Genomic DNA, 72,089 nt, shown 5'->3' with positions numbered 1-72,089 from the left:
GTTAGCAGCCATCCTAACGGGTGTGAGGTGGTATCTCACTGTAGTTTTGATTTGCATTTCCTTTATGGTTAATGATGTTGAGCATCTTTTCATGTGCTTATTGACCATTTGAGTACATTCTTAGAGAAATGTCTGTTCAAGATCTTTGCCAATTTTTGAATTGGGTTGTTTGTTTTTTGTTGTTGCTGTGGTTGAGCTTCGGAGTCCTTTATATATGCTGGATATTAATCCCTTATCAGATATATGATTTGCAAATATTTTCTCCCATTCTGTGGGTTGCCTTTTTACTCTGTTGACATTGTCTTTTTTTTTTTTTTTTTTTTTTGCCGTACGCGGGCCTCTCACTGTTGTGGCCTCTCCCGTTGCGGAGCACAGGCCCCGGACGCGCAGGCTCAGCGGCCATGGCTCACGGGCCCAGCCGCTCCGCGGCATATGGGATCCTCCCAGACCGGGGCACGAACCCGTATCCCCTGCATCGGCAGGCGGACTCTCAACCACTGCGCCACCAGGGAGGCCCTGACATTGTCTTTTGATGCACAAAATTTTCTAATTTCCATAAAGACCAATTTGTCTATTTTTTCTTTTGTTTCCTGTGCCTATGGTGTTATGTCCAAGAAATCACTGTCAAACCCAAAGTGGTAAAACTGTGGCTCTATGTTTTCTTCTAAGAGTTTTACACCTGTGGATCTTACATTTAGGCCTTTGATTCATTTTGATTTAATTTTTGTATATGGTGTTAGGTAAGGGTCCAATTTCATTCTTTTGCCTGAATCACAGAACTTTTTATGGAATTTCTTTAGCCTAGATGGAAAACAGAGTTTTGAAGTTACAAAGAACTGAGCCAGCCTCAAAGCAGCCTATATGTGAAGATGGGAAACAGGGAGACATCCACTTCTACCCTCAACCCCATCCCTACTACCCAATACAGAAACCATACATTGCAAGGACGAGAATGCAGAGGAACACCTCCATATCTTTCTTCCTCTAAGATGTAGAGGAAGACAGATAGCCAACTTTCCAATGGTGTATGTCAATAGTAGATTATCCAGGATACAAGGTTTCCATTCTGCCTACTCAAAGTGCCATAAATGATTCCATGTGTGAGCATGGAGCATACTAACCAATTCATGATGCACTGGAGCCAGCCATAAGCTACATATGTATATATGATGTCATTTACTCCACTAATTAATCTTTGCCTCTCAAATGCATGATTCTAATTATGTTTCCAAAACTATATTTATTAAAATGCCAACATCCATTGTATTCTCATCTTCCTGAGATTTTCTGTTTGGCTTATCATCTAAGGGAAAAACCAACTGCCTCACAGCTTAACATTTTCCCCGTAAACCATGCCCAATGTGTCTACAACAGCACCATCCCAGTGACTCTGCTGGAACATACAGGAAATGTTATGGTGTTGATAGTATCTCAAAATGGTATTTCTACACTTTTTCAAATCCCAATTCCACCGTCCTGTCAAAATCCTAAGTTCTCCCTTATGGCTGCTGGTAATTTCAAAAACCAGGGCCTACTACTTCACCTCCAGAACTGTGGAAAAGAGACTCAAGTCATATTTTTTTTTCCAGATGTTCTCAGTAAAAGGATCAGCTAAGATCTCAATCTCTTAAGGCAACGTGTGAGAGACGCTTTTCAAGGGGCATGGTTATTAGCATCACATTTAGACTCATAAACCAAGATAAAAGGATTTGGAGGGAATAAACAGAAGAGTCTAGGGAATGAAAGTTTGTGCCCCCAAAGCCAGGTTTATTTTGTGGTGGCTCTTTATAGAACAAACTGGGATGTGAACAGCTCAGCCTCCCAATATTTACCACTCTTAATATTGTCCTGCTGTCTTGTGAAGCAACTGGAAAGAAGCCATAATCTAGAGATGAACCCTGAAAAGACTACATGGCATTGACTGGCTTTACACATGGGAATCCAAAGGTACAACATAATAGGGAATGCTATGACTGTGTAATGCACAGTTTTATTGGAGCCACAGGCCAATAAAACCAATGCTGTGCTGAATAAAAGGGAATAACAAAATAAAGTGGAATAAAAAGCCATTAAATTCTGGGACTCCACAAGGTTTCTCTCCCAGTGAATCATTCCAAGTGTCAACATGGAAAGTCAGCTCTCCAAAAGTTAGCACTATGTTGTAACCAGTCACCTGTCTCCCGAGGGGAACAAAATCAGCCAACAAATCCATTATGCCTTGTCTTCTCCCAGGAGTTTCCTTGGTTAACAGAAGCCAGAAAACTCTACAAAAGACCTACAGAGGATACCAGTGCCTCATGAGAAGTCCCTGAAAATGGCCAGTCTTGGTATTTTCCTGAACCAAGAACAAACGGGCAAATCAAAGCAGGGCGTATATTCCTCTCCATAGGTGCCTCACCCACTCTCATGCCCATTTCACCTTGGTTCTAGCACCCCTGGTTTATTTCTAGATTTCCCTGCAAAAAAACTGAAAGTCCCAGCTTTGTTCTCACAGTTTGTTGGAAAGTTGGCCTCAATGGGTATTATTTATATTACCATCCAAGAGACTATTCACCCCTAAACCTGAGTATTTATCCAAAGAAGGGGGTAGGGCAGAATCTCTTACAGGAAGCGTAAGGGCTGAGGAAGGGGAAAATAGCTTTATTTTCCCTTGATTACTTAAATGGAAGAGATCACCTAACCAATATCCCTAAATGATAAATTTCATAACTCTTCGATTTGGGGATAATTCCACAGAAGACTCTTGTCTCATTGTTTTTTTAATCTAGCTTCATTTTCTACCCTGTTCTCTCTGAATCCCTCACCATACATTTAAATTCTCCCTCTGGCCTCCCATAAAGAGAACTATCCCAAAGGCCTACCTGGCAGCCTGTCCATTCCCTCTGGCCAGAAGACCAAGAGAGAGACCTGCAGGCTGTAGTTGATGCATCTCCCGAAGATGAGCCAGAAGAAGAGGCTGCCCCTTTTCTTGGTGGCAGCTGGTTCAACCTTAACAGGCAGCTGGCAATAGCCTCCTATTTGAAGCTTGGGCAAAAAGCAATGATTCCAAATGCTCTTCGGCATTAACCAGCTCCATCTCACCTCTCCTGGCCCACAATGCTCCTGTCCCAGAAGCTGCTATGGAGGCAGCAGTTGTGCAGTAATTAGGATCCTCCTGGGCCGGCCAATCTCAGTAAGAGCAGGATGCCAGCTGCTCCATCGCCAGGAACAACTCCTTGGCATGCATTCCTCCTCAGCAATCTGCCTCTCTCCCAGATCCTATCCTGTCCTTCTAGCCACTGGAATCACTAAGGCAGGCTGAGACCAAGTGGACAAATTCTCTTCTACCCCAAAGCCAAGGTTATTTATTTTCCCGGCTCGCTGGAAGCAGCCTTAGCTCAAGACCAGGTGGAAAGGTGCTGGGTAGTCAGTCATTCTCAGGGACCCTTTGGTTAAGGGTGGGTTTCAGAGATTACCTGAACACTTTTTGCTTCAATTCTCTCCCTCTTGACTGCTCGCATAGTGTCATAGCTTCTTCTGGCCCACTGGACACTTCCAATACCCAACAGTCATGATCCTGGGGTCTTTTTAACTTCAGGACCTGTCAAATTCAGGATCTGGAGAAAATCACCTTCTTGGTGGCAGTGTTCATGGGACAGCCTTATGTGGTAAGGCTCCCTCTAGGGATGCCCAGAGTCACTTCCCTTTCTGATTTCTTACTCCTCCCCTCTTCTCTTTTTAGGATCTTGAAAGAACAATAATAAGCGGGAGATTCCAAAAATTCTCCCACATATGTCTCCTGATAAAAACAGGGGACTCACTTGGCAATGTGAGAAAGCATCCCTCTCGCTTCTCTGATTCCAAGAACCAGAAAAGAAATGCGGTGATAAAATCTGATCATGCTAAGGCAAGCCAGGAGAAACCCCACTGCCTGGAAGACCACATCGATCTAACTGCTGCTCAAAACCTAAGACGTCAGTTCTCTTACTACCCCCCTTCCATTTTCTCTTCTCACCGTTAGTCAAACTTACTATAATGAACATTTTTAAGTTACTAGGGAAAAAGGGTATTTTTAAGCTCCATTCCCCTCCCAATGACTCAAAATAAGTACAATGTAAAAAAAAAGAAAAAGAAAAAAGCTTCCCCACTCCCTTGAGCCAATCCACCCAGTCCCATGACTACTTCACTCCAGGAAGAAAGCCAGACCAGATGGAAGTGAGGCCTATGAACCCACAAGTACTGGGCAGAGTGGAGAGCGGGGCAACAGGATTTTCAAAAGCCCCCCCCCTCCAACTTTCCTTTAGACTTTGAAGTGCCTAAGGCACCACTTTAATCCCTGATAGATACAGAAAGGAGTCCTGGGGAAAAGAAACAGGAAAAGACCATAAAGAAAGGGCTTGATTGTATTTAAGAAATGGCCATTCTAACAGCTCCCTGCCTGCAGGCTCTGCCATCCTGTCCCTAACTAGGGGAAGAAAGACCAGCCCTTTCCAGTATGCTGAGCAAGCAGCCCAAGGCATCTACACAGCAGAACAAAGTAGTCATGGGATGCGAGCAGAGCAGACAAGCAGTCACCCTGCAGAAAAATGCCATAGGCCGCTCTGGCTCTCAGCTTACCTAATTGACATGTGGCAAACTGGCAGTATTGGTGGTGAAGCCTCGGGAGCTATCATGTCCAGCAAAGAGAGACTTGGCCAGTTGCCTCATCAGTACGTGGTCAATCAGCCAGGGTGGTTGAAGAAATAGCTCAGACTCATACAAGAAGGAACCTGTCCCAGCCTAGGCTGATATGATACACAAACATCCTCAATGGCTAAGGGAAGGAAACGTGACAATATGACTTGCAGAAGGCATTTTTATAGCAAGGATAGCACAACTCTTATACCGTGTAATAGGACACTGGAAAAATGTCGGCCCCTATAGCTTCTTGTGAAATAGAAGAGACAAATAATTTAATTCAGGCATGAAAGCCTAAAATACTTTTCTAAAGGTATAAAGACTCAGGCTACAGATGAGACTTGCCTCTAGCTATCCCTGGCTTGAAGACTGTATTGATTCCTAATTAAGTAGGAGTATTATGCCACGATACCTATAATATTTAGACCTAAATTAATCAATTAATTAACCAGTAGAGACTTTACTGCTATCTTTTTTTGAAGGGCTTTCTTGAATAATTATTTTCACTCTTTTCTTAACTGCCAGATTGCAGAAGCACTCTTCACTGCTGCCACCAGCACCACCACCAATACCATGTATGCCACTCAAAACTTTTGTCCAGGGCTTCCCTGGTGGCGCAGTGGTGGAGAGTCCGCCTGCCGATGCAGGGGATACGGGTTCGTGCCCCGGTCTGGGAAGATCCCACGTGCCGCGGAGAGGCTGGGCCCGTGAGCCATGGCCGCTGAGCCTGCGCGTCCGGAGCCTGTGCTCCGCAACGGGAGAGGCCACGACAGTGAGAGGCCCGCGTATTGCAAAAAAGAAAAAAAAAAAAACTTTTGTCCAATCTTGGTGCCCAAATGTACAGACTGATTGAGCCAGTTTATCTACAGTTGCACACATGGACCCAAAAGAGGCCACAGCTTTTTTCAGTTTTGTCAAATATCCTAGTCTTAGAAAATATATCCTAAACAGAATTTATCCTCTTAGGGTCAGCCTAGGGTAAAAAAAAAAAAACCTGACATTGGCATTGACATTCACTTGGTGCATAAATAGGAACAAGGCATGCTATTCCCTCCCTACCTTTTATCCCCCATCCCTTTGCTCCCTCTCTTCCCAGCTTGCTCTTTCTACTGCATTAGGTTAATAGATTGTTATTTTCATGAAAGCAAACCTGCTCAAAGCTTCAAAAATCTTGCAAGAAATTGTTATTGTGATTCAATCTTTCAAACTTTGCCATGCTAATAATTTCTTTAGATTCATAAAGAGCTTATTGGAACCAGCATTGGAATTAATTGAATTTGTAGTCTCACCAAACAGAGCCAGCAACTTATTAGTAGTATTAAGATAATTATAACAGGTTTTTTTTTGTTTTTTTCTTGGTTTTTTTTTTTTTTTGCGGTACGCGGGCCTCTCACTTTTGTGGCCTCTCCCGTTGCAGAGCACAGGCTCCGGACACGCAGGCTCAGCGGCCATGGCTCACGGGCCCAGTCGCTCTGCGGCATGTGGGACCTTCCCGGACCGGGGCACGAACCCGTGTCCCCTGCATCGGCAGGCGGACTCTCAACCACTCCACCACCAGGGAAGCCCCTATAGCAGTTTTGATATTTTTGCATTCTTTATATTAAAGGAACAGTGTCAAATTAAGCACAAAGCAGCCTCAATTCTATCCTTATGTCCTCATTCATAGTTCCTCCTGTGACTCAATCAAAAGCAGGATATAAACCATGTATTTATTTAATGTCTATATCTTTGTTACTAATAGCTCTAAATTAGTAACAACTAAGTCTTCTCATTCCATAGTTTATTTTTAGGCATTTTTGTTTCCTCTTAAAATTACACTCTTTATTGAGGCCTTACTTTTTGTGTCTTGGTTCATTTTTCACTTAGGAATATTTTCCAACTGAGCTTCCTTTCCAGATTCTAAGTCTTTACACAGTTTAGCTTCACAATCTGGTAGAAATATTAACTTCTAAATGCTAGGGACAGCTTGCACTGATATTTCTACTGCAGGATATGACAGAACGGGCTCAGAGCCCAGAGACCTGAGTTCTCGTACTTGTGTGATTCCTCAGCATCAGTTTTTTCCTTTGTTTAAAAACAAAAACAAAAAGAGGAAAGATGATTTTTACTACCACTATCATTTTTAAACTTTTTCCAAGTCTCTACTTTTTTATGTTGTAATTGAATGATGTTATAAAAGACCTATAAATACTTCTCTCACTAGTGAATCATAAATAGTTCTTTTAAAAAACTTATTGTACTCCTTACTATAGCTTTATGAGAATGAGAAAGTCTTTACACAATTGCTTGTTATCTAGCATAATGCCATTTGGTAAAGATTTTTGCCTTAGAATCTGAGAGTGTGTATGTGTGTGTGTCTGTCTGTGTGTGTTGTGTGTGTGTTGTATGGAATATGTGTACCTATGACAGGTATAGATTTATATGTATGTTGGGGAAGATGGTATTAGTGAGGACAAAAGGAGTACTATTTCTGACCATTTTGCTTAACCACTACCATCCCAAGTTTTGACAGATTTTAAAAATATCAAGGAGATACAGTTATACGCCTTGAGAATCAAAACTATGTCCCATTCTTTATGGTGCTCCTAGATGGTAAATAATCATATAAACAAGCCAGTTTTAGCAATCATTTTGATCATGAACTGTTATAGTGAGCATCTGTTAAGGGATCAGCCTTGGCAGTAGGTGTTATATTTAAGTCATAGTTCCTTACCCTTGAGAAGTTAATACTCCAGTTGAGGAGATACAGAATCATAGAATGTTAGGGTTGGGAGGACTAGCAAAGTTATTTTAGTCCAACCTCGATCCCATGAAATCATTATAATCATTTCTTTAACTCAAAAGAGATAATCTTATAAAGGAAAATCCAGGCACACTGCACAAGGCAGGGCAGATTAGAAGAATGGCCATTTATTCCCTCTCTCCATCATTCAACCAGCTCTGTACTAAACTTATTAGTGAGGTTTATAAAAATAAGAAAATAATATCCAGGACCTCCCTGGTGGTGCAGTGGTTAAGAATCCACCTGCCAATGCAGGGAATACGGGTTCAATCCCTGGTGCGGGAAGATCCCAAGTGCCACGGCGCAACTAAGCCCGTGCACCACAACTACTGAGCCTGTGCTCTAGAGCCCGCAAGCCGCAACTACTGGGTCCACATGCCACAACTACTGAAGCCCATACTCCCTAGAGCCCATGCTCCACAACAAGAGAAGCCACCGCAATGAGAAGCCCGTGCGCCACAACAAAGAATAGCCCCCGCTCACTGCAACTAGAGGAAGCCCGTGCACAGCAACAAAGACCCAACACAGCCAAATAATAATAATAATAATAATAATATAATAAATTTTAAAAAGAAAATAATATCCATATGATAACTCCACTGAATATAAAAGATGGAGCTGATATGCATTGATAAAACACATCCCCCTACACTTCCATTCTCTCAAAAAGCCAAAGAAAATCAGTTTCTATGATAGACTGATTTGTTATGAAGACCAGGTTGAGGAGGCAAGGGTGACTGTGTCACTTAGAGAAACCACCCCCTTAGCTGAGTAATTCCACGTAGTTGCCCTCCCTCTAGTGGTCAAAGTAGAGATGGCAGCTCTCTGTTTCAGTCTGGAGGGAAGAATTGGGTTACCCAACCCCCAAAGTTTTGACTGTCTGTTTCAGAACCTCAGTGCTAAGTTATAGAACAAGTTGCCTTACAGAGATTTCTTCTTAATTAGAACATCTTGCTTGTTTACACTGATCATGGCACTTACAAAAGACCATATGTCTTTGAGATGCTGCTTGGCAAGACTTTTCCAATGTTTACCAAATCTATTTTGTATCCCATGCTAATAATAGTCCAGTGGGTCCCCAGACAGAGCGATGGAGACTGAGGACTTCTTGTCTCTTCTGTTACTCAGTATTCTGCCTTCGTGATGTGAAAGACCTCTTAGTTCCTGTGAAAGGACTAAAAGAGCTCAAAGTTTCACAAATGCTGTTATTTTGGGAAACGTTTATTTCAAGAGCTAAATTGTAATCTTTTGACAAATCAACATTGAGCAAAGCTCTGTACTTTGTTACACACACTTTAAATTATTCCTTTTAAAAGAAACTTTCAAGTGAGTGGTAAACCATTTTCTATAGTATCCATAGTATAATTCTATCCTCCAGAGCCACAGCATTTTAGTTTAGGAAGGAACAGCAGAGATATGTTCCAATTTGAGAGGACGGAGCTGATGCCCAGTGTTGGCAATAACTGGTTCAAGGTCACATGGCTAGATTCTCCCCACTGTAACACCCTGACCATGCTGTGTAATTAAAAATAAACTGAGAGTGAGTGGCTGCACCTACATTATCTATCACCAACAAAACAACATCAAACAAGGATCAATTTGGTTTTTTTTGTTGACATAGCAATAAATAACGTGCTCAGTTTATGTCTTCACTCCTTAGGTCTGATTTTGGTCATCCAGAGATTCAGCTTCTATAATTATTCATTTGGCACAAAGTTATATGGCAATTTATACAGGGATCTGGGAATTAACCGGTTAGGTTCAGTACTGTGCATGATCCAAGATCTGCTTAATTTACGTGAGTCTTTGAAAGTCCATCAGACATTTGTTGCGTGCAGAATACATGTTTGATACTAAACTTTTCTTCCTTTAAATTGTTGTGAACATGTAATGAAGCCTTAAGAATTTTTGTTTTCTTAACTGTGATAGCTCTATAGCTCTCAGTGGCATAATCCTTCTTAGTAGCATATTTTATATACTTGGAATGACTATTACCAGGTATTTCTCCCTGCTTGGGAAATGTGGAAATATAGCAACTATTTGTAAAGAGGTTTGAAATAGCTCACAGAAATGAAAAATGATCATTGAAAATAACTAGCACAAATTGACTGCTTAACACGTGCCAGCTGGTATTCCAAATGCCTTCTCTCTATTAACTCATTTATTTCATACGATAAACTTATAATGTAACTACCATTGATATCACCATTCAAAAGAAATGTTCACTTTCGTTAAGCTATCTCCAATTTTTTTTAACACACGATCTCACTAATTGTGATAACATTCTTCTGAGACTACTAAATGCTTCATTTTCTATTTTCTTTATAAAACCTGTATTATACTCCTTTTGACACAACACATGCTTTAATTTTTTTAATATCTGTTGATGCCTTGAATTCCTTGAGGGCAGGGTCTGTGCTTTGTTTCTTTGAATTTTCTTGTTATAAATAACTTTATTATATGCAGCGGGTGGATTTTCTGAATAGAATTTGTTTCTTTATATCTAAATTTCCTACTGAAGTTTTATGAATCAAATGGAAAAGTTTGCAACATAAAGATCCCTTATTTCCCAAAGAGGAAAAGCAAAATTTCATAGAAAGTTTATGAAACAGCAATTAAATTTAACTCAGAGTGTAGAACCATTTTCTTCAACTATAAAAGTACTTTGGAATTCGTCAGCACTAAGCGGAAAGCAGTTGGAGAAAGTTCTTCTCTGATGTGACTATGTATTCTTTGGAGACAAAAAAAAGTCACAGAACATGTGCTGGTGCCAGAAAATTTAACAAGGGTGAACAGTGGTGGTGAGTCAGCACGTAAGGGGCAGAGTTGTAACTCTAGGAAATCTGAATTGAAGCCAAGCTTAGAGGTGTGATATATGTGTCAGGTTTCAGGGAACACCATGACAACCTCTCCCAAGACACAAAATACTTTGCATAAAATAACAGGCCACACACACTATTAGGTTATTGTTATTTTTAAATCAGTTTGCCAAAACTTGAACTTATGTTTCCCCCACAGCACAGGCATATACCTACAAACATACTTGTGCTTCTTTATATTCATGATTTCGACAGTTTACATATCATATTTTGGGAAGGGGGGAAATTATTTTACATTATACAGCTGGCTGTGTCTATATGATTTCAAAACCCAGTTGAAAATGGGGGGAAACATTCAGTCTAGTAAAAAAATCATTTTATTCCTAAGTATATTTGTGTCTTCCACAAATGAAACTTTTTGAGCAACTTCTCCAAGACAGCTCTTGGTTGGAAACCATCAGGGAAGCAAAGTTCTGCCTCTTATAGATGTTTATAGCCTAGGAATACTGGGAGATAAACACCAAGGCACAGTAAGAGTAACTGGCAGTATATGGTGATGGCCTCGAGGAGTCATGGGATAGCTATGGCAATGAGAAGAAGGGAGACGGTGTCTCCAGCTGCAAGAATCCAGAAGGATTTCATAGAGAGGGTGAACTACTAGCTGATCATTGAAGAATCGTTAGAAATTTAAATAGGCGGAGCTGGGAGAAGACCTTCTAAGTAGAGTTAACCACAGAGCAAAGACACGGAGAGGAGAATGATCAGGGCATAGACAGGAAAATCGTCACAATTGAAAGAGAGTGGTGGGATGTGGGCATGAAAAAGTAATTTTAGAGTCAGGCTAAATTTTTCTATCAATTTTTATGGTGTTCTGTAGCCACAGCTGAAAACTCCTAAGAGCAAAGTCACAGTGCAAGGCCAGGCCCAGAAAGGAGCCCACATGCAACAGAAGTTCAAATCATTTGGAGAGCGAGAGGCAGAACAAAGAAAAAGGAACCTTTCCAAACAAGTTAAAGTTCTGGGGACGTTAATACAAACAAGGCAATTAGAAGAAATGTCACTTAAGAGCCTCTGTCTCTGGAGACACAGCAGGAAGACTCAGCTAATGATACCAATGTGAACTTTAAAGAATTGGATGTGGGCATTTTAAATGGTGAAACTTTAACTCTGGAACTATCTCTAAATGACTGTAACTTAATTGGTCCTTAGGGCACAAGGTCAAGACTCAATATTTCTATCTAGTCCTCTACAATTATAAAGAATATGCTTGTTATTTAGTGATGTAGATTAACTTTGAGTGCACACACCCAGTAGCTGACAGAAAATGAGAGCATCTTCCACTAATCAAAGAAACACAACATTGGTCAACATAGTTCTGGAAGTTTTAGCCATGGCAATCAAGGAAGAAAAAGGAATAAAGGGAATCCAAATCGGAAAACAAGTAAAACAGTCACTGTTTGCAGATGACATGATACTATACGTAGAGAATCCTAAAGATGCTACCAGAAAACTACTAGAGCTAATCAATGAATTTGGTAAAGTAGCAGGATACAAAATTAATGCACAGAAATCTCTTGCATTCCTATACACTAATGATGAAACATCTGAAAGAGAAATTAAGGAAACACTCCCATTTACCACTGCAACAAAAAGAATAAAATACCTATATGCAAAGAATAAAAGACCTATATGCAGAAAACTATAAGACACTGATGAAAGAAATTAAAGACAATACAAACAGATGGAGAGATATACCGTGTTCTTGGATTGGAAGAATCAACATTGTGAAAATGACTATAATACCGAAAGCAATTTACAGATACAACGCAATCCTTATCAAACTACCAATGGCATTTTTCACAAAACTAGAACAAAAAATTTCACAATTTGTATGGAAACACAAAACACCCCAAAGAGTCAAAGCAATCTTGAGAAAGAAAAACGGAGCTGGAGGAATCAGGCCCCCTGACTTCAGACGATACTACAAAGCTACAGTAGTAAAGAGAGTATGATAGTGGCACAAAAATAGAAATATAGATCAATGGAACAGGATAGAAAGCCCAGAGATAAACCCATGTACATATGCTCAGCTTATCTTTGATAAAGGGGGCAAGAATATACAATGGAGAAAAGACAGCATCTTCAATAAGTGGAGCTGGGAAAACTGGGCAGCTACATGTAAAAGAATGAAATTAGAACATGCCCTAATCAAATCGGCAAAAATTAAAGACAAAGAAAAATTATTGAAAGCAGCAAGGGAAAAACGACAAATAACATACAAGGGAACTCCCATAAGGTTAACAGCTGATTTCTCAGCAGAAACTACAAGCCAGAAGGGAGTGGCATGATATAATTAAAGTGATGAAAGGGAAGAACCTACAACCAAGATTACTCTACCTGGCAAGGGTCTCATTCAGATTCGATGGAGAAATCAAAAGCTTTACAGACAAGCAAAAGCTAAGAGAATTCAGCACCAACAAACCAGCTCTACAACAAATGCTAAAGGAATTTCTCTAAGTGTGAAACACAAGAGAAGAAAAGGACCTACAAAAACATACCCAAAACAATTAAGAAAATGGTCATAGGAACATACATATCGACAATTACCTTAAACGTGAATGGATTAAATGCTCCCACCAAAAGACATAGACTGGCTGAATGGATACAAAAACAAGACCCATCTATATGCTGTCTACAAGAGACCCACTTCAGACCTAGGGACACATACAGACTGAAAGTGAGGGGATGGAAAAAGATATTCCATGCAAATGGAAATCAAAAGAAAGCTGGAGTAGCAATACTCATATGAGATAAAATAGACTTTAAAATAAAGAATGTTACAAGGGACAAGGAAGGACACTACATAATGATCAAGAGATCAATCCAAGAAGAAGATATAACAATTATAAATATATATGAACCCAACATAGGAGCACCTCAATACATAAGGCAACTGTTAACAGCTATAAAAGAGGTAATCGACAGTAACACAATAATAGTGGGGGACTTTAACACCTCACTTACACCAATGGAGAGATCATCCAAAATGAAAATAAATAAGGGAACAGAAGCTTTAAATGACAAAATAGACAAGATATATTTAATTGATACTTATAGGACATTCCATCCAAAAACAGCAGATTACACTTTCTTCTCAAGTGTGCATGGAACATTCTCTAGGATTGATCACATTTGGGGTCACAAATCAAGCCTCAGTAAATTTAAGAAAATTGAAATCATATCAATCATCTCTTCTGGCCACAACGCAATGAGATTAGAAATCAATTACAGGGAAAAAAACACAAACACATGGAGGCTAAACAATACATTACTAAATGACCAAGAGATCACTGAAGAAATCAAAGAGGAAATAAAAAAATACCTAAAGACAAATGACAATGAAAACACGACGTTCCAAAACCTATGGGATGCAGCAAAAGCAGTTCTAAGAGGGAAGTTTATAGCTATACAAGCCTACCTCAAGAAACAAGAAAAATCTCAAATAAACAATCTAACCTTACACTTAAAGGAACTACAGAAAGAAGAACAAACAAAACCCAAAGTTAGCAGAAGGAAAGAAATAATAAAGATCAGAGCAAAAATAAATGAAATAGAAACAAAGAAAACAATAGCAAAGATCAATAAAACTAAAAGCTTGTTCTTTGAGAAGATAAACAAAATTGATAAACCGTTAGCCAGACTCAACAAGAAAAAGAGGGAGAGGACTCAAATCAATAATATTAGAAATGAAAAAGAAGAAGTTACTACAGACACAGCAGAAATACAAAACATCCTAAGAGACTACTACAAACAACTCTATGCCAATAAAATGGACCACCTGGATGAAATGGCCAAATTCTTAGAAAGGTATAACCTTCCAAGACTGAACGAGGAAGAAATAGAAAATATGAACAGACCAATCACAAGTAATGAAATTGAAACTGTGATTAAAAATATTCCAACAAACAAAAGTCCAGGACCAGATGGCTTCACAGGTGAATTCTATCAAACATTTAGAGAAGACCTAACACCCATCCTTCTCAAACGCTTCCAAAAAATTGCAGAGGCAGGAACACTCCCAAATTCATTCTATGAGGCCACCATCACCCTGATACCAAAACCAGACAAAGATACTACAAAAAAGAAAATTACAGACCAATATCACTGATGAATATAGATGTAAAAATCCTCAACAAAATACTAGCAAACAGAATCCAACAACACATTAAAGGGATCATACACCATGATCAAGTGGGATTTATCCCAGGGATGCAAGTGTTCTTCAATATATGCAAATCAATCAATGTGATACACCATATTAACAAATTGAAGAATACAAACCATATGACCATCTCAATAGATGCAGAAAAAGCTTTGGACAAAATTCAACACCCATTTATGATAAAAACTCTCCAGAAAGTGGGCATAGAGGGAACCTACCTCAACATAATAAAGGCCATATACAACAAACCCACAACAAACATCATTCTCAATGGTGAAAAACTGAAAGCATTTCCTCTAAGATCAGGAACAAGACAAGGATGTCCACTCTCACCACTATTATTCAACATAGTTTTGGAAGTCCTAGCCATGGCAATCAGAGAAGAAAAAGAAATAAAAGGAATACAAATTGGAAAAGAAGAAGTAAATCTGCCACTGTTTGCAGATGACATGATACTATACTTAGAGAATCCTAAAGATGCCACCAGAAAACTACTAGAGCTAATCAATGAATTTGGTAAAGTTGCAGGATACAAAATTAATGCACAGAAATCTCTTGCATTCCTATACACTAATGATGAAAAATCTGAAAGAGAAATTAAGGAAACACTCCCACTTACCATTGCAACAAAAAGAATAAAATACCTAGGGAGACAAAAGACCTGTATGCAGAAAACTATAAGACACTGATGAAAGAAATTAAAGATGATACCAACAGATGGAGAGATATACCATGTTCTTGGATTGGAAGAATCAATATTGTGAAAATGACTATACTACCCAAAGCAATCTACAGATTCAATGCAATCCCTATCAAATTACCAATGGCATGTTTTATGGAACTAGAACAAAAAATCTTAAAATTTGTATGGAGACACAAAAGCCAAGGCAGTCTTGAGGGGAAAAAAAAATGGAGCTGGAGGAATCAGGCTCCCTGACTTCAGACTATACTACAAAGCTATAGTAATCAAGCCAATATGGTACTGGCACAAAAACAGAAACACAGATCAATGGAACAAGATAGAAAGCCCAGATATAAACCCACACACCTATCATCAACTAATCTATGACAAAGGAGGCAAGGATATAGAATGGAGAAAAGAGAGTCCCTTCAATAAGTGGTGCTGGGAAAACTGGACAGCTACATGTAAAAGAATGAAATTAGAACACTCCCTAACACCATACACAAAAATAAACTCAAAATGGGTTAAAGATCTAAATGTAAGACCAGACACTATAAAACTCTTAGAGGAAAACATAGGAAGAAGACTCTTTGACATAAATCACAGCAAGATCTTTTTTGATCCATCTCCTAGAGTAATGGAAATAAAAACAAAAATAAACAAATGGGACCTAATGAAACTTCAAAGTTTTGGCACAGCAAAGGAAACCATAAACAAGACGAAAAGACAACCCTCAGAATGGGAGAAAATATTTGCAAATGAATCAATGGACAAAGGATTAATCTCCAAAATATATAAACAGCTCATGCAGCTCAATATTCAAGAAACAAACAACCCAATCCAAAAATGGGTAGAAGACCTAAATAGACATTTCTCCAAAGAAGACATACAGATGGCCAAGAAGCACATGAAAAGCTGCTCAACATCACTAATTATTAGAGAAGTGCAAATCAAAACTACAATGAGGTATCACCTCACACCAGTCAGAATGGCCATCATCAAAAAATCTACAAACAATAAATGATGGAGAGGGTGTGGAGAAAACGGAACCCTCTTGCACTGTTGGTAGGAATGTAAATTGATACAGCCACTATGGAGAACAGTGTGGAGGTTCCTTAACAAACTAAAAATAGGACTACCATATGACCCAGCATATGGCATATGGGCATAGATGGCATATATGGGCATATACCCTGAGAAAATCATAATTCAAAAAGAGTCATGTACCACAATGTTCATTGCAGCACTATTTACAATAGCCAGGGCATGGAAGCAACCTAAGTGTCCATCGACAGATGAATGGATAAAGAAGATGTGGCACATATATACAATGGAATATTACTCAGCCATAAAAAGAAACAATATTAAGTTATTTGTAGTGAGGTGGATGGACCTAGAGTCTTTCATACAGAGTGAAGTAAGTCAGAAAGAGAAAAACAAATACCATATGCTAACACATATACATGGAATCTAAAAAGAAAAAAATGGTTCTGATGAACGTAGGGGCAGGACAGGAAAAAAGATGCAGACATAGAGAATGGACTTGAGGACACAGGGAGGGGGAAGGGTAAGCTGGGATGAAGTGAGAGAGTAGCATTGACATATATACACTATTAAATGTAAGATAGCTAGTGGGAAGCAGCCGCATAGCACAGGGAGATTCAGCTTGGTGCTTTGCGACTACCTAGAGGGGTGGGATAGGGAGAGTGGGAGGGAGACGCAAGAGAGAGGGGGTATGGGGATATATGTATATGTATAGCTGATTCACTTTGTTATACAGCAGAAATTAACACACCACTGTAAAGCAATTATACTCCATTGAAAATGTTTAAATCAATAACCACAATATTGGAATGAGGGATTCATTCCTTTCCCAGAAAAAAAGAAAAGTTTGTTTTCCACCTGACTTTTAAATGACTTAATTAGAGAAACACAACCTCCACCACCACCAAAAAATAAACAAACAAACAAACAATAAGCCTAGATGCAATGTGTGAGCACAATGAGACAATGGGAAAACTGAGAGGATCCTTAGTTAACATTTTCATTCCAAAGCATTTTTTCTTGAAAATACTACTTTCCCAAACCTTAAGGGTATAAAACATTTAATATAGAGAAGAGTAAACGTTTGACCAAAATGCATGAACAAGAATTTGAAGCCAATGTGTCATTTGTACAGCTCCAACCATAACCACTGCTTACTTAAAGCTCATATCAAGTCCAGTTGGCTCTGCTGTGTTCTGGAAGGTTCTCTCTGAGTTTCAGAAGGACAGACTGCATCAACTGGAGATTATTTCCTACATGGGGCATTTTGTCACCTTTATTTCTTTGCACCACAGAGTCACTCAAATTTGGTCTGCGTGTACGTTCCCGTACTGCTGCCTTTGTTTTTGTATCTGTGTGGTCAGCATTCACATTCATTTATAAAGCTCATAGCTTTGATCATCCACTATGTGCCAGGTACTCAATCTATTTGTTTACTATTTCTCTATTATTTTTCAACCCCAAATTCTGCAGATATTTTTATTGACATAATTTGCAATTTAATTTTCAGATGATCCAAGGTGACACATTTTGATCAAAGAAACACTTGATAGAGGAATGGCTGGAGAATGAGAAGGAGAGGCAGGTATACTAAGATATAAGAAGAATGGCTATGCCACCATTTTATACACAAGGATAGTATTACCTTTTTAACAGAATTGCTCAAAAGCACTGAATTTTGTCCCCTGGATTTTAGCTTTAAACACACAATTATTTCTAGTGAGCATTAGTTAAAGTACTCATCTAATTATGATTTTCTATTCAAGTAATCATTATATTGCCAAGGATAATACTGGGTTAGCCTGAATTATCTGCCATCAAGAGAGGAAATAAAGCACTACCTTTCTTGCATCTACACATAATGCAGTAAAATAGAGATCTAGCAGTGAGCTGCTTTGTTTACTGATTAATGTAGAGAACCACATAAAAGAAAGGTAAGATGATTCTCTGCCCAGATAAAATAAAGTGATGACTCCCCCTACCTTTCTCCTTTACAGTCTCAGAGATAATACTCACCCTAGCCAAGTGTGTTAGTAAATACATAATTAATGTGTTAACTATCCTTATAGTCCTGTTCTCATAAAAAGAGAAAACTGATCAAAAAAACTGAACAATCCCAGTTTTTTAATCTTTATTTCCAAAAGACAAAATCAAGAATTAGATATAATCAAGGAAAAATGGATAGGTTTCATACAGGCCAAAAAAGTGTAGAGCTATCAATGGCCAGTGATTTTTAAATATGTTATTAGTAACTGTTAACAAAAGTCACTGAATGCCTACCATACATGGTATTGGGGAAAAAACATATTTACCTAGTTGTTCAGCAAATGTATATTGACAGTCAATTATGTTCCAGACTCTGTGCTGTGCTAGAGGCTGGGGAGATGGGAGTCCATCTTTATTTTTGAAAGGATTTCAAGCTGATTGGAGATGGAATACAGACCCCATCCCAATTAACAGAGGAGAGACACAGACAATAAAAGCTTCAGGATTTCTGAGGAAGTATTCCAAGGCCCACAGGCTGAGAACAATTTCGTGTGCAAAATGAGACTAGACCTCAGTGGGTGGGCGAAAAAGACCTTGCTCTGCTCTGACGCCCTCCATCTGCTCTCCACTTCCCCACAAAAATGAACTACGCTCTTCCTTGAATATTGTTTTCACCATGTGATGGATTTCAAGGTTCTTCTCCAACTGTCCCCATACTCCGTGGCAGGGAGACCTGAGCCATGCTGAAGGAAAAAACAAATGAGAAACTGACCAGTGAGTCAAAAATGGAAGAGAAAGGCTTTTGAGGACTACCATCTGCTCACCCCCCCAAACCCAAGAATTTTTGGATGAAAATGAAGGAGAAATGAGTAAACAAGCAAACCTAAATGGTTTATAAAGCTACATCTTGAGGGCAAGAATAGGCATCTATGCAATTTGGGATTGCAACAAAAGTCAAAATACAAAATTGCAAAACGGTTAAAAAATACAAATTGCAAAACATCAGGATAAAGGTTGAAACCCCTGTGCAAACTTTCCAACCATAGCAAAGAAAAAACAAAAAGAATTATGAAAGAGACAAAAGAATTTAAGACATAGGCAAAGTAAATGTTAAATGGTAGAGGAAATATGAAATGGAAAATTTAAGAGGTAGTACAGTGAAATCTGTGGGTCAATCTAAACACCGACTCATATCCCTCCCAACTTTTCTGAGAAAATCTTAAGGAAAATAATCAACATTCATCAACTCAGAGCCTAGGAAAGCAATGCTTGTGGCCCACCAATAGGCCAAAAAGCAAGAACATTTCAGATTAAAGGGCCCAAATCCACCATGAAGACTTTGAATGAAAAGCAGAATTCAAATCAAAAATAGAAGTAAGCGGCAAAACTGGGCCATCACTATCGACTCAACTATGTATTTTCAAGTGTTAAAAATAGCAAGGGGAAGGATATAGCCTCAAAAACTTTTTTTTAAATGGAAGCAAATGCCAACTGAATTCAAAATAACAAATTCCAACAAAAAAAGGAAAACACAATCTGCTGACTCAAATATAATTCATTAGTAAAAATAAGGTTGTTGAGGAGTAGGGCACTCTGGAAACCCCTTAGCAAAAGTGAAGACTAAACAGAGAGCAGGCCATGGGAGGGTAATGATTTTCTGAGAGTGGTAAAGAGAATTCTAGGTACTTGAGGGGGCATACAGAGAGTAGAGGGATCTGTAATATAGCCTCAGCCTTAGAACTATGATTGTTAGGGGGGGATAGCTTTTTCAGGTTGATGCATATTCTCGCTCCCTCTCTATCCCCACCCCGTCACAAACACACACACACACACACACACAAACCCTGATACTCAATCTTCCCCCTTTTTTTTCTTCAACAAATTCACTGGTCTTGCCCATTACCACTTCTATACCAAAGGTTTCCTGATAATGACATTGTATTTTACCTAACCCTAATGTTCCTTGCAAAATTATTTGATTAGTTCCTTAACAAACAGCTAGGTCCAGAGGGTATGACACATGGGACAGGTAAGTTCTGTAAGAGAAGGAGAAAAAGAGGAAACTGTGAAGTATTTTCAGCACCTACAGTAGAGTCCCTGCTTTCCTTAGCCCTGTTCAGTAGAATTCACAGAGGTGTGACTGCCCCAGGTTTGACCTTGTCTGGGTCCTGAGCCACTTCTGACAAGGAGAGGAGGCATATCAGGTGGGGGTCCCTCCTGCAGGGTTAGCACTAGAATCGGTTAATCTGCTGTAGAGGATAAACCTAAACAAGCTTCTGATCCAAGAGCAATAGCAAGGATTTGAACACAGTGATGTCTGTCTCTCTGAAACACTGTATTCCCACTTGCTCTGAGTCTAACTAAGAACAGCAATACAGAAAACCTTCCCAGGCACAACAGACCCTTGCTGCCACAGTGGCTCAAAGTCTTTCCACATTAGGCTTTGAATCCATGTCTCTCTACCTTCTTCCGTGGATTTTCATATATCCCTTCCTACTCCATGCTCCTACCCCTCTCCCTGCGTGCTTCAGTACTGCATAACCCTCTCAAATGCACATGCCCAGTTACGTATTTTCCTTTGCCTAACTGCCCCTCCCTCATCTACTTTATGAAGCTCAAATCCCTGGCCCAACACTCTACACTCCTCAATGAAAAGTGAGAGGAAAGAATTCAAATACCTTCAAGAATAGAAATACATTAGGTGAAATTCACACAGAGTCTCAGATCAGGTCATCCTCTGAGAACTGGCTGTGGGGAAAAGAAAGTAAGTCGATGAAAGTCCTGTGTGCTTAAAGAGTGGGATGGATAATTTGCATGTTGCCTACCACAGAATCACAGTCACTCCTGCACTTGATCGCAGACATCACCAAGGCAACTTGACAAAAAGGCACAAGACCTGGACTGGCTTGCTTTCTCATCTCAGCTCTGATCTACTATGCGACTTCACATCCATGAGCCTCCGTTTCCCAATCTGTGAAATGAGAGCTTAGAGATGATCTCTATAGTCTTTTCCATTATTTAAAAAACCTACAATTCTAAAAGAATGAAATTAGAGCACTGCCTAACACCATACACAAAAATAAACTCAAAATGGATTAAAGACCTAAATGTAAGCCCAGATACTATCAAACTCTTAGAGGAAAACATAGGCAGAACACTCTCTGACATAAATCACAGCAAGATCCTTTTTGACCCACCTCCTCGAGAAATGGAAATAAAAACAAAAATAAACAAATGGGAACTAATGAAACTTAAAAGCTTTTGCACAACAAAGGAAACCATAAACAAGGTGAAAAGACAACCCTCAGAATGGAAAAAATATTTGCAAATGAAGCAACTGACAAAGGATTAATCTCCAAAATTTGCAAGCAGCTCATGCAGCTCAATATCAAAAAAACAAACAACCTAATCCCAAAATGGGCAGAAGACCTAAACAGACATTTCTACAAAGAAGATATACAGATTGCCAACAAACGCATGAAAGGATGTTCAACATCACTAATCATTAGAGAAATGCAAATCAAAACTACAATGAGGTATCACCTCACACCGTCAGAATGGCCATCATCAAAAAATCTACGAACAATAAATGATGGAGAGGGTGTGGAGAAAACAGAACCCTCTTGCACTGTTGGTGGGAATGTAAATTGATACAGCCACTATGGAGAACAGTATGGAGGTTCCTTAAAAACCTAAAAAAAGAACTACCATATGACCCAGCAATCCCACTACTGGGCATATACCCTGACAAAACCATAATTCAAAAAGAGACATGTACCACAATGTTCACTGCAGCACTATTTACAATAGCCAGGACATGGAAGCAACCTAAGTGTCCATCCACAGATGAATGGATAAAGAAGATGTGGCACATATATACAATGGAATATTACTCAGCCATAAAAAGAAACAAAATTAAGTTATTTGTAGTGAGGTGGATGGACCTGAAGTCTGTCATACAGAGTGAAGTAAGTCAGAAAGAGAAAACAAATACCATATGCTAACACATATATATGGAATCTAAAAAAATGGTTCTGATGAACCTAGGGGCAGGACAGGAATAAAGATGCAGACATATAGAATGGGCTTGAGGACACAGGAAGGGGAAAGGGTAAGCTGGGACGAAGTGAGAGAGTAACATTGATTTATATACACTACCAAATGTAAATAGATAGCTAGTGGGAAGCAGCTGCATAGCACAGGGAGATCAGCTCTGTGCTTTGCAACCACCTAGAGGGGTGGGATAAGGAGGGTGGGAGGGAGATGCAAGAGGGAGGGGATATGGGGATATATGTATGCATATAGCTGATTCACTTTGTTATACAGCAGAAACTAACACAACATTGTAAAGCAATTATACTCCAATAAAGATGTTAAATAAATCACTTAATTAATTAATTAGTTAAATAAAAATTTTAACATAACAAAAACCTACAATTCTGCTGTTGTTTAGAGGAAGAGACAAGAATTTGCATAGAGCCTTTGAGGTCACCGTGCAGGAGGAATGCACCATTTAGTACATGAAGATAGCAATTTATCTTATTTTATTTTTTATAAATTTATTTTTATTTATTAAAAATGCCCTATTAACATTTCCTGGAAGACCTAAGAGTGCTCTTCAAATACGTGGAAGGCTCTCACCTGGGTGCTGTCTTCCTCAAATAGAACTGTTTTATATATAAGCCCATAAGGCAGAACTGAAACTGATGGGTAGAAGACAGACTTAAGTTTAATATAGAATAAATACAGAATCAACTAAAAGAATTCCACAAACGCATCACTTTATCCCAAGGAGATCTCTGAGAATGGAGAATGGAGTCAAACACTCTGCAAGTATTATCTGATGACTGCTCTTACACTGACTTTCTTGGATAAAGGATCCTTCCCAATGCTTCTTACTGCTGCCTGCCTCAGCCAACATCCTGTCCAACAGAAGGGCTTTTTAGCTCTCAGATCAAAGCCTCCCTGTGTGCAAAGTGCCCATTGTTCATTAGTGAAATGTGACTTGCACCTGCTCCACTGAGGTGTACTGCTTTCACTGCATCCCTCTCGGTTTCAGCAGGCTGTAGCAAGATCACAGGGCCAGTCACTTTGGTGACGAAGGAAGCCACGCTCTGCCAGTCAAAAGCTGGACCAGCTGTGCTGGTCCTGTGTGAACCAGGTGCCTACTGCTTCCCCAGGAACCTGCTGCCAAGCCTTGGCAGCTGGGTGGACCAGCAGCTGCTCCTCTAGCTTCAGTCTTGCTCTCTCTCTCCTCCTCAGTCTGAGAATCCAAGTGCAGTCCCCGGGGAGGCCCATTACAAAGAGGAGGAAAGAGAACTTTGAAAGAGGGAGATACAAGGGCGATGATTACAGCCGGTTGACTGAAGGCATGAAAAGCAGGAAACACAGTCAATGTGAGAACTATGACAAACTTCAACCAGTCTAAGCTTCTCATATTCTCAATAGCATCATCCTTAAGACAGGAGAAATACACAACAGAAAGGCAGAGATCACAGTGAGAAAATAAACTGTTTATTAAGAATATCATTGACATTACTATTCAGCATAGTTTTTAAATCCATGCCAATATTGGCCCCCAATAAAACAACTGATCATGATAAAAAACTATGAGCCTCAATATAGATTATCAAGCAGTGCCCTCTGCCCTGCAAGGATACTCATTTTCATGATGCTTCATGAATTAATATGGACAATAGCAGCAGGGAATAAGATTACCATTGGTTCCTGTGAGCTTTCCTTGGTTATAGGTTCACTCAGTGTCATGACTCAGGAAACACTATTAAGCTATAACTAAATTGTATGGATTTGAGTTGTGAATTGCATGTTGTCTGTACTTTTCTAGAAAGTATTTAAGCACCACTAAACCACTCAGCCAAGGGAGTGACTTCCTCCCCTAAAATGCTCTTCCTTGCACATTGCCCTTGGAGATGTGGCAAAGGGCTCCTTCCTAAGCAGTACATCCCAGTCCGGGGCGGGGAAGCGGGGGGATGGAGGAGAGTGTAAATGACACTGTTGTGCAGTGACTCATCCTTTCACTGACTTCATTCACTTCTGTGTTTGCAGCCAGTTGGACAGCTGTGTTGGCCATGTGAAGTCAGAGAAATTTTTTGTTCCAAAGACAGGAAGATGGGGGGGAGGGAGAGAAAAACAGATAAAACAGTGGATGCGTGTGTGTGGAGCCATAATTGCTGCATGACTTCAGCTTCTCTGACCAGCTAACAGTCACCGCATTAGTCACCAGTCCTCAAAGGATAAGACGGGGTTGGCTGGATCCAACCTGAAGTGAGACGGGCCTGGCAACTGCGGCTCAGGCCCAGGAAAATTTTCTCCCTGTGTCGCAGGGAGGTGAGGGGCAAATGCTTCCAACTAAAGGATAAGATGATTAGCTGAAAACTGAGGGGAATCAAGCTGTTACAAAAATAAGTGAGATAAGAACCTGGCCCTCAAAGTGTCCACAATCTAGGGGGAGAGACACCTGTGATCAGCCAGAAGTGTAAGCAACACTCTGGGATCACAAAGCAGGAAGTGACAAAGAACTGCTAGATGCTCGCAAAGCAACGCAGGCAGGACCAGCATCCTTTTTCACGTCCGTTGGACCCTCAGCTCCACCTGTACGCTCTCCCTGTCACTGATCAACACTTCCTCTCATTTCCCACAAAGACTATTCCAAAATTCCAACATTCACTTCAAGCCTCAACCTTCTAATACAAGGGTCAGCAAACTATGGCTCGCAGACCAAATCTAGCCCACTACTTCTTCTGTAAATAAAGTGTTGTTGGAACACAGAATTCATTTAAGGTAATGTCTATGGCTACTTTCCCACTAGAATAGCAGGGTCGAGTAGCTGTGGCAAAGACCATATAGCCTGCAAAGTCTAAACTACTGATTATCTGTCCTTTCAGAAAAAGAGTTTGCTGACCTCTGTTCTGATGCATAGCAGAAAACAATGTCTCTTACTCCATCAGGAAGATGTGAAGGTGAATTCTCTCAACTTTTGACCCAACACCTATAGCTGTTCCTATTCCCATCTGGGCCTGTCCAGACTCAGTGGACAAAGGTGCCTCCTCGGCTATTCAAGACATATCTGTTCACATTGGTCCTTGATGCCACCCTCCCTCTTTCCTCCAGGTGTTTGCTTTCATGTCTTTAATCTAAAATCGGAGGATTGGTCTTCAGCCCACTTTTCATTCTATTGTCTCTCAGGGTGAGAGTCTGCCTTCTTTGGTGGGATTTCCAAAGTATCTCTATGCTCTCCCTTCCTGCAGTTTTTGATTTGTAGTTCCAATGGATTGCTAACCTCTGCACCCAGATAGGTGAGAACCACAAAAACATCGTGTCCCAAAATAAATCAACACCTTTGAAAGCTTCTCCTCCCTCACCCTCCCTATCACTGCTGCTGACTCCACCATCCACCTAGGAATCTGCAAGCCAACTCTGACCGCCCCCCTTTCCCTCCACCACACATACAATAAGACAAAGATGTTACTGAATCTACCTTCTAAATTTGCCCACCTTAAGGAAACGTCCAGTGCTCACTGCCCTACTGACCGCCCTAGTCAGCCTCCTCTTCTCTCACCTGAACAACGACAGGAGCCCCTTAATCAGGGATCCTGTTGCCTCCTATCTCATGCTCCACCAGTCCAACCCTCACACTGTTGGTTGAAGGCTCCCATCCATGCAAATCTCACCATATATCATCCCTGTTTAGAATCCTTTACTGATTCTGTATGGCCTATAAGTTATAGATCCCTTAGCCAAGAATTCTCCATGATATGATCTATAGCTCTCTTTCCAGCCTTACCTCCTATATGTTTGCCCTGCCCTAAGCCTGTAACACAACCTGATGCCACCATGGTCCTCTTTTGAACCCACCAGTTCATGAAGACAAACAATAAATACCCACTAGGTTTTAGAACTCTCACTCTGGGCCTCAGCCCCCTTAATTGATCCATACCTGACTTTGCTCCAATGCCATCTTCTCCTGACTCTACATTTTTGCCTCTGGGATTTCAACTTGGATCCCACTATGGCCTTTTGAGTTTAGCATTTATAGTTAATCTTTCTGGTGAATCTAGACTTTCTTCTAACAGTCTTTGACTTAAGATTGATGTCCCAGTTCTTGGAACCTTTGTTTGCTTTGGACATGAACATCATATACCAACACTTAAAAACTCTTTGGATCTGATTCTAAGTTGTAACTCAGCCAACACTTAACAAGACTAGCCCCAACACCCAGGAATGAGACATTAAGATACCTCGGTCTTTATATTTGCTTGCTCAGTCCCTTAAGACCTCCATGGTGTTTCATGCCCATGCTATGTTTGGAAAGATATTTTAACTCTTGTTCACTTGCATAAATAATACTAGATACTCCACATTCATCTCAAGTGTCCCCTCAACCACATAACCTGCAGCTTAATGGAAGGTGCTGATCAGAGGAGAAATATGGGAGAAATCCAAGATGTAAGAAGAGGGGAACATCAAGAAGTTAAATTAATAAAATTCAGGAGAAACTATAGGACAGCCCCATCTTGAGAAGAGAGAAAGAAAATGAGAACAAACAAAAAAAGTTATAACTGTAGAATGACTCACATGTTTTTAACTTTTAAAAACTGAAATTAACAAAATACCAGGAGGATTCTGGCCAAGTAGAGGTAAAGAATGAGCTAAACTAACATTTTCTCTGGCAATAGAAACAAACCTCGTAATAACAGCATTGTAATGAGAAAAATCAAATGTAAATGAATACAGAATAGAGGCCCCATGTTTTCCAATTAGCTCTACCTTTACAGGAAGATCTGGAGAGAAATTTGTGAGGTGTTAGGAACACAGACAAAAAATATGGAACTAAATGGAAATAATAAGACAAATAAAGGAGTTAATTCAAGAGTGTATATTCAAGAGAGCTTTAAGACATAGCTAGTTCTCTGGCTGACCTTGGTCTGAGCAGAACTAAGTAAAAAAAAGTCATGAAGCTGGGTGTCCTCAACATCTTATCTGGTCTTTTCAGGCATCACAGCTTGAAAGAAATCCCCAGGCATCATGAACCTGGGCTGAGGGGAAAAAAGGATGCTTGGTCTTTGGTTTCTTGGTTTCTTCTTATACATATTTCTACTGTGATTCTTTGGAACCTTGATCTCCCACTCTATTCCAAACAATTTTATTTTGTTTTCGTTTTCTCTTACAGGGCTAAGCTTTATCCCAGTACTAGACTTTTACTTTGATCACAGTAATCCAGGAAAACTGCTGCTTGGCGTAGCCCTCTCTCCCCTGGCATCTCCTTAAGGTTGGACCCAAGGATGGAGAGGAAGGATGGGAAGAAATGGATTAGAACCAGGAAGTCACATCTTCCCTAAATACCCTCCACTCAGAATGAGTTCACTGCCCCTCATCAAGTCTCTAAAAGCACCCTGTGATTAGTCCGTCATGGCACTCTGCACATTTTATTGGTAGTATCTGTTTATATACATATACCCATTTCCTCTAAGAATATCATACTATAGTGGTTTAATATAGGATCGGATAAAATGGGATGTAATAACAAACTGATATTTCAGCAGCTTAGTACAAGTTCTTTTTCTCAATCCTACAAAGTCTGATGCAAGTTAGTAGAAATGTTTTCCACCTGGAAATCATGGGCCCAGGCTCCCTCCACTGTGTGACACTGCCAGGTCAACACATCATTTCCTGGGCCACAGCAGCATGGGAAGAGAAACAGGAAGTAGCGTGCTGGCTCTTAAATGCCTCAACCCTGAACTGCGTTCACATCTCAGGATCAGAACTATTTACCTGGCTCAATCTCCAGTGAAGGGCTGAAAAACATCACCTCCTATGTGTTCAGAAAGGAAAATAATTCAATACAGGGAGCACTAAGAGTTTCTACCTCTCCAATCTCATTGTCCTTGTGACCCCAATACCTGGAAGATGGGCAAGTCCATACTAAATACTGAATAAAGCCTTGCTGAACTGTATTGACTCTGCCTGGTGAACGTAAGGGAAGTGTTCACAGAAGATGAGACCAGGAAGCAGAGAAAAGGCCCCTTCAAAACCCTAACCCCAAGAAAGGAGTCTGAAACAAGAGAAGAACCAGGAGAAAGCATTTCTGAGGAATCCAAATGAATGAATGAAGATAAGAATAGTCAATAGCATCACATGCCACAGAGGAAATAAATAAGAACATGACTGAAAACAGGCCATTAGATTTGACAATTAGGTCATTAATGGCTTTTCTCTGGTGCAAGCCAAATCTCATTATGGTGAGTTTTAGAGGGAATCCAAATCATTTCAGTGAGCTAGGGTTTCATGGCATGAATGTTGCTTGAAACAGATGGCTGTTTGAGATTTGTGGATGTTTTGTTTCTCTGAGATGTTTAACCTTAATAAAATTTCTTGCCATGAAATAGTAAGAATAAGAATAGCTACCATTCATCATCCACTTGCTAAGTACCCAGCACTCTGCTAAGTGTTTTATCACACTATTACTCATATTTAACAACAATCCTAGAAAGAAGGTATTGTTATATTCTGGTCCCATGGTTGGTATCTACTGCAGTGAGGTTGGGGCCCAGCTCTTCAGTTCCAAAGTTTGTGCTCTTTGAATCACAGTCTGAACAGTGTGATATATTTGCATAATGACATTTTCACAGTAAATTAACAATAAAGCAAATGTAAACTTCTCAAATTTTGTAGGGAAGACAGTGTGAAGTGTATATTGGTTGAATTGCAATTAGATTGAGAGAATATCTCTGGAAAATTCTTTTTGAGTCAGTAGGGAACTGGTAAGGAAGCCTTGGAAATATTATTTTGGCCGTATCAATAAGCAAACAATTCAAATTCCATTTAAAGCTCCCAGAGAATTTCATCCTTGGCTAATACAGTCCTACAGTTCTATGGTGCCTGATTTTTTAACCATCTTAAAATGACTGGCCAAGTTGCCTTTTAAATTCATACCTGCTATTGAATATTTACCTGGCTGGCCCACCTAGAGCATGACTTATGAACAGTCTTCCATATACACTTTCATATATGGCTTTTTATTTTATTAAAAAATTCACTGGACTTTCTGGATGAGAGTTATTAAAACACATATTATACCTTGGCTTAAGTCAGAAATGTATAGTTTAGCACTTATAAATTTCATTGTAATTTTTATTCTAAGCTTCACCAGGAATTTCAAGTTTGTATTTTACTATCTCAGAGCCTGAAAACTAAGTGACTATTAAAAGTAAGAATTATTTCATGTGAATCCTTAGGAATGAGTGTTAGAAAATAAATATTAGGCAGAACAGAATAATATAGGTGTGTTTCATTTACTAATTTATCAAATCTTATTGAATGAACACCTGAAGAGAGCGGAGTACTGGACTGAGTACAATAGGGAAGATACTCCTTACCCTCAGTGTGTCAAAATATAGTAGAACAATGAAACTAAGTGAATGGATTTGCATAAGAAACAAGCAAAGTAGTATATCCGCAGCTACAAAATTATATAAAAGTCTGCCCTAAACTTCTGTATACTCTTCTCAACATTCAATTTACAGAAAAAATAAATGTAAGTACCTCATGATAAATAGTTCACTTTAACAGACGCATTGTAAGTTTTCCTTAAACAGCAAACTCTTCTTATACATATTTCTACTGTGATTCTTTGGAACCTTGATCTCCCACTCTATTCCAAACAATTTTGTTTTGTTTTTGTTTTTGTTTTCTCTTACAGGACTAAGCTTTATCCCAGTATTAGGCTTCTACTTTCAGTGTATGGACTTGACTTTAACTTCACAGAGAACACAGAAACCATCTTCCTGCATCTAATTAGCTTTTCCTTCATCCTTTTGTATAATGAAGACAGTATCTCACTTCCAATCAAGGTTCAGCCCCTTCAAACATACTGTGAGTCCTAACCACCTCCACTGCTTTTAGACTTTACCCCTTGAGTTTCTCCTCTTTTGCTTTGTATTTCAATCTGCAATTAAATACATTTAATGTTCACTGCCAGTCTTTTCACTGAAGTTTCCCCAGCCATGGTTTATTTGGCAGTTCACCCTCTAATCGTTTCCTCAAAATGACCTTATATAAATAACATTTCCTGAGGTTTTGCACATTCAAAACTGTTTTCCTATGGTCTTTAAACTACAGATGAAAGACATCTTGGTCATATATAAGATCTCTGGCCCATTCTTTCTTTTCTTGAATATACAAAATTGTTCCACTGCCTTTTTGGATTAATTTATATCTTTAGAAAAGTCTGATGCCTGCCCAACTTCATTCCCCCATAAGTGAGTTGATGTTTTTACCTGCTTGCCCAAAACTTTCTTTCTTTATTCTAATCACTTTAAGATATGTGGTGATGCTGACTTTTCTAGATCAATTTTTCCTGGTACACAGTAAGCCCTTTAAATATGTAGATTCATGCCTTATTTTGTTTTTAGAAAAGTTTCCTTGAATTGTATTTTTAAATATTCATTCTGTTCTTTTGTTTTGGTTTTATTCTTGGGAGACTCCATATGTATAAGTTTGCTTGTGGTTTTTTCCTATAATTTTGCCTCTAATTATTTTTATCTCTGTATTTCTTGTTCGTTTCATTCACTTTTCCCATACTTTGTCTCCTTCTGTGCTTTCAATGGTGCCTACTCTTGTTGTATTCTAATTTAGACTTCTGAAAAAAATTTTTCCTTTTTCTTTTGCTTCTTCCATGGCTTCTGCCAAATCCCATTGCACCTCTTCCTTTAATTATTTCATCATCTGTTGTCTGGTCCTGAGTTCTTGTATTTGTGCTTTTTACCCCTTCATTAATAACAGTTATTACTTGTTAAATAATCAAGTAATGTTAAGTTACAATTTTTATCTGCTTCTTAGCAATACTTTTCTGGTGCATTTCATTGTCTATAGGAAAATTTTCCTATTCTTTTCCACAGTTTGATAGTATCTCTGTATAGCTGCTTTTCCACCTCCTTTTGCTGTTACTCATATTTGAATGAGTTTAATTTTCCTGGACTAGCTTTTTGCAAAGGTTACTAGGGGGTAGAAAGAAAGGACTAAGGAGTTCCAGTCTGCCAAGCTTTACAGCTCATGGGCTCTCTCTGTTCCTGTCTGTTGCAACAGACTATTTCCTTTCAAAATAATGCCAGTTATTATTCAACCACATTCCCTTTGCCCTTAAGGTTCAGAATGGTTTCCATTGATGTGATCTTCCAGTTTCTTCACCAGCCACTGCCACACAGGACATATCTCTTACCTTCCAAGGTAGGATCTCCACTTTTTGTTGGTGCATTCTGATTTGTACTTTCTGTAGTCTGCCACCTGTGTGGCCCCCAGACCCTTCCCATCTCTCCAGAATTCCACACCCTGTTCCATCTCATCTAGGGTGAACATATCTCAGTTTGTCCAAGGATTGAAGAAGTTTCTAAGACTGGGACATTCAATGCTAAAGCTAGGAAAGGTCCAGGCAAACTTGGACCAGTTGGTCACTCTGAATTCATCCTTGCTCACTGCAGTTGGCATTCAGGATGGGGCCCGCCTCGCCTGGAAGTAAACACTTATTGTCCTTCCTGAAATTCACCACAGCTAATGCCCTATTCACCATCCTTCTCGTTGTCCATCACCATTTACCATGCAGCTCCTTGACTGCTCCTATTGGCTTCAGTTGCTTTGGGCAGTATATATACATAATGCATAGTTTAAGAGATCTCTGGTTCTCCAGGTTTTACTGAAAATGGAGTTTGTGAATTTTTCTTCACTCAACTTGCTCTATATAATTTCGAAGAGGAGAAGTGGAAAAATTCAGACTAAGCCTCTCACATGTTTCCTTGGAGCTCAAAAGATATTTTCTGTTGTCTTAATAGAGTTCCAGGTTGAAGAGCCTCACTTCTAATATAATTGAATTTCTTAACCAAGAGAACTCTGCAGTTAAGACTGTGATGCTTAGAATAAGCAGACCACGTAAGCAATACCCCACACAAAATGATGAGCCAGCAAGATGAGTTTCAGGCTGTGTATGCTGCACATTACAAAAGCACATCAAGGCACATAAAAGTACAAAAGCATAAGTATCAAGTGCTATGTGGATAAAAAGTAATAAAAATAGTATGGGAAACTCTGATAACTAAGAAATCATAATGGGAATTAAATAACAGCCTGAATAGAGGGTAGGTGGAACACAGAACCAGGTTTTTTTTGTTTTTGCAGTACGCAGACCTCTCACTGCTGTGGCCTCTCCCGTTGTGGAGCACAGGCTCCAGACATGCAGGCTCAGTGGCCATGGCTCACGGGCCCAGCCGCTCCACGGCATGTGGGATCTTCCCCGACCAGGGCACGAACCCATGTCCCCTGCATCAGCAGGTGGACTCTCCACCACTGCACCACCAGGGAAGCCCCAGAACCAGGTTTTGAATAAGCCCTCTTTGAATAAAAAGTTGCTGTTTTTTCATTATAGCCAATTCATAAATACAAGTGTGAAAAATAGGCAGAATAAGTGCCCCTATATGCAAATCATTGTGCCAGATGCAGAGGCATAGGTTATTTTACTTAAACCTAACAACTTTTCAAGGTAAGCATAATGAAATTGAGTGTCGGAAAAGTTAAAATAACCAACATCATTCAGCTAGCAAATTCCAAAGCTAGGATTCAAACCTGGGCATCTCTGGGACCAATGCCCATACTCTTCTTGCTACATCACTCTGCCTCTTTTCAATCAAAGGGAGGAATTAATGGAAGTTCAATGCATGGAAGAGAAACCTTGAGGGAGATAGAAACTTAAAACAGGGGCCTGGGGAGGGCAGTCATTGAGTTCTAACCAGATGTGGCAAAAGCTCAAGTGTAAATAGTATGACTGCAGCAGGAACACAGAGGGAGCAAGAAAGTCAGCAACGATATTTATCAAGATTTTTAATACAATTGCTTCCACAAGCCAGAGAGACATTTAAGACTTGAACAACTCTGTGCATCTGGTTTCATCCCCTGACAGAAGCCCATTTTGACGAAGTGGGAATTAAATTCACAAATGTAAGAAACTAGAATAGTTTATCAAATTTCTTCCTGCTGTTATGAAAAATAATGTTGTGATAGGGAATGAGATTAAATCTCTCAAAAATCAAATTTAGTTTAAAAAAAGAGAGAGAGTGGCAGGCTAACTGGTCTACCAGAGGAGACAGACGTATCAGGTTTAATTCTTGGAAAAGGGTTTGCAAAAAGAAAGTCTGACTCTTCATGTCCCTGAAAAGCTATGAAAATTAGATAAGTTCCAAGCATTTATAAAGTGTTAGCTTATAGCCCCTTCCCAAATTACAAACATGATGCATCCAAAGACTCAGGTGATCAGGATGACATCATTGGAATCATCTTCATCTTCAATCAACCCTCATACAGACTCCACTAGGAGCAAAGCCCTTTGCATGTTTAACCTTGGCTTCTGCATAGTGCCCCATGAACAGAAAGAAATTTGGGTTTACAAGCCTTCAGTTGATAGGCAAAAACTGCGCCATGCAGGAAGCTAAATGATTTGAAGGGCATATACAGTCTTGACCAGAAACCTCCCTGCAATGCCATAAATCTTAATTTCATTAATTTCCAGCTATTCCAGTAATTTATTCAATAAGAAAATAAAATATTAACCCTTTATCTCCAGATACCAGTGCATTTGGATTCCACTAATCTTTCTCTAGCTACTCCAGCCCATATTGACCTCTCCTTTCTCTGAAAATTATTCCAATGGCTCATACAATTGGACTCTTAATTAGTTTTGTAATTGTTTATATCAGTAAGCTTGGATGCAAACTAGAGGATAAGTTCTTTAAGCATTAGCTCTAAACATTGTGATAATCCAGAGAAAATTCTTGGAGAAAACAGAAACCATCAGACAGGAATTCCCTGTGCTGCCCAAAGACACAACATACATACTATCTTTCATCCCTCTAGCTGAGGCCAATTCTTCCCTCTGCATTCCAGATTCTATCCTTTCTGATTTTGTCAAGAACTTTGCATTATTAAGTGTGTATCTCTTGTATGGTTAATCTTTTCTTTCCTATTGGTCCCTTTCTATTGTATTCAACCATGCTCAAGTACCTCCAGATTTTCAAACTTTCCCATGTACTTTCTCCCCACTCTCACTAAACATTATTACTCTCTCCTCCCTTCAAGGAAAACTTCTCCAAGGATTGTCAAGTGTCAAAGTTCCTCTATCTTCATATCAATATTCTTCACACACTCTAATCTGGCTTCTCTCTCATATGTGCCATTTAATTCCATCCAAACAATTGTATAAGGTGATCAGTGACTTCCATGGTATCAAATTCAATGGAATCTTGATTTTTATTTTATTTGACATCTCAAAATATGCAACACTGTTATTCACGCACTCTGACCAAAACATCCTCTTTGCTTTCTGACATAACACTCTTCTAACTTGGTTTCCTACTCAATACACTTCATTCCCCTTTCTTGGATACTTCACCTCTACCAACTCTTTAAATGGTAGAGTTCCTAATTGAATTTCCCTGGGCTTTTTCTCACTATGTCAGTAAGTGGCCTGTTACTATGGGTTTATTTTTTATGATAGGCTGGGATTCCAAATATGTAAGTTGATAGGCTGGGATTCCAAATATGTAAGTGTGCTATTTTTTTTTTTTTTTATGTTGGAAAACTCTTTTTTCCTCTGAGTAGCAGAGCTAACACTAATTTTTTGGCATAGTGTGGAAAAGTATAAAAAATTTTCCGGGACTCCATCTTATCTGTTATTATTTGATTTCGATTTTCAGTTAAAACAGTAATGGACCAAGGGGTGATGTCAGTGAAAACAGTTGAGTAGGACCACCGAAAATTCTGTCTCTGTGAATGCAATAAGACTACTGGCAAAGTTGTCAGAATCAACTTTTTCAGAACTCTGGAAATTAACCAAAGGATTTCAGCAATCCAGGGAGTGTTTATTCAAGAAAAACATATGACTCTCAGTAAGAACAGTGAGCTTTGTAGCATTTTTATTCCGATCGCTCCCTCCCCACCTCCATGGTAACTCTGAAAGCCAGCAACCTGAAATCACAGTGGAAACCAGTAGCCTAGCAGCCACTGGAGGCGGGGGACAGAATTGAAGCTCCATCAAAGCCTCATCTTGTGCCAACAAATCAGATAATCTAAATAAAATGGACAAATCCCTAGAAAGATACACATGACTAAAACTAACTCAAGAGAAATAGAACATATGAATAGACCTATAACAAATAACATGATGACATTAGTAACCAAAAACTTCCCACAAAGAAAAGCCCAGGACCAGATGGCTCCACCACTCAGTACTACAAAATATTCAAAAAAGAATTCATATGAATACTTCACAAACTCTTCCAAAAACTAGAAGAGAGAATAGCACTTCCTAACTCCTTCTATGAGTCCAATATTGCCTTGAAACCAAAACCAGACACTCACAATGAGAAAAGGAAAAATACAGATGAATACTCCTAATGAATAGTGATGTAAAAATCCTGAACAAAATACTAGCAAACAGGGGCCTCCCTGGTGGCGCAGTGGTTGAGAGTCCGCCTGCCGATGCAGGGGATACGGGTTCGTGCCCCGGTCTGGGAGGATCCCATATGCCGCGGAGCGGCTGGGCCCGTGAGCCATGGCCGCTGGGCCTGCGCATCCGGAGCCTGTGCTCTGCAACGGGAGAGGCCACAACAGTGAGAGGCCCGCATACCGCAAAAAGAAAAAAAAAAAAAAAAAAAAAAAAAATACTAGCAAACAAAATTCAGCAACATATAAAAAAGATTATATATACCATGTAACCAAGTGGAATTTATCCTACAAATACAAAATTGGTTCAACATAGAAAAATGAATCAATGCAGAACACCATATTAATAAAATAAAGGGTTAAAAGCCGCATGATCATCTCAATAGATACAGAAAAAACAATGGACAAAATCCAAAACCTTGCATGACAAAAACATTCAACAAACTAGGAATAGAAGGAAACTCCTTCAATCTAATAAAGGGCATCTATTTTTTTAAAAACCAGTTTAAATGCACCAAAGCATGTGTATTAATGTATATTGAGTGAGAAGTTAAAGGAGCCCAAAACATATCATTTAATAAGGATGGAAAACAGGCAAAGCAATGTTATAAATTATTTATGGGTACACATATAGTACAGGTATAAAATATTCACAAGAATTAAAACTCCATGTTCAGGATACTTGTTACCTCTGCAGATGGCAGGAAAGAAATGGAATCAGGTTAGCTACAGGGGCTTCAACTATATCTGTAAGATTTCAACTTGGAAAGGAGAAGGGAGGTAGGGAGAAAGATAGATCTGAAGCAAATTTTTAAAATTATTATAGGAATGAGCTGAGTGGTAAATACACGAGTTTTTGTTATATTAGTGTCTATACTTTTCTATGTGTGTGAAATATTTTATAATAAAATGACATGCTGCTATTTAAATATACATTTATTTTATATATCGATGGATATAGATATAACCAAAACATAATCAAATATAATTTGACTTTAACTCACCAGTTCTTCCAAGTGTAGAGACCAGAGAAATTAGAACTTAAAGTGGTTTACTAGTCTACTGATGTATTTTGCTAATTAATTTTCTAAGAGATCTCTATAGAGATCTCCTTTTAATCTTAAGATAATTTGTTTTACTGTTTGAAAAATCAATTCATGATTATTCTCAATATTTAGAAACTATGATAAAGTATAATTCAATATAAAATTATATACATAATCATACTGCTGAGAGATAGCCACTATTTATATCTGTCTGGGTACTTTCAGTCTTTTTCTTATGGCAGACATGTATCTTTTTATATAAAATTAGGGTCATGTTATTCACATGTAAATTAGACTCTCATTTGTCTGCTGAAAACTTCCAATGCCTTCTTAATACCCTCGTATAAAATCTAAACTCTTTACCTAACCTTTGCCTCAGAGACCCTATAGGATGTAGGCCTGCTTGCCTGGTCTTCTCTCACTCTCCTCCCCACCTATTCTATTTAAACCTCGCTAGCCTTCTAATTGGACTAAGTTTGCTACCAACACAGCACTTTTGCACATGTTCTTCTTTCTTCCTAAGATGTTCTCCTCTCATGGAATTGTTTGGATTATTGTTCATCAAATATTCACCTACCTCTCCCACTCTAGATGGAACATGCTTCCCTGTCCCATTGACAGGCTTGTTGGGGTGATGTGCTTTGGAATTTGCAATGGAATGTTAGCAAACGTGATAACAGTTTGCAATATGCTGGGATGGCGAGGTTTGCCCTCTTGTGCCTCTGTCATCACCACGAGAGGAACACACCCCAGCTGACCTGTTAGTCCAAGAAGGATGAGAGTCACATGATGCAGGCCTGGGCATAATTTTCACCTTGGTGCCAAGCCATGCCAAGCTCACACTGAATCAGCTAAGTCCTGTCTACCTACCTCAGAGAGAATAAATTACGTGGAGAGAACAAATTATTTTAACTTGTCTTAAACCACTGAGTTTTGTGGTGGTTTGCACCCAAGATTATTATGGCAATAGTTCATGGATATATCCTGTATCTTTGCATAACTTATTCTTGCACTTCATTTAAATCTTGATTCATGTGTCACCTTCTTTAAACTACTTTTTATCCCCTTGACTCTGCTTTATATTTATCCATGATATTGATCATAATACGTATTTGTTTGCTTGTTGTCTCCCCACTAGAATGTAAGCTCATGAGAAGAGACACTTTCATTGTTTACTGCGGTTTCTGCCATGCCTAGATGTGCCATGAACATTGTACATACTCAATAAGTAATGCTTGAGTGAATGAATATCTGGACCTCCTACTTTTTTTTAAACTTAGTATCATATCCTAGACATCTAGTTTTAGACATTTATCTCTTACTTTTGCTATTATACATTAGGATAAATATCCTAGTTCCTAAATCTTTCAGTATATCACTGATTATTTCCATAGAATAAATGTCTAAGTCAAAAGGTTTTGAACCAATTTGGGATTCTAAATGTATTTGAACAAATTTTTCTCTCTTAAGTTTGCATAGATTTTTACTTTGACCTATAACAAGAGAAAGGTTTTCATCAAAATTTTGCAAAACATAGTTTTATAATTTTTAATCAATAAGATTTTAAATGGTACGCCATTCTTTTAATTTGCATCCTCTGCACTGTTGATACAGTTAAACTTTTTCTACATGAATAACACATTGTTATTAATTCTTTGAGAAATAGGTATTCATGTTCTTTGCGCAATTTTTCTATTAGTATGTTAAGTTTTTCCTCTTTGATTCTTAAGAACTCCCTTTATCTAAAGGCCGTTGAGTTTTGTGGAGTATCTCAAACATCGTAAATATTTTCTGTTTTTTTTTTTCTACTTTAAGCCATTGAAGCATAGTACATATAATATCAGCTTTTCAGACAGGAAGAACTGAAATTGAATACCAGCTTTGCTTCTTCCTAACAGTATGATTTTGAGCAAATTATTTATCCTCAAAAAGCTTCAGTTTCTCATCTGGAAAATGTGAAGTATAATACCTACTATACAGGACTGGTTTTAAGCAACATTAACTCTGATTAATTTAATCAAAATAATGTACTGGGAAGATACTGAGATAGCTCACCAAATTATGGAAGAGGTAAACAATCAGGCCTTAGGAAGGGAAAGAACCACAAGCAGCCCCAGGTGTCAGCAGTAGGAGCCCTTCCGTGGACTGCCCTGCTAAGGTCCAGCCATCACACGACCCAGCTCTACTTGCTCTTTGTCCCTGGTGTCTACATTCAATATCCAAATTCCTGGTTGAGAGAATTTGACTTTCCTAATCTAGATTATATGCCTCCCTCTATAATCAGGAAATGGGGCTTCATTACAGAAAGAAGAGGTGGTAAGTGTGTGAAGCATGCAGCCCCAGCCAAATAACAAAAAAGAGGGGAGGAAGGGAAGGGAGGAAGGAAGAGGAGAGAATGAGGGGGAACAGGGAAGGGGAGAGGAAGGGACAAGGAAGACGGAAAGAAGGGAGGGAATGGGCTTCCCTGGTGGCGCAGTGGTTGACAGTCCGCCTGCCATTGCGGGGGACGTGGGTTCATGCCCTGGTCCGGGAAGATCCCACATGCCGTGGAGCGGCTGGGCCCGTGAGCCATGGCCGCTGGGCCTGCGCGTCCGGAGCCTGTGCTCCGCAGCGGGAGAGGCCACAGCAGTGAGAAGCCCGCGTACTGCAAAAATAAATAAATAAATAAATAAATAAATAAATAAATAAATAAATGTAGTAGTCTTAATTAAAATAAAAAAAGAAAAAGAAAAAAAATTTAAAAAAAAAAGAAGGGAGGCAAGGAGGGGGAAGGGAGAGAGGCAAGCTACTCCCATTCAAGTGCTGAGATCCTTACCTGCCCCTTTAGTAAACTGGCAAAAACCGTATACTATGCAGTATTTTTCTCTGGATTTTATACATATTTAGAAAAATGAGATTCCATTGAAACCAGAATCTTAAATAAGTTTCTCATGGTAAGTTATCTTTTGCTCTTATTGAGCTTATTCCCAAGAGAGCCAGCCCTTGAATCAAACGGAAAATCTTCTCAGCACTCTAAGGGCTTGATGCTTAGTAGTAACTGTAAAGAAGCAGCAGGCCTTTTCTGTTGACTCTGCTTCCCTAGGATACGCTATGCATGTTTAATTGTACTCTTGAATAGAGCAGAATCCTGAATGGAACAAGTACCTGAATACAACCTGTCAGAAGATCCAATATTTCAAAGCCAAAATAGAAATGCCAGAATATCAAGTTTTCAAATTTATATAAAATAACCATGATGGAAAATTCTCCAAAAATATTATCCTTGGAATGGACTTAACCCTTCCAGGACTTAATTTCCTGTCTTTAAAATGGGTTTAATGGTATCTACCTCTCATGATTATTCTGAAAATTAAAAGAAGATGAAAATAAGATTAAAATTATAAGCACCTTATAATAGAAATCCACATTCCACTATCTCTTTTTCCTTTGAGCCAACTGAAAGCCCTATGAAAACTTTCTTTGCCTGATTTTATACACATATATATTTATATATAAATATATAAGCATATAATATATAATGAATAGGGAGTATAATAATAAAGACCATAATTAAAGTATTTAACAAGAGGCCTATAAAACATCTTACCAGTATCCAGACATGATATTACTCTTCATCGCAACCCTGCAAGTGTCATTTTACAGATGAAGAAAGTAAAGTTCAGAAAGTTTAAGCAAGGGGCATGTCAAAGTTCAAACTTATCTCTGACTCAAGAGTTCATGCTCTTTCCACTAAGCTACATTACCTCCTAGGAAGATACAATGATCCATAAAGAAATCACTATAGAACTAGACAGCACAGTAATCAACTGCTCAAGAATGTGATTTCGGGCCTCCCTGGTGGCGCAGTGGTTGAGAGTCCGCCTGCCGATGCAGGGGATACGGGTTCGTGCCCCGGTCTGGGAGGATCCCATATGCCGCGGAGCGGCTGGGCCCGTGAGCCATGGCCGCTGAGCCTGCGCATCCGGAGCCTGTGCTCCGCAACGGGAGAGGCCACAACAGTGAGAGGCCCGCGTACGGCAAAAAAAAAAAAAAAAAAAAAAAGAATGTGATTTCTTCAACCAGTGTTCTGAAAGAACATGAAGTAACCACTGAGTGGTTTAATGTATCTAACTTCAGCACCCCACTTAGCTCTATATGGGCATATGAGAAAAATCTTGTCTGCAGCTTTGGGAGAAGACTCCATGGAGGAGGAGGGATTCCAAATACCATGAAACACTTCTAGAAAAGGGTTTGAGAAAACCATCAAATTTTAGGTCAGTAAAATTTTTACTGATCCCCCCCATCCACCTACCCAGCAATTCAGACAGTTACTTTTGCTAGTAAAGAAAAGGAAGAAAAATAAGAAAGAGGAAGCGAAGGAGGAAAGGGAAGAAGAAAAGGAGGAGGAAGAGGGTGGGGAGAAGACAAGACCAACCAATCTGAACAAGTCTGTTATCAATAGTTTTCATGACTGGTAACCTTTGATCATGTTTTTTCCCCTCTGATGGGTCATAACATTTGAAGTCAATCTTTCAAAGAACCTGGTATTTCAAAGATAAAAGGGAAACTCCAGCATGCCAAGTTTTAAAATTTGTAGACATCAAATTATTAGTATGATATAAGCATGTTAGAAAATCCTCCAAGGAAATTGATCCTAAAGTATGTCTTACTTGGATAAAGTCACAGCCCTAAAAGATATTTCCTCAAATTCTCTGAATTGGAGCTAAAGAAGTATACATTACACATATCTAACTTTTTTTAGTATTTGGAGATGAATTTTTTTCAACCAATATTAGGATATAGAGTCAATCAGATTCCTGTAAGGAACACCAAGGGGTGTTCAAACGCACATAGCAACTCTCCTCTCTTCGAATCACACCATCCAGCTAGATTCTGAATGAGGGAGTGCTCCAACAGGATTGGCATCAGCCCTACCTATCCCTGGAGGAGTCTTGTTATTAAATTATTTTTCAAAGATTCATCTTCCCCTAGTCTTCAGAGGCAGTACAGCTGGGAGTCATTAGCTGTAATCAGTGGGCAGCCAACAAAAAGAGGAAGCAGTGGGGGAATGCTCTTTCTGTAGAAGCCATCTGGGCAGAGGGAATTTGGTTTTAAACCCTAGGGGGCGGAGGAAGTTATTGGGATCTTGTTATATTTGGACTTGACTTCAGACCCTAAACAAAAGATCTTTTTTTTCCCAGAACTTTGCTTTTTTGAAGTAGGAGTAAAAGATAGCTGTAGTAAGCTAGTGGCTATAGTAAGCTAGTGGCTATCTCACAGGACATTATGGTCAAAGCAGACAATCTGAAAACAAAAGTCAAACACTAGTAGGTTGGGAGTTTATTTCTGGTTTAGAGTTTTTAAAAGAAAGGAGGATCTCTTCCTACTGTGAGCAATCTCCCTTTTCTCTTCCCTTCCTACCCACATTCACAAAGAAAAGCATACCTCTTACACTCAAAAAAAAAAAAAAAAAAGATTATGCTTGCCTGAGTTCTCCATATTAAGAGACCACTTTTGACTTGTTTCATAAGAGGGAAAACGCCACATTTTTCATTTCACCCTTTCTCTCTCTTCTCTGAGGATGCTGGTAATATGGTATAATAAATAAAGAGCAAGAACACACCTTGAGGCCAGAAACCTGGGTTTGATCCTGGTTCCACTACTTACTGTGTGGTCTTAGCAAATTAGGTCAGCTCTGGGCCTCAGCTCCCTAATCTATAAAATAGGTTAATAATAGATCTCTCATAAGGTTGCTAAGAGAATTTGTGACGAGGTGTGTCAAGCACCTAGCATACTCCCTGGAACACAGCAGACATCCAACAATTGGTTGCTATTCTTATTTATGTTATTTATACCAAACTTTTAATAAAAGTAGCAAAATTCACCAAATCACTTCATAGGATTTGGGGGGCGGGTGTTATGGGAGGAGAAGGTTAACACAGCTAGTTAAACATGGCTCATACCTCCAAATCAGAGGATCTGTGGGACCAAACAGCACCTATAGATGTGTTTTGGCTTCACAGGGTTTTAATTTTTTTTTTTCATTTATTTTGAGCATCTCAAAATGCAGATTTCCCATTAAAATATATATTTCCAGCTGTGCTTGAAAAACTGAAAGTTGAGCAACCCGAGGCCAGTATTCCTGGATGGAAACAAAGCGCCAAGGCTGAACAGGGATTACCCCTCTCAGACAGGATGTGTGCTCTTCAGTTTGGCAGTCCTCGCCTTCCCCACCCCTTCCCAGTCTGTTATCCTGCCTGGCCTTTTTAGGCATTTGAATCTGTGATATCTTCTCTAACCCTCTGCCCCAAAGTGTAGATGGCTGAGAATAAGAGAAACATAAAGGTGCTTCATGAAGGATGAGTTAGTAGTCGCAGGGCAGGGAGTAAAAAGAAAATATCATGCGGCATCTTAATTAGGGGATTAGTAGGCCAAAGGGCTCCAGACCCAGTGACTGCTCCAGGAACTTAGAGACTTGTCATTTAACTTCAACAAGTCTCAAGTTCTAACCTGTAAAAGGCAGCTAGTATTTATTGACACTTTACAAGGTGGATTTGAGGATCAAATTATGTAATGCATGCGAGTAAAGTGAAAAATGTTATGTATAAATAAAAGGTGGATTACCAAACATAATGGACACAATATTTAAAGGAAGAAAATCATTTTCTAGCCCATTTCTAATATTATATATTCCATAGAAATCACACAACTGAAAGGATTCTTTAAAATAATTAATCTAGCCCTCAATTTCACAGATGAGCAATTTGAAACACAAGAAGCAGCTTTCATGAAGCTTACAATATAGTGAAGTAAGACAAAATGTATGAAAAAGGGTATGCACTGAAGGGATACCTAAAGTCATGTAAGCCTCTATTAAGTCCAGGGGTGGAAATAGCAAGTGACCTGGAGCAAAAAAAAAAAAAAAAGTTTTTAGAAAAAAATAACCTAAAAAACAACTTAAACTGCTTCTGCCTTGAATTTTTTTTTTTCCTTTTCTTTTCTTTTCTGCAGTACACGGGCCTCTCACTGCTGTGGCCTCTCCCGTTGCAGAGCACAGGCTCTGGACGCGCAGGCTCAGCAGCCATGGCTCACGGGCCCAGCCGCTCCGCGGCATGTGGGATCTTCTAGGACCGGGGCACGAACCCGTGTCCCCTGCATCGGCAGGCGGGCTCTCAACCACTGTGCCACCAGGGAAGCCCCCTGCCTTGAATTTTGAAGGGTAAATTCAATGTGCCTAAGGATAACAGGCACCCCTGTGGTCTGAGAAAAGGATGTAACAGGACATAGGTATCACAAGCAGACACAGAAGATGTCTCTCCCCTTGACTACTGAGCTCTATGGATAGGGTGAGAAAATTTGCAGAAACTATGAGTCTTCTGAGGAGGGAAAACTCACTTCAAACCCCCTGAAATCCACAATTAGGACATCTATCAGGAAGGACCAGAAAGGCTTTTACCCAAGGTCCACTGGCAAGAAAGGGAAGTCCCAAAGTGGAGCTCGCCAGGGAAGAAGGAGCATAAGGTCAAAACAAGGGTCTAAGAGTTCTAGTACGTATGGGGGAGGCTGGAAACCCTTCAGTGTCATTTTGGATCTTCCTACAAACATATATCAAGATAGGATTAGATATACAAGAGATTTCTTGGGGGGAATTCTCCTCAAGACTAAAGGGGAAAGGAACAAGAGAAGGTTAGGAGAGTCTTCAGATCAGACTGTCACTTGTGAAGGGAGAGAAGGAAGCAAGTAGGATCATGTTCTGAGGGAGCCTCAGCCAAGCCAATGGGGTACCTGATGCAAGGCTGCCTATTAGAAGCACCTGTGTTGGGCAGAAATGTCCCAGTTCTAGTACCCTCCCTCCTATCTAGGCATCTGGACCTGCAAGAAGATTTTTTTCTGAATGCAGAAGTGTCCACCAGGCTGGACAAAACCAATGTTCAACAGTGGACAAACTGGAGTTTTCAGTCCTTTCTCTCTGCCTTTCATTTAGAAACAAGATTTGTCCATTTTGGATGGAGTAAACCCCTCGATCCTTAAAAAATTAGAGAATTAAAAAATTAGAAGAAGTGGACAAACTGGAGTTTTCAGTCCTTTCTCTCTGCCTTTCATTTAGAAACAAGATTTGTCCATTTTGGATGGAGTAAACCCCTCGATCCTTAAAAAATTAGAGAATTAAAAAATTAGAAGAAGTGGACAAACTGGAATTTTCAGTCCTTTCTCTCTGCCTCTCATTTAGAAACAAGATTTATCCATTTTGGATGGAGTAAACCCCTCGATCTTTAAAAAATTAGAGAAGGGGGCTGTCGGGAAATGCCAAGAGGGAGTTAACAGATTTCTTGCTAATAACAGTAGGTATGGGGTAGGGAGTAGATCAAGCAATGAATGAGAAAAATAACATGTGATGTCTTTATATTTGTATTGATACCTTGGCTGGTGAAGTGAGTTATACTGATTAACTATAGATACAGGAGGGCTAAATAACAACAAAGAGTTTTGATAGACTCAATCAATAACAGAGATCTCTAACAGCAGAAATGATAACTTATACCTGTATAGGACTTTACAGATTACAAGGACTTTTACATATATTACATTTGTTAATCCCCATGACAATCAGGAAGATTCAGAATAGTCTGTCTCCATCTTAGGTATAAAGAAAATGGAAGCCAGTGGAGATTAGCAAATTTATCTGAACCATCATTAACTTCAAGAAGAAAAGTTCATACTGGAATCCTTTTTTTTTTTTTCTTTTTTTTTTTGTACAAACCCTACTTTCTATCCTTTTGATCCCCTAGGTTGACTCCCTAGATTGCCAAATCAATGCAACTGACAATAAATTCATAGGATGTTAAAGGAGGGAAAGATCTCATTTGAATGAAGCCATCAGAGAAGGCATTCCAGAGCAGGAGAGATGGGCTCTGCTTCTTGAATGATGGACAGGATTCAGAGAGATAAGGAGGAGGAGTTGGATGTTCCAGATGGGGAAAACACAGGACACTGGGGAGAGAGCAAATAAGACAGCTTGACAGGGCTTCCCTGGTGGTGCAGTAGTTGAGAGTCCGCCTGCTGATGCAGGGGACACGGGTTCGTGCCCCGGTCCGGGAAGATCCCACATGCCGCGGAGCGGCTGGGCCCGTGAGCCATGGCCGCTGAGCCTGCGCGACCGGAGCCTGTGCTCTGCAACAGGAGAGGCCGCAGCAGTGGGGGGCCCGCGTGCCGCAAAAAAAAAAAAAAAAAAAAAAGGCAGCTTGACAGGTACGGGGAATAGTAGAAAATAGGGAACAGTCATTTGGGACCAAGTTGAAACTTTATCCAGAAGGAAGTGGAAAGTACCAGGGTTTTGAAGGAGGGGTGATGCCATCAAAGCCATTGGGAACAGCACTGTGACCAGAGCCCCTGTAGGTGATGGTTCAAAGGAAGAGAGAAGGACCTACAGTTATGGAATTAATTTAAGCAAACTAACAAAAGGACTGGAAAATGATTATAATACTAGTGAATACAAAAGAGTTAAATGTTAGGCAAGAAGAGACTGAGAAAATTCCCATCACAGAAATCACAAGGATATGTTCCAGAAAGAGGGACTCAAGAGACAGGATCAAATACAGATAAGAAACCATTTTGAACAGCTTTTATCTTAAGGGTTCTTTATTTGAACCAATTCTGCAGCAAATGAGGTTAAGAAGTGTTTATGTTAGAAGATTTGCGTGTAGAACACTGTTTTCCTCTTCTTGGTTTCAGGGCAGCCAGACAGAAAAAAATAAGTGTAATTAAATATAAAAAGTATCAATTAGCACTGATTCTCCCATCTACAGAGTGAAATGACCAGTTGGGAGTGAGTGATCTCATCCTCTTTCTCAGAAGGAGTTGGAAACAAGACATATTCAGTACATCTAATCACGTGAGAAGACATCATAGGAAAGTAAAGGGTCCCCAATACCAATAGGGGATTTTCTCCCCAAATTAGCCCTTGTTCAGCAGGTCTTTATAATCTCTAAAGTAATAATATTTTATGTCCTATTAACTTACACCAACAGAAATCTGACAGCCTTGGGTGAAATGGAATCTTAATCTTGAATGATATGATACTCCTATCCACCACTGAATATTTAAAACCTTTATATATCTAACAAGAGTAAGCATAATCTGGCAGGAGGAACACATTTAGCGTCAGTTCCCACTTTCATTAGTTTTTACCAAGTAGATTCAAACCAACCATTTCTCCATTCTCAAAATGATTTCACGTATCACTGTTCAATGGGATATTCCCAGATTACAACGTTCTGCTTTTTCTGCAATCATCCACAACGGGTCCCACCGACACATTTTGTCAGAGTGCCTTCCCCACTTCCCTCTGCTCCTTGTTCAATGCATCACCAGTCAATGGCTTTTTGGCATTATCTAATTGGCATAGTTTTCTTCCACTTTCCCCAATCTTTAATATCCACTCTCCCCCTCCAAACATACCCTTATGCATACACAGCCTTTTAGTAATATTCTGAATATAGAGGGCAGATGTTTCAGCAGAGAGCTAATTGAGTTTAACAACATAAAATAATTCAGTGGTTTGTACACAATAAGCTGATAAATTCCCCTCAATCAGGTAAGTACACCCAAACCCTACCCACCCACTGACTCCGGAGCATATCTGATTTTACTCAGGTGCCCAGATACTTCCAGTCGGAATGATCCACCCCCCATTCTTCTGGGGTAAATCCTCCTTTTAATAACTAGACAAAACTCCCAAGCCATACATGGCAGGAAGCCTAGAGCCTCCCTCAGGATGTGCCTCTGCTGAATTAGTCGCTCCACAACCTGCCACCACCTGCTGCTCCATCTCTACTTGCCCACCACACACACTGGACACCATGGTTTTGCTACATTTCCTAAAGCATCCCTAACACAAGACTTGCACACAGTAGAATTTTACTGGTGGTGAGAGGGTAACAGAGAGCAGCACAGAGCAGGAAACAACTTCCTCTCAGCACCAGACAACGGTAGACATCGTGTACGGCCCATTCTGAACTACAAGAAATGTTCAGAAGCCATATTCCTTCACAGGCCACCCACCACCTCCCTCCGCGTTCCTGGGAGCTCCTGCCCACCCCCCTCTGTCCTCCTCACACAGCCCTCTTCCCTCTCCATTCACAGCCCCCTCGATCTAGACTACTCCTCCATATGCTCCAGAAGTCTTGTTTTTCTCAGTCAGAAAGCCTATCAGGGCTTTTTCCAAAGCAACAGAATCATTCCCTTGGGAATAACGTATCATGCCATTCCCCTAGAAGGCAGAAACAGTAACAAGTTTATTTTTGCTTTGTTAATAATTTGTTCCTGCTTCATTTGCAACAGCTGAATATGTGGAAAGTCTTTTATTTAGGGCACATTTTCCTGAAACTCACACTACAGTGTCGTGCACTGTATGCTCTCCTGCATCCTGAAAGATGTGGATCCCAGCAGTAGTCAAGGACCCTGCTAGCTATGGGCTGACCTCACTCTGAAACCCATTCACAAGACCACTAATACCACTGATTTCTCCAAGGCAAGGGAAATATTTTTTTTTCTGCCAAGCCATCTTTTATTATTCTCCCAGAGGTACCCCCTTCTAACTCTTTGCCAGGCAGTAGAACATCCTTCCCCACTTCCTGTGGTGACCTTGCTCTCCAAACAATCCACACACATCTTTCTTTCAGTCCTCCCCCGGTACCTGGCCATGAGCTTGCTGTTTATACCAGTGTGACCCTTATTTACCATGTGAAAGCTTGGAAAGATTTTTGTAATCTATACTTTCCAGAAGACCCTCTGGAATGAGATGACCCTCGACATCTGAATTTATCAGTCTTCATTTTCTAGCCTTGTCCACCTCTCTGTCAGTTTCCATCTTTCCTTACCTAGAGCCCTGTATTTGTTTCCTAGGACTGCCACAACAAATCACCACAAACTTGGTGGCTTCAAACAACAGGAATTGATTCTCTCACAGTTCTGCAGGCAAGAGGATCAAAGTCAAGGTGTCAGCAGGACCGCACTCCCACCAAAGCCTCTAGGGGAAGAGCCTTCTTGCCTCTACCAGCTTCTGGAGGCTTCAGGAGTTCCTTGGTTTATAGAAACATAATTCCAATCTCTGCCTCCATCTTCACGTGGTTTTCCATCTCAAGCCTCCCTCTGCCTTGTCTCTTATAAGGATGCTTGTCGTTGGATGTAGTGCCCACCCAAATAACCCAAGATGATCTCATCTCAAGATCTTTAATTTAATTACACCTGCAAAGATCCTATTTCCAAATAAGGCCACCTTCAAAGGTTCAGTATAGACATGGCTCTTGTTGGGGAGGAAGACCACCATCCAGCCCACTACAAGCTCCACACTTCTAAAACCTTTGGCCTGACACTTGCCTGTGAAGAACATCCTTCCTGCAGACTCCCCAGAGCCCCAAGGACCAGGAAAGAGATTCACTAGGTTTGTCCACTGTGCACCACATGGGCTCAAGGGAACTCTGTTCCCTTTACCTGAGGGCAGGTAGATACTGTCTCTATGCATAGAGAATTGCTACCAGAGACCTAATTTCACATGGGAGGATTCTACAGTAGTATAAGGTGGGGAATGTAATCAGTCTCACTTGACTTTTCCACCTCCCTTAGCAGAATGGAAAGTTTAACTTTCTCTTCTTTCACCTTCCCTGGAATTTGTACCTAATATCACATGACAACATTTTCCAAACCATGACCTGCAGAACAGGAGATGTTGCTGAGTGTTCCGCAGCTAGATGCCCTGAGAGAGTGAGCACGCGCACAAGCTTATTAGCAGCTCTGAGAAGCTGCCAGTAAAGTAAGTAGGCTTTAATATTTTACTAAAGAAACCTGGTTAACCACATTTAACCCAAACTCTCTTGACTTCAAAGACCTTTTTTTAGAGTATCTTTTGTGATCTCATAAGAACGCTAATGTCCTACAGAATACATATGGGAAATTTTTTTGAAAATTTGAAAAATGAGGAGTGTCGTAAAATTAATATTACATAAGCAACAGTTATTATCTTCTCATTCCCGACATTAGGATATAAAGCTGTGTTTTAAGTCACCTTGGTATTATAGGTCTAAAATTAAAGTCTTAATCTAATTTTGGTTTTTCTACATAGAGCTGAGCACCCTGAATTATCTGGCTTCTGTAGAGGATGAAGGAACAAAACCAGCACAGAATAACCCTCAAGATTTTTTTTTTTTTTTTTTTTTTTTGGCGGTACGCGGGCCTCTCACTGTTGTGGCCTCTCCCGTTGCGGAGCACAGGCTCCGGACATGCAGGCTCAGCAGCCATGGCTCACGGGCCCAGCCACTCCACAGCATGTGGGATCTTCCCGGACCGGGACACGAACCCGTGTCCCCAGCATCGGCAGGCGGACTCTCAACCACTGCGCCACCAGGGAAGCCCTGTTCCTATCTTGTAAATAAATTCATTTGTGGCATATTTTAGATTCCACATATAAGTGATATCATATGGTATTTGTCTTTCTCTTTCTGACTTACTTCACTTAGTAGGATAATCTCTAGGTCCGTCCATGTTGCTGCAAATGGCATTATTTCATTCTTTTTTATGGCTGAGTAGTATTCCATTGTATATATACCACATCTTCATTATCCATTTATCTGCTGATGGACATTTAGGTTATTTCCATGTCTTGACTATTGTAAATAGTGCTGCTATGAACACTGGGGTGCATGTATCTTTTCAAATTATAGTTTTCTCCAGATATATGCCCAGGAATGGGATTGCTGGATCATAGGGCAACTCTGTTTTTAGTTTTTTGAGGAACCTCCATACTGTTTTCCATAGTGGCTGCACCAATTTACATTCCCACCAACAGTGCAGGAGGGTTCCCTTTTCTCCACACTCTCTCCAGCATTTGTTATTCGTAGACTTCTTAATGATGGCCATTCTGACCGGTGTGAAGTGATACCTCAGGAAAATATATTTTTTAGCAACATATAACAATTATTTATGAATACCTGTCACACACCAGGCTCTGTGTAGACACTGTGGACTGAGATACACCAGTCAGAGTCCCTGTCTCACAGAGGAGATTTAGGCGAACACTTAGAAGAAGCTTTAAACAATATGTTATGTTAACGTTTTTGTTAATGTTTTCCTAATATTAAGGCTATTTAAAAATCCTTTGTCTTCAAAATGTAGGCTTTGTTCTTTTAGGACCAGAAGTGGATTTGGAAAATTAATGTCTTCACAAAATTCCCCTAATTTAAGCCATAGAAGTGAAGAAAGAAAACAAATGTAAAACATTTCAAGAAAAATACAGTATTAGATTTGGGATTATAAAAACTTTATATTACAATAGTTATTAAGCACAAAATTTACAGAGCATTTTACAAAGAGAAGATCAAATTTTCCACCAGTCTTTAGAAAATTGAATTTACATCAAGGAGAAAATAGAGGTACAGCAAAGGAGTACTGGGTTACCAAAGGGTCGTTTGGCCATAGGTGCTCAGGAGGCTAATCAAATACATAAAATAAAGACAATTCTGATCAGAATAGAGAGTAAGTAAAACCAAGGAGGTACAAAAGTAAAACTAAGAAATTCACCTGGATATTAAAAGTCCTTCTCCACATGATTCAAATTATAGCCACTGGAGTATGAGAGAAATAGCAGCAGTCAAGACAGGTCAAAAGATGCAGAAGCATATGCCAGGAAGGGTGTTTGAACTGCTGCTCCATGTCATTTGGCCAGTTTTACCAATGAGACGGTCAGCTCTATTTTGAAGACGGTGGCTAAAATGTTTCAGGTGTTAGAGTGCCATACTGAATGGTTATGCAGCTTCTCCCAGTTTATTTTCCCCAACTCCACTATCAACTGATTGAAAGGACTTAAGATTTTGAAAATCTAATGTGCCTCACTCTCCTGGGTGGGTATGTTGCTATGTAACAAAGAACATGCCAGTTTATCTTCCCCAGCACTAGGCACAGCTGGAAGGAAAGAAAAGCAAACCCATTTTAAACCATTTGAAAGCTACTCTCTATTCCAGACTATGAGGCTGCTCTCTTTAGGGTCTAAAATATGCTTACTTTACCCATCTTTGTTGACACAACCACAAACTTCAGCAAATACTGGAACCAGACTCAACCAGATTCCTTATAAACTTCCATATGTGAGCAAAATTCCCCTTTGATTTTGCCTAATGTTCATCTGCTATAATTTTTACCAAGTTCTAAAAAGGAAATCTAGCATTCTCTATTATGTATTTTACTGTAAAAGAATAAAATGGCAATTGGACACCACTTACCCATTTCAATCTATAGTAAATTCTGTCTCTTCATCCTCTCAAAAACTTTTTTTCTGGTAGTCATCATTTATCTTTATATCTTATAAGCACTCCTGCTAACCCATGGAACTCTTTTTTTTTTTTTTCTGACACCCAAAGCAATGAGGATAATTGGACTTACTCTTGCAGGAGAAAAAATAAAAACAGAAGTCAAAGCTTCAGGTTGTGTTGGTAGTTGGGCTGTGGGACCATCTTTTTTCTGAAGGAACCCTAAATGTGTTCACAACTGGCTGAGTCTCCACTGGGAGAAATGTGCTGTCCTACATGCAAAACTGAGAGCTCGTGTCCTCTGCCTTCGTCCTCAGATCTTCCTTCAGACTTGGCATCGTGCAGAAAGCTAGGAGCCCTGCCTTGAGAGAGCTGAGCCTCTTCTATCTCAGACAGCAGCTGGCTATGTAATCCTGGACCAATGTCTGGTAACTTCTCTGAGCTTCAAGTTCTTTTCAGCCTTCCTTGATTTCCTCTAGTAACAAATTCTTTCTCCCTACTGTCCACTCCTTCCTTATAGAACTTTTCACATTTGTGTTGTATTAGAGTTATTTATATACAGCTGCATCTTGTCTATCATATGTAGGCAGAAACCTCAGTTCACCCATATTTCTGTCTCCCTCTTCTCTGTACTCCAAGGTCCAGTCAGAGTCTCAACTTTTAATAGATATCATTAAGTAGTCATTAGATTACTAAATAAAACATATAAATATATTTCACTATGCCAGTCTCTCTTCAAATATAAGTGGACACAGAAAGGGGGTGATCATAGTTGCTAACAAGCTTGAGACTATCTACCGAAAAAGGAAAGCAAATATTCATTATGAAATTAACAGTGCTATATAATAAAGATAAGCTTATATGATAAGTTTTATATGAGAAGGAATACAGGGACATCAAAAGCTTGATTCTGTTTATAAAAACTTTTGGGAAAAGCAATGTGTGTATCTTGCAGCTGGCCTCCCAGGTTGATCCCATGGTGACCCTACTCTTCGGCATGTCCCCTAGGCCAAGTTCAATCAGCACGGAACAAGGTGCTCTCCACCTACAACAGCTGAGGCAACCTCAGCGTCTTTTGATACCTGCAACTCCAAGCTCTCTCCGGCATTATAACAAAGCACATTCACTACTACTAGTATTAAGAGAAAGGGAAGGGACCTTAAATGTGTGATGAAATATCAACCTTGAAATCAGATGGGGGAATTCATACATTTTAACATGCCTCTTTTGTAAGGTGACACATTCCAACCCAGTAAGGAACAAAGCTGCCAAGGATATAACTTCCTTTCTCAGAATCCAAACACCTTTTATCTTAAAAAGTCACATATGACTCCTCAAGTTTTAAACATCAGCTTCCTTTCACATATGTAATGACATATCCAAGAAGGGCTTCAGAAAGGAGTGGGATCAAAAGACCTGTGTCTGAAGCCTCAAATGCACAGCACACATTCACATTTACATTCTAGTTATTTGTGCAAAAGGCACAGCCCACAAGGCCCTCTCTGGTATGGCCTAGTTACCCCCACATTCTTGAACACCTGACACATCGAGCAGCTCATCACTATCTGGACATGTTGGGCATCTTCTCAGCTCCTCCTCTTCTCTGCTAGATGAAGCCCTTTAAGCTTCTGCTTTCTGAGTCCATTCCAGAGTGAGGTATTTGTCCCTGCATCTGTGCTCACATATGACTTTATTTAGTACTTGGATATCATGTTTGGTTAGTTGTGTATCTGTGTGGCCCTCACCACCCTAGACTTACCCATTTTTCATCTTCAGAAATTAGCATGGTGCCTGACATACAATTGTGTTTATTCATACCTGTCCTCCCACTTCCTTGGTATAGACTTGTCACTTCAAAGTATCTGTGCAGCCCAAGACTAAGAATCTCACAATCCCCTTTTCATCTAGTGGGGCCATCCAGTCAGCTCTCCCCATGGTATATGAGCAGAAGTGACATTTGCCTCTTTCAGGCCAAGCTGGTTAAGAAATGGCTGTGCCTAGACTTCGCTGGTGGCGCAGTGGTTAAGAATTTGCCTGCCAGTGCAGGAGACATGGGTTCGAGCCCTGGTCCGGGAAGATCCCACATGCCGCGGAGCAACTAAGCCCGTGTGCCACAACCACTGAGCCTGTGCTCTAGAGCCCGCGAGCCACAACTACTGAGCCCGAGTGCCACAACTACTGAAGCCCGCGTGCCCAGAGCCCGTGCTCTGCAACAAGAGAAGCCACCACAATCAGAAGCCCGGGAACCACAATGAAGAATAGCCGGCGCACAGCAACAAAGACCCAAGGCAGCCAAAAATAAAAATAAATAAATAAATAAATAATTTTTTTTTAAAAAGGCTGTGCCTTCTTAACCTTCTGTTTCCCTTTATACCAGCTGGATGCAAAGGATTCCAAGGCCTGGCAGGGTCACAAGATGGAAGGTACCTAAGTTCTTGAGTCACTGCATGGAGGAAAGCCTCCCACCAACTGGAACACCCTCATTAGATTGCTACATGAGCAAGGAATTAACTTCTATTGTGTTAAGCTACTGAAAGTTGGTGTTTCATTTGTTATAGTACTTTTAGCCTAAATAATACAGATTAATTCTCAAAATGTGTACTTTATTAAATAATTCTGTGTAACAAACCATGCTTAGTCCCTCTAATGTCTAAATCATAAAGCATGGATATAGGAGAGTGAAGGAAAGGGAATTGAGCAGGAGGGAAAGGAGGGAAGGGAGATGGAAGGAAAGAGAAGGGAAAAAAGGAGGGAGGGAGGAAGGAAAAAGAAGCTGTACACAATAAAGAATTGTAGTCAAGCTGCCACCTCAAATGTAAGCTGCCTATATCCTGATCATCAATCAAGTACATTATAACCAGGTCATTTGTTAATTTTGCTGCTGTATCTGCAATGCCTAAAATTTCCTGAGATATAGGAGATGCTCAATAAATATGTGCTGAATTAATGAGTAAATAAAATTATGAATTAATACCATGTTTTTCTTCCTTATAAAATGACCCCAAGAATTCACTCCTCTTTAGGCCTACAGATTATGGTATTTAATCAAGTATAAAATAATTTCTCTCCTCCAAAAGTTTAAAAAACAACACATAAGACTGTAACATTCATCTGAATGCTTATGATGTGCCATGGGCCTTATGGAATCCATGTTCCCTGGAAGCTTTCTTCTAAAATAATAGCACACTGCTTGCTGTTAAAGAGTTGATGCTTAATGGTTGGCTCTGAACTAAATGAAAGGCAGAATTGTTCTCCCTTTCTTATCCTAATTTCCAAAATGAGTTACTTATTATTATAAGAATTTTTAGGAAAACTTTCAGAAGATATTTTTGGGGAGAAGAGCAGGGGAAGGAGAATTTTCTAAAACAGAAAAAATAATAATCTTACCTTAATATTGAGTAAAGGGAAAAGAGACCACATGTAGTGAAGAGACCAATTTAATCTACATCCTATGGTCCAATGGTCCAATTATTGCAATATATATGATGCTAAATTTTGCCCAGTCCTGCTAATCAGACAGCAGCTCACTGTGTCTGTTTATCTCTAGGCCATTACCCAGTTGTACAGTAAATCTGCATTTCCAGAGATGGTCTAAAATAGAAACCCATGCTGGCTAAATTTGTTTTGGGACATATCAGGCAACAGCTAGAAATTTTTAAATGACCAACTTGTATTCCACCGAGGCACTGAATGAATTGATTAGGGAAAAGCTAAAAACTGAATAGTATTTTCTGGAGTAGGCTAAGGTTCGTGCTGCCAGGGAAAATGTGTAAGTACCAAGTGAACGGCTATCAATCAGAGCTGATTTTCAAATAGAAATGTGGAAAAAATGAAATTAAATGGGAAAGGGGAATGTCTTATTTTCCCCTCTATATGGCCCTTTCCAACTAGGTAATGATATAATTCATTCCTCAGGAATACATGCAAACTCCCACCACTAAAATTATGATAGAAGATAAGTTTTCCCACCAGCCAGAGGTTATTTCTCGGTTGAGACAACCTTTGATCTGAAGATGGGCACACATACTCTGAAAGGGCTGACACTCAAAGGACCAATGTCGCGTGATTGATTGGTTTCTAATATGGAGAGTGCGGCGCTGCCGTTGAGAAGAAGGGCTCTCTTGAGAGACAAGCCCAACTATTGTTTGGCTGCTCTCGTGTTAGCGAGTGCCCTGCGGTAACCCTCGTGCTCTGAAATACTCATATTGGTTATTTCAAAGTTGGGTGCGGAATTGTGCTTTCCCGTGTCTGTCACTAATGACTTGCAGCTGTTGCTAATCTGTGCCTCTGATTTCCTTTGATTACTATGTGTATTGATGCCTGTGGTAAATAGGCATCTGCCAGGTGCCAGCACAATCAGGGGAAAAATATAAAAAGTTCCCTGTTTCAAATTCAATGTGACATTGTGCAAGTTGAGAGGCAGCCATTTAACTATTCAGAGGAAACAGCTTCCTGGGGCACCTCCGGCCTCCTGGCCAGGGACATTCCTCCCATTCTCCCCACACCCACCCCATGATGCTGATTTTCTTTAGGATGGTTTTCAGCCACGACAGGAGGGCTTCCATTGCCCATGACATCAGCAGAGGGGAATATTTAAGATGGGTGGTTATGACCCAAGTTTCTAGAGAGCATCTCACCCCTCAGCTGATTTAAGCCTTAAAGGACCTCACCTGTTCCATTAACTGCCCAAAAGCTTCTCCACAATAGCTGTCCTGTGTTTTTCCCTCTGAGGAACACATCTTTCTCAGCAAGGGCTCTGGGCTGTATCACCTTCTCTTTCAGGAGAACCAGGTGATAATCTGGAAAAAAACAAAGCAAGATGAAGGCTTTCAGAGGAAAAATGCAAAAGTGATCAGGATCAAAACCAACACCTGAGGGTACAATGGCAAGTAGCTTCTTTGGAGCACTTGTGTTTTGCCTTTTTTGGTTCTCAGGGAAGCTACAGACAGAGGTTGAGTTCATCCATTTCTTACTCTTACACAGCAATGTTACACCATAACTCTGAAGAAAAAAAGGAGCCTCTGGTGTCCCCGGGTAGGAGTTTTTCTCCATGGCTTCCTTGACCCTCCTTTACCTCAGCAGTAAGAGTGATGATTTTATCATGGCCAGGAAACAGAGCAAGAGGCAGGTCTGCTTTGGAGTTAGTGGTTAGGTTGCGAAGTTAGGCACCTCAAGGAAGGGACCAAAGAATAAAGGCTGGTCAAGTGAAGCCTAGAACACTGAGAGGAAATTTCATGAGATCCCAAGATATATTGACATTAAATAGGTCATTTGAACCTTACAAAAATATGATATGAAAATGAGCATCTGATGGATTCTTATCATTCCCACTTGGGCAATTTTAAAACCCAGACTGAGGAGGGGACATTGAATTACAAGCAGAGCTCAGGAATGTTTGGTCTTCTTCCATCAAACTGAAACAAAGTGTCCACTCTAGACATTCAATCCCTGTGGCTTCAAAAATCTGCCAGTAAGACAGTATGCCCCAGCAATAGATAAAAATAGAACATAAATGAAAGAGGACCTCATATCTAAGTCAGAAGAAATAACTAGAAGAATTTAGTAAATGCCCATTAGCCCAGTGATTAAGGGAAACAGATGCATCATAGTAATCATCTGGACATGGATTGTAAGATTCAGAAAGAAACCTCTGAGTCAAGCAAAGTACAAGGCTAATAATAAGGGGATATAGCTAATAAATTAGCAAAAGTATGAGTCAACATTCTTAGAAAGAGATATTATATTATTCCCGGGATATTCAGACAACAAATACTTCAAAACTATTTTACTACACTGCATTTTATTTATTTAAAGACAGTGGTAAAAAATAAATTTCCCAGATCCAGACTGGAAGCAAGTCAACATCTAAAGGGTCTTGATGGATTGAAAAGGGGAAAGACTTTACTGAGATACAGAATAAATTGCCAAGGAGACCGGCCGAAGGCAAAGACATCAAAGAGATTCGACTCTGCTGCTGCCTTTTAATCAAAGGTTCGCCAAGTATGCAAAAGCATCTCTCTTCTCATTGACAGTCAGAAAAGAGATAGAATGAGGTGAGGTGTAGGATTGATAATCATCCAGAATACCAGTAGGAAAAGGCTAGCTAGGGGCATGTTAGTCTTCTAAAGCCAATTCACACGGCCACTTCCCCACCATCCCCATTCTCCAAAGGAATGTAATGTCAGGCACAACATACTCTTAGCCTCACAAGCAAACCTGCATGGCAGAGAAATCTTTGGTTTTCCAGCTCCTTGATATGACCTCTTATAATTACCAGTAATCTTAGTAATGGGATTTAAATTGCTATCAAACATCTGAACACAATATATTCCAGAAAGACCTGTAAAAGGAAACGTCCTGTTGGAGCTCTGTCAAGGGTCTAGGTCCTGCTCAGGCCATGAGGTTGAGCTGAATCCTGCACAGACAGCAAGAGCTAGATGCAACCAAGTGAAGTAATCAGCTGGATCTTCTGTCCATCAACCTCCCTGCTCCATTAGCAACAAAACTCTTATTCAGTAACTTGGAGGAGTCAGAAATAACAAAAGAAATCCACTAAATGTGAACTCGGATTTGTCACCATGAGTGTTCCTTTCATTACTGGGTGAAAGTATGAGATATCTAATGTTTAGTGATAGCAGTTTCACATGTAATTCAGGTCATTGGAATGGCAATTGCCCCTTTTCCAAATATTTAAACAGGAGTTTTGTGACTGGTTCCCAAATAGTGATGCAAGGGGAGTTATCAATGTGAGCTGCTCTGCAAATTAAAATAATTAAAACATAAAAAGAATTTGGAAAAAATGCTGATTATTTTATGCTCCCTTTCAAGGATTCCTAAAATACACTACCACATAATGGACTCTGGAGGAGTCCTGAAGTTTAATAAAATTTAATCTAGAATTTTGATGGGAAAATTACTTTATACAGACAATACCGGTAAATACATGAGAGAAAGTGTTTCATGTTCATGCTATTTTAATATATTCATTTGTCTACACCAACACAGACATTTTATTACTTACAAATTGGCAAATGTAGGGAGTACTTCTACGATAGATTGTCATCTATATAATTTGGTCCATAAAGTGGCCATGATAATTAATAAACTTTGGCAATAATCAAGATGAGACAAAAATCACTGTTCAGGTGAAATCTTGTAGCAGGACAAGTTAATTTGGGGTCTTTCTTAATTGCCTATTATATGTTTTGTGAAATATTTCATTTGTATTAATGAAAGTGGGAAATGTTATGATTTTTGCCACAAAGAAGTGTGATCTCAGGGAAATTCTACAAGCGTTTCATAATAACATTCATCCCCTATGCCCTCAACCCCCAAAATTACTATGTAAGTATAATCAGATGAGTTTTAAAGAAGACCTTCCATGTGAAAAGCATGTGATAGAGACAGACAGTCCTCATTCCTTGTTTGGGAGCTTGTTAAATTCAGTAGATGAGGCACGATAACTCTGCTAATACTTAAAGACATATACTGTAAATGCTGTAAGTGAATAAAAGAGGGCCAGCTCCCAGTTACAACTGGGAATATCAGGCAAAGCTTCATGAAGTGGATGTCATTTGAGTAGAGCCCTAGAGAATGTGCTGATCATTAATAAATAGAGACGAGGGAAGGAAGAGAAAAGTATTATAGCATGACCAAAGAGAAATATCAGGAAATGAAAGGGAAAAGTTGCATTCAGGTTTTTTTCAGGGTCTTGAATACTAGGTAGGACATTTGAAATGGAAAATAAATTACATAAACAATAAAGAACCAATGAAGATTTCTAAGAAAAGAAGCAACCCTTAAAGAGCTATAACCTGGGAGCAGCATGTGGAATGGATGAGGAGAGCAGTCTAGAGCAACAGTTCTCAAAGTGTGGTGCCCTGGGCAGCAGCAGCATCACCTGGGGCCATGTCAGGAATGCATATTCCTGGGCCCCACCCCAGACTTAGAAATCAGAAACTCTGAAAACGGGACCCAGGAACCTATGTTTTAACAAGTCGGGGGATTCTGATACATGCTCAAGTTTCAGAACCAGTCATCTAAAGGCAAGAAAATCAACCACAAGATAATTTTATTCATCTAGATGACTGGTAATGAAGATATCTTACCTAGTATCTTAATCCAGGTAAGATAATTGTAGTAAGAAGGAAAAGGATAGAACAGATGGAGGAAAAGCAGCTAATTTCACCAAAAGATCAGTGATCTAAAGGATGCAGATCATCATGTCTCTTCAAATGCTATCCCAAATTTCCCAGACAGAAGACTGCAGTTCCCTTTGTTTTTCCCCATCATGTAAGCGATATTGTAGAAGCACAACTGAACAACTTCTGAAGACTAACTATATATAAGGAATGAGGGATACAGAGGACTTAAAATAACTCCAAGTTTTAAGCCTCAGAGATAGGTTGTTGAAAGATGCCTTTAACAAAGACAATTAAGAAAAGCAGGGGCTTCCCTGGTGGCGCAGTGGTTGAGAGTCTGCCTGCTGATGCAGGGGACACGGGTTTGTGCCCCGGTCCGGGAAGATCCCACATGCCGCGGAGCGGCTGGGCCCGTGAGCCATGGCCACTGAGCCTGCGCGTCCGGAGCCTGTGCTCCGCAACGGGAGAGGCCACGACAGTGAGAGGCCCGCGTACCGCCAAAAAAAAAAAAGAGAGAAAAAAAAAAGAAAAGCAGGAGGAGCTATAGATGGAAAAATGGAATGAATCCATGTGTTTAGTTTTTACTTATTTATAACCCTATCCAGTGAAAAAAAAGGATTCACAGAAGCTTACAAAAATGCATACTCTACAGTAAGGTAAAGTAACATAAAATAAAATAAAAAATAAGAAAGAAAAAATGAGGCCAGAGAAAAATAAAGGTAGAAGAAGTAAGATGAAGCCACAAGTGAGCCAGAATAGGGCCACGACTATGGCTTTCTGCTTCCTTGTAATCATTACCCCAAAATATTCACAGGATTCAAGACAGCAAAGCAAATCAATTACTTAGGAAAAGTCCATTTTCCTTTGTACTGAAACCAGGGAGGAATTTCCCCCTTAGACCATCCAACAGGGGGTTTATAAGGTAGCAAACAGTGCTGCCAGTACTGCCCTTGGAGATAAATAATTTGGTCTGAGACTGCCACGTGGAACTATATGTGCATGCCCTTAGAACAATCAAGTTAATATTGTTGCAATTAGGATTTATGCCTATGGTATAGAAAACACTACCTAAATAAGATATAATATTGTCACTGAGATTATATAGCAATAGGTTTCAAACATGAATATTTAATTGAAAATATAAAAATGAACAGCAAAGGAAACTATCAATAAAACAAAAAGGCCACCTACTGAATGAGACAAGATATTTGGTAAAAGGTATTTGCAAACGATATATCTGATATGGGAGAAGATAGTTGCAAATGATATATCTGACAAGGAGTTAATATCTAAAATATACAAAGAACTCATACAACTCAACATCAATAAAACAAACAACCCAATTTAAAAAATGGGCAGAGGGACTGAACAGATATTTTTCTAAAGAAGACATACAGATGGCCAACAGACATAAGAAGCTCAAAACCACAATGAGATATCACCTGAAGCCTGTCAGAATGGCTATTATCAAAAAGACAAGAAAAAACAAGAGACATGGCAAGAATCTGGAGAAAAGGGAACCCTTCTGCACTGTTGGTGGGAATGTAAATTGGTGCAGCCACTGTGGAAAACAATATGAAGGTTTCTCAAAAAATTAATAATAGGGACTTCCCTGGCGGTGCAGTGGTTAAGAATCCGCCTGCCAATTCAGGGGACACGGGTTCAAGCCCTGGTCCAGGAAGATCCCACATGCCACAAAGCAACTAAGCCCATGTGCCACAACTACTGAGCCTGCGCTCTAGACCCCGCGAAACACAACCACAACTACTGAAGCCCGCACACCTAGTGCCCGTGCTCCACAACAAGAGAAGCCACTGCAAGGAGAAGCCCACATGCAGCAACGAAGAGTAGCCCCTGCTCGCCGCAACTAGGGAAAGCCTGCGCACAGCAACAAAGATCCAATGCAGCCAAAAATAGATAAATAAATAATTTTTTTAAAAAATTAATAATAAAACAACCATTTGGTCAAGCATTCCACTTCTGGTATTTTTCCAAAGAAAACAAAAACTGTAATTAGAAAAGATATATGCACCTCTATGTTCATTGCAGCATAATTTACGACAGCCAAAATATGGAAGCCACCTAAGTGACCATCAATAGATGAATGGATAAAGAAGATATGGTAAATATATATACAATGGAATATTACTCTGAATATTACCATAAAAAAGAAGGAAATTTTGCCATTTCTGACAACATGGATGGACCTAGTGGGTATTATGTTAAGTTAAATAAGTGAGACAGAGAAAGGCAAATACTGTACAATTTCACTTATATGCGAATCTAAAAAACAAATGAACAAACATAACAAAACAGAAACAGACTCATTGATACAAAAAACAAACAGGTGGTTGCCAGAAGGGCGGGGGTGAAATATGTGAGAGAGATTAAGAGATACAAACTCCCAGTTACAAAATAAATGAGTCACTGGGATAAAATGTACAGTATGGGTAATACAGTCAGTAACATTGTAATAACTTTGTATGGTGACGGAAATAGACTCATCTTGGTGATCATTTTGTAATGTACAGAAATATTGAATCACTATGTTGTGCACCTAGAACTAACATAGTGTTATATATCAATTACACTTCAACTATATAAATGTATATGTGTGTGTGTGTGTGTGTGTGTGTGTGTGTGTATATATATATATATATATATATAAGTGTTTCCCTCTTGGAAAAAAAACTAAATTCATCAAACTTTAAATTTATAAAGCTGACGAATAATAAGCATTCCAAAGTTTCAACATAAGCTGTCAACATTAATTTTTATTGACTAGCAATTGCCATTAGTGAAGTCAATGGATAGAATTTCATTTATCACTAGGTTTTCTTTCTTTTTCGTTTTTTTGTTTTTTTGTTTTGGCTGTGCCATGTGGCTTATGGGATTTTAGTTCCTCGACCAGGGATTGAACCTGGACCCTCAGCAGTGAGAACACAGAGTCCTAACCACGGGACCACCAGGGACTTCCCTATCACTAGTTTTTCTGGGGTTTTTTGTGGTTTTTTCATTTTATTTTTTTTATACAGCAGGTTCTTATTAGTTACCTATTTTATACACATTAGTGTATATATGTCAATCCCAATCTCCCAATTCATCCCACCACCCTCACCCTCTCCCCACTTTCCCCTTTGGTGTCCATACGTTTGTTCTCCAAATCTGTGTCTCTATTTCTGCCTTGCAAACTGGTTCAACTGTACCATTTTTCTAGATTCCACATATATGCGTTAATATACGATATTTGTTTTTCTCTTTCTGACTTACTTCACTCTGTATGACAGTCTCTAGGTCCATCCACATCTCTACAAATGACACAATTTCATTCCTTTTTATATCTGAGTAATATTCCATTGTATATATGTACCACATCTTCTTTATCCATTCATCTGTCAATGGGCATTTAGGCTATTTCCTTGACCTGGCTATCGTAAATAGTGCTGCAATGAACATTGGGGTGCATGTGCCTTTTTAAATTATGGTTTTCTCTGGGTATATGCCCAGTAGTGGGATTGCTAGGTCATATGGTAATTTTATTTTTAGTTTTATAAGGAACCTTCATACTGTTCTCCATAGTGGCTGTATCAATTTACATTCCCACCAACAGTGCAAGAGGGTTCCCTTTTCTCCACATCCTCTCCAGCATTTGTTGTTTGTAGATTTTGTGATGATGACCGTTCTAACTGGTGTGAGGTGATACCTCATTGTAGTTTTGATTTGCATTTCTCTAATAATTACTGATGTTGAGAATCTTTTCATGTGCCTCTTGGCCATCTGTATGTCTTCTTTGAAGAAATGTCTATTTAGGTCTTCTGCCCATTTTCTGATTGGGTTGTTTTTTTAATATTGAGCTGCATGAGCTGTTTATGTATGTTGGAGATTAATCCTTTGTCCCTTGATTCATTTGCAAATCTTTTCTCCCATTCTGAGGGTTGTCTTTCCGTCTTGTTTCCAGTTTCCTCTGCTGTGCAAAAGCTTTTAAGTTTCATTAGGTCCCATTTGTTTATTTTTGTTTTTACTTCCATTACTCTAGGAGGTGGATCAAAAAAGATCTTGCTGTGATTTATGTCAAAGAGTCTTCTTCCTATGTTTTCCTCTAAGAGTTTTATAGTGTCCGGTCTTACATTTAGGTCTTTAATCCATTTTGAGTTTATTTTTGTGTATGGTGTTAGGGAGTGTTCTAATTTCCTTCTTTTACATGTAGCTGTCCAGTTTTCCCAGCACCACTTATTGAAAAGACTGTCTTTTCTCCATTGTATATCCTTGCCTCCTTTGTCATAGATTAGTTGACCATAGGTGAGTGGGTTTATCTCTGGGCTTTCTATCCTGTTGCATTGATCTATATTTCTGTTTTTGTGCCAGTACCATGTTGGCTTGATTACTGTAGCTTTGTAGTATAGTCTGAAGTCAGGGAGTCTGATTCCTCCAGTTCTGATTTTTTCCCTCAAGATTGCTTTAGCTATTCGGGGTCTTCTGTGTCTCCTACAGATTTTAAGATTTTTTTGTTCTAGTTCTGTAAAAAATGCCATTGGTAATTTGATAGGGATTGCATTGAATCTGTAGATTGCTTTGGGTAGTATAGTCATTTTCACAGTATTGCTTCTTCCAGTCCAAGAACATGGTATATCTCTCCATCTGTTTGCCTATTACTAGTTTTTTGTTTGTTTGTTTATTCATTTATTTATTTATTTATTTTTGGCTGTGTTGGATCTTCGTTGCTGCATGCAGGCTTTCTCTAGTTGCGGTGAGCGGGGGCTACTCTTCGTCGCGGTGTGCAGGCTTTTCACTGCAGTGGCTTCTCTTGTTGTGGAGCACAGGCTCTAGGCATGAGGGCTTCAGTAGTTGTGGCTGTGGCTCATGGACTCTAGAACGCAGGCTCAGTAGCTGTGTGCACAGGCTTAGTTGCTCTGCAACGTGTGGGATCTTCCCAGACCAGGGATCGAACCCGTGTTCCCTGCATTGGCAGGCAGATTCTTAACCACTGTGCCACCAGGGAAGTCCCTATCACTAGTTTTTGAAGAACGCATCTATTGCATTAGATGTGACAAATATATTTTAAAGCTAAAATACCAAAAATGTTTCACAAAACAGTTTGTACAATAAATGTGATATTAGATGAACAAACTCTGTTGGGTAGATTACCTATTCTATTATGTCATGAAACAGCAGAACTTTCTGATAAGGCTATTTTTAAAAAGTAAATATATTCCAAAGATCAGTGTATGACTGAGAACTGTTTTAGTTGCAATTATCAGAAACTGATTCTGACTTTAAAAATAATATATATGTATATATGTACATATACATCTGTATTATTGGAATGATACATGAAGTCAGTCACTCACAGATCAAAGGAAATTTTGAAGAGCAAGGACAACAGGATCTAATGGGCAGACTGCTCAGGGGGCACTACTGTCATCAGGATGCATCAAGCCTCCAAGTTTTCTATCCTCTACCACTCAGGTCAAGATTCCCAGTCCTAGAACAGGGAGTATTGCTTCACACGCCCATCTCTTAGCTAGAGAAAGGCAGGGCCCCTTGAACAACAGCCTGTCTCAGGCAACCTGTCTTACAAAGGTTGTAAGGTTGTGCTACGGCAAGAGACAATGGACAGGGGAAAACAAATATGCCCCACATGGAGTAAGTGTGCATTTCTGACAGAAAAACAAACAAAAAAAAAACATGTACATTGACATAAAACATGAATCCAGTCATCATCCCAGAAAGTGGAATATCTTCACATTCACATCTTTTGAATATCTTAAGAAACCAAGATTTTTCCATAGCTTTTTATCAACTCAAAAGGACTCCTCATCAGATCAGGAGGATTTTTTCTATCAGTAAGAATGTGACAGGATCATTTTGTCTTATTCTTACATTTCATAAAAATTAAAATAAAATTAAAAGGAACAAAGGGTATTGTTGACCTTATGCTTGAAATAAGCCAAAATTATACTAAAATACTAATGCAACCTTAGACAATGTGAATTGGAAAATTAAGTCCAAATGACAGGAAGTACAGGCTCAGTGCCTTCTGTACAGTTTAGACAGAGCATTGTTTTGAATTCTGAGTTTTATAATTTAGAAAGGATGCAGCAAATTAAGAGTATGCTCAGAGGACATGACAGGATATCAAGGAAACCATCAGAATAACAATGACAGGAAATGGGAACAATTCATATATAGAGAAGAGGACTCGGGAATTAAATGACAATGGTCTTGAATGTACAATACCGTAATGTAAAGAAAAAATGAATGTGCACTCCAAAGATCTAGAATCTAGTTCTCACTCTGTTCCTATTCTGCTGTGTGATCTGGGACAAGTTGCTTATTGTCTCTGGGTCTTGTTCATCACATCTATAAAAGGAGATGATATGTTGTAGCCAGTCGCAGGAATTTTAATCAAGTAGGCCCAGGTTCAAGTCCCATTTTCACTTCTTATTGGTTATAGGATTTTGGTCTGAGCCTCTATAAAACAAAAATAAATAAAGATGAAATCTCCCTCAGAGTTAACTTTAAAGATAAATAAAGTAATGCAAATAAGATGCCAGGTACAGTACCTGATAAATACTAGATCATAAATTTAGAGTGTTCAATTACCAACAAATGGTAATTGCAACTATTCAGTAGTATGAGTCTAGGAAATATTGATATTTGGAGTACCATTACAAGAAATAAACAGAGTTTTCTGTCTTGCCATGGGGCCAGTTGGTGGAAGCTATAAGTAGGTAGATTTTTCTTTAATTAAAGAAATAACTCTCGGGTTCCCTGGTGGCGCAGTGGTTGAGAGTCCGCCTGCCGATGCAAGGGACACGGGTTCGTGCCCTGGTCCGGGAAGATCCCACATGCTGCGGAGCAGCTGGGCCTGTGAGCCATGGCCGCTGAGGCTGCGTGTCCAGAGTCTGTGCTCCGCAATGGGAGAGGCCACAACAGTGAGAGGCCCACGTAATGCAAAAAACAAAAAACAAAAAACAAAAAAACCCCAGAAATAACTCTCTAATAACTGGAACTAACAAGAGAAAAAGCTGACTTGTGAAGTAGCAAGATTCCCAACACTGCAAATATTCAAAAAGGGCAAGATGAGTGTCAACCGGGCAAACTACATAACAGTTCCTATATTTTATATGAGTATATAAGTATATAAATTCCCTTACTAACCCAAACATCTATGAATTTCAGCTGAGTGCAGTACCAAGCACACTCATAGTTTATAATATTAATGTACCACTGCCCTCTAGTGTGTAACCTAAGAAGATAAAATCATGGACACACTCACACAAAAAAAAGAAAGAAAAGAAAAAAAATTGCATAAGCACCACGCAAAATTATTTTTACTTGCAAAAAGTTATCTCACTGATCATTGAGTAAAACCTTCTCATTTTCAGATACAGAAGCTGAGGAATAGAAAGCAAAATGATTAGCCTAAAGTCAGCTGCAGTGCTTGGTCTAGAAGGCTGGCCTGATCGCTCTCAGGTCAGGGTTCCTCCCATTACATCACATGCCTGGTACTGCAGGGCACAGCCAGGTAGGTCTTCCCTGTGTAGCATCACTTATTGGAGTCGAGAGTCCTTGGTTCTAGCCATGTAACAAGTAAAGTTTCCCTTAGCACCATGAGCCCAGTGCGTCCTCAATCACAAGTTCAAACCCTTACAACTATTTTTCTGAAAAAACAATGGTTAATGAGGCCTTGTTGACAAGAACAGTCCGTTATCAGCAAGCTAATGACCACTCAGGCCGCAGCAGGGATGCCAGCCTACAATTAGGTCTGCAGTGATGTACACACAGAAAGGGACTCTAGTTATAATTAAACCTGATCCTTTGGTTCAATTGCTCATTAGGAAAGAAAATAAAACAAAACACAGACCCCACAACAAGAAGGCCTAAAACTAATACTTTGGTCAAGGGATGAAACTCCAGGCCACTGATCTATTAGTCCGTGTCCAAGTATCTGTCTCTGAGTGAGCACTTAAGCTTATATTCTTATTCAAAATATTTTGTAATGGAGGAGGGGTTGTTTTACATCTTAGTGATTTTAAAAATCATGGCACATAGGATGGTGGGTGACCTTTTATCTTCTTCCTTTTGCTTATCAGTACTTTCCAATTGTTTTCACTATAAACTGTATAACTTGTGTAACTAAACATATTTAAAACATACTAAATCTTGGCAAAATCTCTTTAAGTGATGAAAAATACCTAGGTATTAAATACAAGAATACATAAAAAAACAAATCTTTCATAATTAGAAGGAGGAGAAACAATCTACTGAATGGCAAAGTGATGTTGTAGAAAACCAGCATGAGTTCTGGGTTCTAGAGACAGACCAGAGTTTGCACGACAGCTTTCCTAGTTAATGCTTTTTTTTTTTTTTTTTTTTTTTTTGCGGTACGTGGGCCTCTCACTGCTGTGGCCTCTCCCGTTGTGGAGCACAGGCTCTGGACGCGCAGGCTCAGCGGCCATGGCTCACGGGCCCAGCCGCTCCGCGGGATGTGGGATCCTCCCGGACCGGGGCACGAACCCGCGTCCCCTGCATTGGCAGGCAGACTCTCAACCACTGCGCCACCAGGGAAGCCCCTAGTTAATGCTTTTGATACTTTGGACAGATATCTAAAATCTTTCAGGACGGTGATTGTGATTACATGAAAGGTCTTATGTAAAGATCCTAGCACATGTAAAAAAAAAAAAAAGCGATGATTAATTATAGACTTCCTCTGCCCCATATTCCCCTGTGCTACCTACCATTTCTTTCTCCCCATAATTCTAAGAATATGTCGAAATCTAGAAGGAAAGATGCTTTATTAAGAGAGAACTACCTACTTAAAGCCTTGGATTGCTGAGGAAAGTAGTAAGAAGAGGTGGAGAAAAGGAGGTAGGTGTTGACAGCCAAGGGGGAACGGCCTGCATTTGAGTTTTAGCTCTCTGGAGCGTTGAGAAGGTGGTGAAGAAAAGGCAAGAGAGATGGAAGCTAATGAGATTACAAGAGACTTGTTTCCTCCATTTCTTCCCATTTAGTCCCCTTCTTTCCTTATTGCCTCTTTTGGATTCTCCCAGGAAATAAATGATGAGGGATTTTCTTACGCCTACCTGTTCATCTGCAACATCTCGTTGCTCCTTAATAAGCCTGCCCACTGCCCCTGTGCTTCTGAATCAATCTCACCAGCATCCTCTGGAATGATATGTCATAAATATTCTTTTCATTACGTTATACCTTCTCACACATTCCTTCAATCTGTTCATCTCTATTAGTCTCTTATCCATCTGTCTAAAAGCATTCTTAGGTTTTCGTTATACTTAATATTCAATCCTGCAAGTTTTTAAACTACCATGTTCTCCTTTCTGGGTAATAGAAAGGGGAAGCACAGTGAAGAATATACTATAGCACTGTGAAGAATATACTATTTTTTTAAAAAACTGGTTCCTGTGCTCAAAGGGCTTATAATTCACTTATGGAGACAAGACTGCTACTTCACTAGAAACAGTGGTGATCAATAAAAGGCAGTACATGATTAAGTCCTAAACTGTGTTGTCAGACTCTGAGTTTCTATAGCTTCAGGAATGCAGGAGGAGGAGTTCCCCAAGGTGGTATGGCCAGGGATGACTTGAAGGAAGTACCCAACCAGAATACTGCACATGACAACTACTCAATAAATGTTTGTTATTTGATCCTTGAAAATCATTACCATAAGATCGTCAATTCTCCCATCCATTTGACAGTTACCCTTACTCATTGAATTGAAGGTACATATTATTTCACATTTTAACAACTCTGAAACAAGGATGCATCTTTTCATCACTATCTCAGTAGGTATCATAAATTAATTGGTAGTGCTTTTCTTTCTTTACGTATGTAAAATAATGGTATAGCTTACAACTGATGGCTTCTTAGGTTCCATATAATACAGTATTTATTGAGCATCTAGTATATTTCATGCTATTATTCTGGATCTTGGGGATATGTGAACAACAAATGCAAAGTTTCTCTCTTGTGGAGCCTGCACTGTGGTGATGGAGATGTATAATAAACAACTGAACAAATATTTGATGCATCGAAGCTAGGTACTGTGACAGAGACTGGGAGAAACTAGATTTAAACCTAGATCCCAATCTACTGTGTTAGAAAAGAAAAAGTATTCAGAAGGAAATTTTTAAAAATCAGATTTCACATAAGGGGAAATTATAATCTGGGAGGAATTTACATATATATATATATATATATATATTTTTTTTTTTTTTTTTTGCAGTATGTGGGCCTCTCACTGTTGTGGCCTCTCCCGTTGCGGAGCACAGGCTCCGGATGCGCAGGCTCAACGGCCATGGCTCACGGGCCCAACCGCTCCACGGCATGTGGGATCTTCCCAGACCGGGGCACAAACCCGTGTCCCCTGCATCGGCAGGCGGACTCTCAACCACTGCGCCACCAGGGAAGCCCCATATATTTTGAGTATTCATCTTCCCCACTAGACCATGGGCTTCTTGAAAACAGGAATTGTCCTTATCTATCTTTGAATCCTCTGTGCGTACAGCATCATGTATACAACTGTGAAAGAAAGTGAGAGAGAAAGAGGGAGGGGGAAGAAAGGAGGGAGGGGGGAAGGAAAGAGAGGAAAGAAGGAAGGAAATAGAAAAGGAAGAAAATTAGCATAATATTGTGCAGTTGGCCTTGTTCTGGGTACTGTGATAGGCACTTCATTTATATTAGCTTCTTCCAATCAATAGCTGTTGAATAAGTGAACTTTTGAAAGGGGAGAACTTATAAATAAAAGTCAACAGAATTTCCATGCTAGACTAACTTCACTTTTTTTTATTTGTTTTGCTTTAAGAAAAGTTATCATGTTGCAGATATGGGGATGCTGTCATCTCAAGGTGTTTATTTCTGAAAAGCATTTAATTAGAGAAGTGGTTTATAATATAAATAGTTATGAATTGGATATAATGATCAAAGCAGCTGATTAATGGAAAGACATCAAACTTGGCCACTGTCTTCAAAGCTATGATATGTCCCTACAAAGCCTTGTCTTATTCAGCAGTTTTGTCAGTGATTTGGGCAAATAAGAAATTACATTCGGTAAACTGGTACAACCACTGTGGAAAACAGTATGGAGGTTCCTCAAAATAATAAAAATAGAGTTGCCATATGATCCAGCAATCCCACTCCTGGGCACATACCCAGACAAAACTATAATTTGAAGAGATACATGCACCCCCTATGTTCATAGTAGCACTATTTACAATAGCCAAGACATGGAAACAACCTAAATGTCCATCGACAGATGAACGGATAAGGAAGATGGAGATATATACATATATATATATAGTAGATATTATATATAATGGAATATTACTCAGCCGTTAAAAAGAATGAAATAATGCCATTTGCAGCAAGATGGATGGACCTAGAGATTATCATACTAAGCAAAGTAAGTCAGAAAGACAAATGCCATATGATATCACTTATATGTGGAATCTAAAACATGACACAAATGAATATATCTATGAAACAAAAACAGACTTACAGATATAGAGAACAGACTTGTGGTTGTCAAGGGGGAGGAGGGGTGGAGGAGGGAAGGACTGGGAGTTTGTGATTAGCAGATGCAAACTCTTATATGTAGCATGGATAAAAAATAAGGTCCTACTGCACAGCACAGGGAACTATATTCAATATCCTGTGATAAACCATAATGCAAAAAGAATATGCAAAATAATATATATATAACTGAGTCATTTTGTTGTACAGCAGAAATTAAATACAATGTTATAAATCAACTACACCTCAATAAAATTTTTTAAAAGAGAAATTACATTCGTATCCAATTTGCAGATGATAAACCTTGGAAGGATTAATACATCAGATGATGGAGCTAAGATTCAAGAAGATCATGACAGAATAAAACAATGGAGTGAACATAACTTAATAAAAATAACCATA

Source organism: Mesoplodon densirostris, chromosome 10 (genome assembly GCF_025265405.1).
Source record: "Mesoplodon densirostris isolate mMesDen1 chromosome 10, mMesDen1 primary haplotype, whole genome shotgun sequence".
In the NCBI taxonomy this organism is placed as follows: domain Eukaryota; kingdom Metazoa; phylum Chordata; class Mammalia; order Artiodactyla; family Ziphiidae; genus Mesoplodon; species Mesoplodon densirostris.
This window is presented reverse-complemented; position numbering follows the sequence as displayed.